Source organism: Chiloscyllium plagiosum, chromosome 1 (assembly GCF_004010195.1).
Source record: "Chiloscyllium plagiosum isolate BGI_BamShark_2017 chromosome 1, ASM401019v2, whole genome shotgun sequence".
Classification (NCBI taxonomy): Eukaryota; Metazoa; Chordata; class Chondrichthyes; order Orectolobiformes; family Hemiscylliidae; genus Chiloscyllium; species Chiloscyllium plagiosum.
The window spans coordinates 48,913,239-48,985,327 of record NC_057710.1 but is presented as its reverse complement, the minus strand read 5'-3'; positions in this window follow the sequence as shown (position 1 = coordinate 48,985,327).

The following is a 72,089-nucleotide window of genomic DNA, read 5'->3' as shown; positions in this document are numbered from 1 at the left end:
AATAAGTATTTCCTGTATGCTGAAAAGGCAGAGCTGACCTGAGTAGGATCACGTGCTACTTCAAAATTACTTCCAGCTGAAAATGAATCCACGAACATGAGTTTAATTGTGTGGCCCTCAAGAACTTTCATTAACATTTGACCTGATGCACGTTTACTTGCAGTTGTTGCCACACTTCATTTCAGTGATGGAACATTTCTTCGAATGAAAATTCTTTTGGTTCAGTTGGTAAACATTGCAGTGGCCAGTGTCAAAAGAGAAATTTTTCTGCCTTATAAATTGTGGATGAAATTTGGAGATTCAGGAGATGAATCACTTTACTTGTAATTTGGATAAAACATCACTATCAGTATGATATGGTTTGATGGATATGTATACGGGACATAGGACATGTTATATTTTTTGGAGAAATAATTTGAAGTTTATGTGGAGCATCTATTTAAGGTGGAAGGAATGCTCTCTCAAGAATGGTGACAATGGAAGGGAAGGCAATAATAGCCAGACGTGGCTTCCTGCTGGAGGTGACGAAAATGGTGGCTTATGGTCCTTTGGATGTGGATGCTGGTGCTATTCCAAGTCAGGACCAAGGGACCCTATTGTTGTTGTGGGAAAAAAGACAAGGGGTGAGGGCAGAAGTGCGGGAGATGGGTTGGGGATGACTAAGGATCCTATGAACTGTGAATAGTAGGGAATCTTTGGTTGAGGACAAAGGTGATTCAAAGGGTTTCACCAACAATTTCTGATTTTGTACAGTTCCCTCCAGAACACCCTGGTCTACATCTCCTCCATCCCCAATACCTCCCACATCCACACAGCACCTTCCCATGCAATTACAGAAGGTGCAACACCTGCCCATTTACTTCCTCCTTCCTCACTATCCAAAGCCCCAGACTTATCTTCCAGGTGAAGCAGTGATTCACCTATCCTTCATTCAAGTTAGTCTGTTGCATTCACTGTTCATAAAGTAGTCCCTGTTACATTGAGGAGATGAAACACAGGCTGGGCGACTGCTTCAAAGAGTACCTATGTTCTATCTGTAAAATGATAGAACCTGCCACTTCAATGCACCACTGTGTTCCCTGGGCAACATCTCCATCTCGGGTTTGCTGCAGTGCTCCAACAAGTCTCAGCACAAGCTTAAAGTATCTCATTTTCTGCTTTGGCATTAGCAGGCAGTACGACTCAATATTGAATTCAATAACTTTAGAGCCTGATTGTGTAGTTAGATGTTTTTATCTACCTCCACACCTCATTTTGCCATAACATGGGTTGCTTTCAGCACAGCCTACCCAATGTTTCCTACTCTCAGCTCCCATTATCACTTATTCAGCTTCTCTGCTGTCATAGCCTCCTTATGATCCTTTGCATGTGGATGCTGATGCTATTCTAAGTCAGGACCTTCTTATTTCTTTAAACTCTAAGGTAAAATCCCAACTAGTTCAAACTTTTTTCAATGCTCTTATTTGCCTATCCTTTTCATATCTCTCTCTTGCTCAGTTCCGTTTTTATCTATGCATTCACCTCAGCCCCACTGCCATCTCCCTCAATCTCATCTTCAACATAAATACCAGTTTATTCCGAACTTCAATCAGTTCTGATGAAGGATCACCAGCCCTGAAATGTTTATTCTGCCAGCTTCTTCCAGATTGAATTTCACTGGCAATTTCTGCTTTAGTTTCAGATTTCCAGCATCCACAATTCTTTGTTTTATTTTAGCGTAGTTTGTACTCTGGTTGGCTCCAGAACATGCTATTCTGAGAATCTATCCAGAAAAATTAGATTAGATTGGGTCTCTGGCGCTGCGAGGCAGCAGTGCTAACCACTGTGCCACCGTGCCGCCCACAATTCTGAACTCTTTATCTAAACTACCTTTGCCCATCTGACTTTTCCAGTTGATAATTAGATTGAAAACTCCATGATTATTATTATGCCTTTCTGACAAGTTCTCATTATTGATTTCTTTATACCCCACCTGATTATGTGTTGTGTTTGAGTTTGTGCTGAGACTTGTTGGAGCACTGCAGCAAACCTGAGACGGAAGCCTGTACACCACTCTTACAAGTGACTTCTTACCTTAATCAGTGTAAATCTCTACCATAACTGTTCCACATCTTGATTTAATCCCTTGTCCCCTCTATTTTGTTTGAAATCATCCCTACTTCCCTTGTTCTGTGGCTCACAAGAACTCTGTGCCCAGTACATTTCACATGCAGACTATCCCAATTGTATAGTTCCCACTTTCCCCATGATTGTTGCCTGTGGCCAAGAACTGAAACCTACTTAGAGTCATAGAGCTTTACAGCACAGAAACAAATCCTTTGGTCCAACTTGTTCATGCCAGCCAGATATCCAAAAGATATATATTCCCATTTGCCAGCACTTGGCCCATATCCCTCGAAATCCTTCCTATTCATATACCCATCCAGATGCCTTTTAAATGTTGTAATTTGTAACAGTCTCCACCACTTCCTCTGGCAGCTCATTCCATACATGCACCATCCTTAGCGTGAAAAAAGTGACTCTTAAGTCTCTTTTAAATCTTTCCCCTCTCAACCAAAACCAATGCACTTTAGTTCTAGACTCCCCCACCCCAGGGAAAAGTCCCCATATATTTACCTTATCCATGCTCCTCATGATTTTATAAGCCTCCATAAGATCACCTTTCAGCATCCAACGCTCCAGGGAAAATAGCCCCAACCTATTCAACCTCTCCCTACAGCTCAGACCCTCCAAGCCTGGCAACACCCTTGTAAATCTTTCTGAAACTTTTCAAGTTTCATAACATCCTTCATTTAAGAGGGAGACCAGAATTGCACACAATATTCCAAAAGTGGCCTAACCAATGTCCTGTACAGCCTCAACATGACCTCCCAACCCATATGCTCAACACTCTGACCAATAAAGGAAAGCATACCCAACACCTTCTACCTGCGACTTCACTTTCAAGATACTGTGAGCCTTCACTCTTTGAGCCACGTATTCATATCACTATTTGTGCATAACCTTTGCCAATTTGCACACCACTCAAGTAATAATCCAGAGATTATAATCTTTGAGAGTCTTTTTTTATCAATTTAGTACCTTGCTCTTTATACTCTCTGTACAGAACCCCTTTTCCAGTTCTATCTAGGTTATTGGTACTTATATAGACCACAACGACTCAAGCAACTCCCTCTTGCTGCAAATTCCTTTGAAGATTTAATCAGACATCGTGGACCCTGGCACTAGGTAGGAAAGACAGCTGTCGGGACTCTTGCTGTTTCCTGCAAAGAATATTGCAGATTACCTTTTGTGCTTTTTCACATTGTTAAAAAAGTAAATATAGTGGGTACAGTGTGACATTTCTCTGTTGTTGCCTTTCTATAAAGTGATGTCGATATCTGGTTTGCTTCAAATTTAGGAAGGACGATGAAGTCTTGTACACTTTTGTTACTTTTCACACATACTCTGAGAAGGAAGATAGTGGAATCAATTGGTATATGGATAAACGAAAGACCTTAACAGCTCAGAGAAGTTTTTTGTCCCACCCACTGTTTACCCTGTGCTTTGCCAGGGGGTTGCTTTGCCAGAGTGCAGCTGTCTTACATCACTTGCAAAACACCCAATGTTCTGGCTCAATCATATTCTGCTGAAATGGTTGTGACTCTTGGAGCTGGATCATCGATATCCTGTGCCCCAAGCACCCTTTTAGACTCATAAGTATTCCTTCTTCATGAAGGCTACTGTCCTTTGGCATGTGTTGGAGCTCTTTGGTTTTAAATGGTTGGTTGTAAGCTTCAACTCTGAATATCGATGTTTATTGATGGCTAGTAAATGTCATCCCAACCACCTCTGCTGCTACCACCTTTTAGTGTCAGCTAGCTGCCATTCTGATGTAGTTTCATGGTAAAACACTGCCAGAATGTTATGATCTGAGTGTTGCCTATACATTAAGGCTTACAACATTTACCATGAAGAACAGACTCTTTTTGAGACAAATGTCTCAAAATGAATGAACAACACTACTTACTCTGCGATAAGATCTCAGACTTAAATAAGTTTCAGTGCTTACTGCCTAGATGAAACAAAGATACAATAAACACGAACAGCCATTAGAGTTATGACTGCTACTGCCTTTGCAACTGAATATGAGAAAACAAATTCTCGACCCTGCATCCACCCACATTTGGACTGCTTGTTCTTGAGTTAGATTTTCCTTTGCTTGAAGAAGATCGGTAAGTGATTTATTTAAGGGGCACAATGACAATTTTGTCACCAGTGGACTCTTGTTGTAAGTTTTCATAGTTGTATGGATTAGATAAGACGTGTAGGTCTTAATGAAACTATCTGCATGTTGTCCTGGTAGTTGGGCATCTGCTTTTGAAGCATGATCTCACTAGCACCTGATTTTTCTGGAAGAAAAATAATCAAAAGCTGTTCAAATCTGGTCCAAATAATAGTTTCTTATTGATATGTCATCTAAGGAGCAGCTGATTTGATGTTCTTCCCACGTAGCAGAAAATCTTCTTCATTACAGTCATAGAGTCATAGAGATGTACAGCACAGAAACAGACCTTTCGGTCCAACCAGTCCATGCCGACCAGATATCCTAACCCAATCTAATCCCATTTGTCAGCACCCGGCCCATATCCCTCCAAACCCTTCCTATTCCTATACCCATGTAGGTGCCTTTTAAATGTTGTAATTGTACCAGCCTCCACCATTTCTTCTGGTAGCTCATTCCATACATGTACTACCCTCTGTGTGAAAACGTTGCCCCTTAGGTCTCAGGGGAGTCTATTTATCCTATCCATGCTTTGGATAGGATAAGCTCAATAAGGTCACCTGTCAGCCTCCAGTACTTCAGGGAACTTGTCCTGCAATTGGTTTTCAATGTGAAGCTGTTCAAATACTGCACATTCCCTGTATTCCAAATTGCTAGTCTATCAAATGGATCTGAAATGTTGAATCTTGGACAGAGTAATACGGATGAGCTGTGTTAAGCTGGCTGATCAGGCTGGAAAGGCTTCTTTCAGAGCATCGTTTTTCAGGTGGTTTCTCAGGACGTTTTTTTTCCCAGAGATATTTTCTTCATTCCTCTCTGTATAGTTCTGTGGCTTTTCTATTGGCTGATGGGCTTAAAGCTGTACTAACTATTTTCTGAAGAAAAAATTTCTGAATTCTTCTTTATCTTCAGATGGTCTCATTGCCACAATAATTGAGGCCGTGAACCCCAAACTCACTTCATGTTGTATTGCATCAATTGATGCCACGTTATGGCTCAGGATTCTTTACAGATTGGTTGAGGAAAAGGCAAAGTCAGGAACTATCTTGAGGCTTATACCTCAAAGTAACACTATTTAATATCAAAATGTTGTGAAATATTCCAAAGTCTGACATTTAATCACATTAGGCAATGACTAATTGATCTTCTTCATTTGTTCATTGCATGCACTGTTGGTGTTTCTTCCAGAGAGAGAAAGATCATTACAGTCTAGTATGTTTAGGTTTTCTTCCAGCATGTTCCTTCTAGTTTGTTCTAACATGGCTGACATTGTGGTATTTATACCCAGTGATTTGCAACTCTATGACATCATTGCAGTTTCAATTAAACCTTTTGTTAAAGTAATAAAGCAAACAGTGCATTCAAATTCAGAGATCAAGATCTGAAGGGCACAGAATTGGTATAAATCAACATGGTATTAAGGAAACTGTGCAAGAGAGTAGAGATGATCTAAGTAAATGAAGGTTGTTGGTTTAAGAAATAGGTCAGTCTGGGCTTTCAGAAACAAAAACAGAAATTGCTGGATAAACTCAGAAGGTCTGGCAGCAACTGTGGAGAGATGGCAGAATTGAGTTTCGGGTCTAGTGACCCTTCTTCAAAGCACCTGAAGTCTAGGCTTTCACTTGTTTTACCCTTAGGCCCGACTGAAAAAAATGTGATATTAATTTCTCACTGAGATAGCGGATACAAAAAAAAATATAATGACAACAGTTGACTCAACAAGATCCTCAGTTATCCATGCCAATATTCCTCAAGGGTCAGTATTAAGCATAGTGCTCTGAATCTACAACTGCAGTTTTCAGCTTAACGGTGTAGCAACCCACTGTCTGTACAGCCAAACAGGGCACAATCCTAACATATCTACAAGATAAATTCAGACATATTGCTCCTAGTAGAAACTTCTGCCCCAGACAGTAATTTAGCAGTATTTGAAAATTAGGACTGAACCGGGACAATCCTTTGTGCTAGGAGAAAGTGAGGACTGCAGATGCTGGAGAGTGAGATTCGAAAAGTGTGGCACTGCTGAAGTTAAATAGGAGGGTGGGTGTGAGGCGGGGTGGGGGAAGGAGCTGGGAAGGCAATAGGTGGATGCAGATGGGGCATAATTGTTATAGTCAATGGGGAGCGTGGAGCAGATAAGTTTGAAGGAAGATGGACAGGTAAGACAGGTCAAGAGGGTGGTGCTGAGTTGAAGGGTTGGATCTGGGATGACTTAGGGGGAGAGGAGATTTGGAAACTCGTGAAGTTGATGTTGATGCTGTGAGGTTGAAGGGTCCCAAGGCGGAAGATGAGGCATTCTTCCTCCAGTGTGGATTTGGCAGTGGAGGAGGCCCAGCACATGCAATTCTTTGTGTTCCCAATATTACTGATCTTTGACTCACAATGCCAATATATAAGGTTCAGTTAATAATTGTTACAAACCTAGTTTTGAAAGCTGTTTACCAACTATCATCTCATGTTTGGTGAATCATCAAATAACATTACATTTCATCAAAACATACTTTCTTCTCCAGATCATTTTTCTTTATTCATCAAAAGTATTTAAAAGACCCCTGATCAGCCTATGTTAAAGAATTGATGTAAATTGAATTCATGTATTGTATTATATCTAATGCAAAACACAAACAATGCACCCACTGGCTTTGTTTTCACGAATAATTGTCCATTTTGCAATAGGGAAGAGTAATGCTTTATTGTTACTGAGGGATTTCACTTCAATATTGATAGAAAGCTATAAATCACACAAATCGGTAAAGAACAGAACAAATGACAACCAACACTTCTAATTCAAGCATGCAGAATTATATGTGCCATCTGTCTATTAAAAATAGTCAGCTTTACTTTATACTTTTGCCAATAGACAAATTTCATTTTGAACATCGAAGTATTACCTTTCAGTTGTGCGCTACTGTATATAACATTAAAATGAATTATATTACAAAGCCTCAGGGATGTGATGCTATGGATTAGAACACATTTCTTTCATCCCTTGGACCTGGAGTTGAATCCATCTCAAACTAATGGGATTAAAAGCTTTTCTCTCTGACAGCTGTTAAGGGTCCTATATGGACCTAAATTTGGATAGATGCAATTCAGTCTCCAATGAGCATGAGTCCATAGCACAGAACTGTCTACAATTTGCCACTACTTGGAGAATCCCATTCAGAAAGGTCATAGCTGCTTGAATATAAATGAAAATGTTACACTGGCAGAATAAGAGATTATTCTTGGATAGGCTACAATAAAATGTCAGCAATCTTATTAACCCGCAGTTTACCTGACTTGGCAGCAATTGACAGCAAATCTTTGATTTTTGCATTACTAATATTTTAATCCATCAAAAAAAATGTTTGCTGGCTGGCCATGAGGAAGTTAAAATGCTCCAATCTTTAAAATTAGAATTTCAGAATTTGTCCTGATGGTGTGCCACAAACACACACCACATAATGTCATTGTAAGCTCTCTGCACTAAATGGTAGAAGCAGGACCTTTGGCTAGATGACTCACCTTTCAGTGGGAGCACCTTTTGGAAACTGTGATCACAAGTCCTTAAGTTTTAAGATAGCTATGAATAAGGATAACTCAAGATTGTGGGAAGCTACTAAATTGGGGGAGGGCAGATGAGAGCATCACTATTAGACAGGAGCTAGGGAGTATTAACTGGGAGGAGCTGTTTTTTGGGCAAATCCTCATTTGACATGTGGGAATTGTTTAAAGACCTGCTTATGAGAATTCAGGACTGGTATGTTCCAGTACGGAGGAAGGAAGGACTAGGATGGCAAGGTAAGTGACACTTGGATAATGAGGGAGGTTGTGAATTTAGTCAAAATGAGAAAAGAAGCATACGAAAGGTTTAAGAATCTAAAATCAGATAAGGATCATGAAGAGTATAAAGAAAGCAGGAAAATACTCAAGCAGGGAATTGGGAGAGCAAGAAGGGGCCATGAAATTACTTTGGCAAGCTGGGTTAAAGAGAATTTAAAAACATTAAACACAAAAGGATAACTAGGGAGATGGTAAGACCACTCAGAGGTAAACGAGGGAACTTGTGCTTGGAGACAGAGGATGTTGGCGAGTTCCTAAGTGAGATACTTGCTAACCCACCCATCTACATTTGCATCCAAGTGATTTATATATATATCACAAATAGCAGAGGTCATTCATCAGGAGAACGTTATGGAGAATAGTGAGATTAGTATGGAGCATGCGAATATGCTGGGCATTTTGATATCAAGAAAGAAGTGGGGTTGGGTCTCTTAAAGAGCATTAAGGTAGATAAATCCCCAGGGCCCGATGTTATCTCCCCCAGATTATTGAGAGAGGCAAGAGGGGAGATTACTGGGGCCTTGACCAAGATCTTTTTATCCTCGTTAGCCACTGGAGAGATCCCTGAGGACTGGCAAGTAGCTAATGTTGTTCCTCTGTTCAAGAAGGGAAATAGGGATAATCCAGGAAATTATAAACCCGTGAGTCTCACATCAGTGGTTGGGAAGGTTGTAGACAGAATTCTTATGGACAGGATTTATGTGCATTTGGAAAAGTATGGCCTAATTAGGAACAGTCAGCATGGCTTTGTGCAGGGCAGGTCATGTCTTAGTAACTTGATTGAATTTTTCGAGGAGGTGACAAAGGTGATTAAAGAAGGTAGAGCAGTGCATGTTGTCTACATGGATGTTAGTAAAGCTTTTGACAAGGTTTGTCTTGGTGGACTCTTCCAGAAGATTAAGATGCAGGGGATCTATGGTGATTTGGCCACTTGGATTCAGAATTAGCTTGACCATAGAAAGCAGAAGATAGTGGTGAAAGGGTGTTTTTTTGGTCCATGACTAATGGTGTTCCGCAGGGACCCATACTGGGACTTCTGCTATTTGTGATATATATAAACCACTTGGATGCAAATATAGATGGGTGGGTTAGTAAGTTTGCAGACCATACAAATATCAGTGGAGTTGTGAATAGTGTAGAAAGTTGTCAAAGGATACAATGTGATAATGATCAGTTGCAGATATGGGCGGAGAAATGGTAGATGGAGTTTAATACATGTAAGTGTGAGTTGTTGCACTTTGGGAGATCAAGTTTTAAGGAAAACTACACAGGTAATGGCAGGATCCTGAACAGCATTAATATACAGAAAGATCTTAGGGTTCAAGTCCACAACTCCCTGAAAATGGCCACGCAAGTAGAAAGGCTAGTAAAGAAGGCGTATAGTATGATTGCCTTTATTGAGAGGGAAATTCAGCACAAGAGTCAGGATGTCATGTTGCAGCTTTGGTTAGGCCACACTAAGATTATTGTGTTAAATTCTAGTCACCACATTACAGGTAGGATGTGGAGGCTTTGGAGAGAGCTCAGAAGAAGATTCTGCCTGGATTAGAGGGTATGAGCCTTAAGGAGAGTTTGATTTCTTTGGAGTGGTGAAAGCTGAGGGGAGACTTGATTGAAGATTATAAAATTATGAGATGCATAAATCGGGATGATGGCCAGAATCTTTTCCCTAGAGTTGAAATGTCTAATACTGGGGGCATGCATTGAAGGTGTGAGGGGAAAGTTCAAAGGGGATGTGAGGGGCAAATGTTTTACTCAGAGAGTGGTCAGAGTCTGGAATGAGCTGTCAGGGGTCATAATGCAGGCAGATATGTTAGAGGCATTTAAGGACTTTTAGATAAGTACATGAATATGCAAGGAATGGAAGGATATGAACTCAGAGCAGGCAGAAGAGATTAGTTTTATTTGGTGTCATGTTTGGCACAACATCATGGGCTGTATGGCTTGTCACTGTGCTGTACTGTTCTATGTTCTATATTCCATGTTCTATGCTCTATGACCTGCAGCTCCAACCCCTTTAACAATACACCCATTCTAACATTCCATCTTCCAGTGGCCATGTCTTGGGATCAGTCTCTGCCATACCTACCAAATTTACACAACTTTGTCAGGTTGTTGCAAGATAGATGAACTCATTCCTTACAGTACACCACAAATCATACAGAATAAGTTAATCATTTTCTCTACCTAAATGGTTCACTTATTGATCCTTATGGTTTGCACTCTTGTATCTGAATTGAAACTTAGGCAGACAATGAAACAAATCCACAGAAGCACAGGCATAAAACAACCCTTCGTGCATGACCTGGCATCTGAACATTGGGTTAAAGATATGCAACATCGAGATAACTTTCTTTTGTCTCTCCATGAATAATCTATTAAAGTTTAAATGAATTCTTACAGCCCTTAATTCCAAAACATTTTCAACTTGTTCATAACAGTAGTAGTGTTTCATAATAATTGAAGAAAATGGGAAAGTTTTGTTGAAGGTCTTCACCCTGCACTCTGATTCCTTTTACCTTGGTATTTCTTTTGAATATTCTTGATAAGCGCAAGACAGAAAACTTCAACAAAATGTTTTCTTCAGTAATACTTAAATTCTATAGCATCAAATGACTATCTTTTAATTTATTGTCCTTTCCACATGTAAATTAATTCTTTAAATTGAAAACCTAGATAATTATTCTAGGTTCACAGGTTCAAATCCCTCCATGTCATCTGGTGCAATTTTAATTCAACTAATATAAATTTGGAAAATAAAGCCAGCTTATGTAAAGGTGACCAAGACAACCTCCATCATTTGTTGCAAAAATACATCAGTTCACTAATGTCCTTTAGGGATGGAAGTCTGCCATCCTTATCAGTCTGGCCTTCAGATAACCTCAGATCCACAACTGCCTCTGTATTATTTGAGTAAGCCTCTTATTTTGAAGGTAATTGGGGATGAGCAACAAATGTTTGCCTTGCCATTGATACTGAAATCCCATGAAAGGATAAAGGAATGAATTAACTCACAATTAATATATTAATAGAGTCATAGAGTCATACAGCACAGAAACAGACCCTTTGATCCAAATCATCCATTCAGAACAGGTTTCCAAAGTTGAACTAGTCCCACTTGCTTGCAATTGGCATATATCCCTCTAAATCTTTCCTATCCATGTATCTATTCAAATATCTTTTAAATGTTATAATTATACTCACCTCTACCACTTCCTCTGGTAGCTTGTTCCATATATGTACCACCCTCTGTGTAAAAAGGTTGCCCCTTAGGTCCATTTTAAATCTTTCCCCTCTCACCTCAAACTGATGCCCTCTCATTTTTGATTCCCCTACCCTGGGGAAGATACCTTTGTTATTCACTTTATATATGCCCCTCATGATTTTATAAACTCTTTTAAGGTCACCCATCAGCTTCCTATGCTCCAGGGAAAGATGTCCCAGCCTATTAAGCCTCTCATTATAACTCAGACATTCCAGGCTCACTAACAACCTTGTAAATCATTTAAGAATCCTTGCCAGTTTAATAAGATCCTTCCTAAAGCAGGGCAACCAGAATCTTATGCAGTACTTCAAGTGTGGTCTTACCATGCTGTCCCAGTTCCTTGTAATCAAGGACTGACCAATGAAGGCAAGCATGTCAAATGCCTTCTTCACTATTCTGTCTACATGTGAATCAACTTTCAATGAACAATGTGCCTGAATGCCTAGGTCTCTCTGTTCAACAATACTCCCGTGTGCCCTGGTTTGTCTTATCAAAATGCAACACTTTGCATTTATACAAATTAAACTCCACCTGCCATTCATCAGTCCAATGGCCTTGTTAATCACAATCCCATTGTACTTTTAGATAACCATCTTCACTGTCCACTGTACCTTCAATTTTGATGCCATCTGCAAACTTACTAACTAGTTCTCCTATATTCCTATCAAATTTTCATATATAAACAGTGAACCCAGCAGTGAATCTTTGTATTTGTTTGTAAAATCTGAACTAAGAGTGTGATTATTGATACATCTAGTTGAGGCTGATTAATAGATAGATTTATAAGTGGGCATGCAAGCATAGAGAAGGATAGGTGGGCTGTTAAGTAAGTCAGTGTGAGCAATGATGTGATGGAGTAAGCTTGACAATGTGGAATGAGGACATGGGTTTATACGCACAGCAGAGTGAGCAACTGTACTCACCTTTCCTGACCAGCTTAGGTCAATAAGGTAATTCCTCCACTAAATTCAGAAGTGTGGTTCAATGAACTTGCTGCTGATCTACGAGAACATTTATACTCTTTGTGATGGCAGCACGTTGTTCTCTCCCATTGCTAAGAAATAATCTTTCTCTCAAACTCCTTATTGACTCCATTATTACAATAGCCAATGTATCATTGAACTAAGGCACCTGACTTTGAATGCATCAAGGAACTTCTGCCTCTCTTGGTTCAAATCTCTTTTTCTGCAATGTCATACTTGAATTGCCCCTTTAAATACTGAGGATGAAATCATGCCGTACAAGTTTGCATCATGCTCCCTGCTGGACCGTTCATGCAGACATGGAAGTAAATAGATAATCAGCTGGCTAAATTGAAATTCCACTGACAGACACACTGAATTTGCAGTCATGTTTCCTGAATGATACACAACCTCCACACACAACTCTCTGAACCCCCAATCCACGAATATGCCTTCAGGTTCATGTATGAATCAATGCTACCTCATAAAAGTTTTTAAATGAAGAGCTTAGGCCCATCATTCTCTATTTTGGGGAAAATAATTTAAACAAAAAAAAGGAAAGCTTTGCATTTGAAGAATGCCTTTTTATAATTTCAAGATATCCCAAATATTGGTAGCTAATGTAACACCAATGAAGGTAAGTCACTGGAGTAGTTAAATAATTCCAATATTTTCTAGCTTTATTTTTCCAATGATGATTAAAGAATTTGCAGGTAGCTTCCACTTGCCTCACACAATTGAGTTTATGGTTTTCCATCATGAAGTAATTTCATTGGTTTGCGCTAAAGTGCACTGATTTACCTGCTCGCAGAAAACATTGGAAGTTTGAATATTTTGGAACGTATGCATTTAATCTAACTTGCCTTCCATTAAACTTTAAATTATTGGAAAATATATACAGTCACTTGGTCTGTTGATTTTTTTGACCTTCACTAAGCCCAGGTGATTCATTGTACTTACATACAAAGGCAAGAAAATCTCTGGAATAATCTGAAATAAGATCAGACTTCTGTACTTGTTGATAGAGGAGTTCTGAATACTTTAGGATGCTGTCATTTTAAATAACCCATTTCTCAAAAAAACCTTGAGATATACCTTTCTTCTAAGGCATCACAGTATTACATTAATATAGATCAGTATGTTAAACCACACAGTGACACATTGATCTAAAACAGATTCTTGGTACATGATTGATCCAGAATGGAATACTGTGCTTAATTATATTGCATTAATATAGATCAGTTTTACTAGATGTTAAGTTTCTGTGTGAAATACATTTAACCACTTTCAATCAAGTTCCAGAAACCCACAGCGAGAAACCAGACCTACTTTGGGATTGGTTGACACCAAATTTATCATTTTATTTTGTGAGCTTACAATTATAAAATCATCGAATCAACAGAATGATCAGAGCACAGATGGAGATCATTCAGCCTGTTGAGTCCATGTCTGCTGTCTGCAAATTAAATCTCATAAATCGCACATCCCCAGCTATGTTCTGTGTAGCCCTGTACTTTACCCCTTCAAACACTTACCTAACTCTTGTATGAAAACCATTATTGAAACTGACTCCACTACTTTCTCAGGTATTGCATCACAGATTGTTATCAATTGCTACTCAAAAATCTATTCTCCTGTTTCCTTTCATTCCATTTGTACCCTTTGACTCTTGACACTTCTGCCAACGGGCAAAGTTTTATATTGGAAGTGGAGTCATGTCCACTATGTGGGAATATGGCAGGAAGCAAGTGTCATATGTCATCCAGAGGTCCAGCATAATTTACTAATTTACTAGATCAGTGTCCGACCTCCTTAAGTCAAGACCAAAGCAGAGCAGAAATCTTGCCCTTCAAAGCTGCCTATTGCAAAATAGGCTAGCAGATTTCCTAAATTCAGAGAGCATTGGAAATTTTGATGCTATAGAAAGCATGCCTCTAAACAAACTTTTTTCCATTTGTCTTGAAATTATTGGAAAGAGCACTAGATAGGATTATTTACAGAGTCCAGCAGGGGATATTGCCAACAGACAATCATCAGGGGTTACAATGAATCCCTGGAGCAAGGTTAGTGGGGCAGGATGAGGGTTACAAAGGACTTGGAGGTGTGATGCTGGCAGGGAAAAGGGTTGACTACAAGGGTATAGTGTTGGCTAGAGGCTGCTCACACATAAAGATATTCACTGTCATTTAAATTTACATGAGCCCTTACTGCTGGTTCGTGGCGATTTGAGCTGTTTCAGTTCTAGGCATGATTTAAGGGCGAAATTCTTATTTGTTGGAAGAGTAATAAGATAGTCCTAAAGGTGTCCTTGGAGTGAGCCTATGGTAGAAAGACACTGCTCTCAGATGAGCTGAGGTATCAACAAGAACAAGACACCACAGTTTGGGAAGATAAAGGAAAAGGATAAAAATGAAGGATTTCAGTGTGCTATCTGTGAAAACTCTAAAGACCAACCTTCACAATGTGTGAACCCCACACTTGGAAGTGTGGAGAAGACCCCCCCCCACCGATCTGGAAGAAATGCCCGACCAGTGTGACCTTCTATTCTTGGGTATTTACTTTTATTTTTGAGGACTGCTCAAGGAGAGCGTCATTCTCAAACTAATTGATTGTGTATTTGAATGTTAGCCTTGTATGAATTGCATGCCTGCTGTTAACCTTTTTTGAACCAAACAATGTGAATTTTATGTCTGTTTTAACTAAACTAATAAAGGTAGTGGTTAGTTGATTCGGATTTGACTCTTTTTCTCTTTGTACCAAGCCAATAATGGTTTCGAGGGAGGTAACCGGACAATAGTGTCAAATTGGAACTCTTGCCAACACAAACCAATGGCAGGTGATAGAAGTGGAAAAACCTGCTGATCATCTGTTTGATAAAAAGAAATTGAAGCCATTCCTCTGACTCAGACTTCCTGAATGATCTGTATAACACAGCTTCAGTGAGTTACAGACACAAAAGTCCAGCTCTCTCAGTTTTTGAATTACCCTCAGAATTGTGCCTTTTATTCAACTACTCTTTCTTCCTGACAAAATAACAACCTCATTCTTCTCTGCATTAGTCATGGCGAATGCCTCCCGGATGCAGTATGAAGCATACTTCTGAGGCTGGGATTAAAACCAGTTAAATAGTCATAATTCAGGGAGTTTTCTGCTTCTTATTTTATGTCTTGTCTGAAATACTGATAATGTGAGTTAGAGATGGCAAGCATTTGATCCAGGATTTATTATGTTATCATAGATTTTTTTCTAATACAGAAAGAGGCATTTTAGCCCATCAAATCTGTGTCAACTTCCTGCAAGAATGATGTAGCCAGTTCCAATGCCCACATTTCTCTTTTCTCATCAGGTACTTATACAATTCTCTTTCACAAGCCATGAGTAAACCTGCATCCTCCAGCCTTTCAGAAAGTGAATTCCAGCTCCTAACCACTAACCGCAAAAGCATTTTTCCTCATGGCACCTCTGGTTCCTTTGCCAAACTCCTTATATTTGTATCCTGCTGGTTGTGACCAATGGGAACAGTTTTTGTCTATCGACTTAGCTGAGACTTCTAATGATAATGAACACTTCAATCAAATCTTGCCTCAACCTTCTCTGCTCTAAAGAGAAGAAACTTAGCTTTAGCAATCGATCCTCCCAACTGAAGATGCACATCACTGGAAATATTCTTCTAAGTTCTTCCCACACATCTTCTGATGAATTCAAAGTGCTCCTAAAAGCAATACCCAGAATTATGCACAATGTTCCACTGGATACCAGTTCAGTGGTTTGCAAAGGCTCCTCACTCTTTTGATTTTGCGCTCTGTACCTCTTTTTATAATGGCCAGAATCCCCAATGCCAAGTTCTTTATTTTTATACTGACTTTTTTAACTCATACATGGGATCTGTGTGTCCTTGGCTGGGCTAGCGTTTATTGCACATCCTGAGTCACCCTTGACAAGGTTGTGAGCTGTCCTCTTGAACTCCATCCATCTACAAAGACTTGAGCATAGATAATCCCAGAACGTGTACAATTTAGACATTTAGAGGATGTTTTGCTCTTGTGGGTGAGTCTTCTCCTAATTTAGATTGATAATCTTTATTGTAAATTTCCCCTCCTCATCTTCCAATTAAAATGTACCATTTTACAATTCTCCACATGAAATTGGGTTGGCTACATGTCTGCCCCTTCCACCAGTCTATCTAGGGTCTTCTAATTTATATTGTTAGGGTCCTCACAGTTTGTAATGCAGTTATGTAATCAACGAACTTTGAAATTATGCAGTGTTATCCCAAAACCAGGCCGTTAAGATAGAATAAGGAAACCAATGGTATTCCTTTGAGGTTAGCACCATCTGACCAACTGAACAATTGTTCTCCATCATTCTGTTCCCTGTTTCTCAGCCAGCTTCATATCCATGTTGTCACTGTCTGTTTTATCTCATTTATTTAATGTAATGACAAGGCTGTTCAGTATAATTTTATCAAACGCCTTTTGAAGACCATTTGCATTACATTAACTGATTATCTATATTAATCCTTGTCAACCTTCTCCATTATCTCATCAAAAAAACTTAATCAAATTGGTTAAACAAACACTTGGCCCAGCCTTTCATAAAGCGTATTCCAGCTTCTAACACCGACTACAAAAATTGTATCATAAACGTGGGATATCACAGCAGATAGCGGACAACTTCATTTAGTTATGGAGGTTCACGAGATTCATTTCAGAGCTGAAGGATTTGTCTTATGAAGAGAGATTGAGCAGTTCAGGCCTTGACTATCTGGAATTTAGAAGAATGAGAGGAGAACTTATTGAGGTATAAAAGGTAAAGGATATTAACAAAGTAGATGTAGAAAACATGTTTCCTCATTTGAGGCAATCAAGAATGAGAGATCATAGTTTTAGGATAAGGGGTAGCAAATTCAAAATAGAGAATTCAGAAAAATAATTTCTTCCAAGCTCTCATGAATCTTTGGAATTCACTATCCCAGAATATGGTGAACTCAGAGACATTGAGTAACTTTAAGGAGGAGATGGACAGGTTTTTAAGTAGCAATGGATTGCAGGGTTATAAAGAGTGGACAGAAAAGTGGAGCTCAGCCAGAAAACTTTAAGACATAGGAGTAGATTTAGGCTAGTTGGCCCAATGAGTCTCCTCAATTTATCATGGCTGATATGTTTCTCAATCCCATTCTCCCTCCTTCCACCTATAACCCTTACTAATCAAGAACTTATCTGTCTCTGTCTTAAATGCCCTCAATGATGTGGCCTCCATAGCATTCTGTGAGAATGAGTTCCAAAGATTTACCAACCTCTGGCTGAAGAAATTCCTCCCAATCTCAGTTCTAAAGCATCGCCCCTTCACTCTGAGATTGTGCGCTCGGGTTCAAGTCTCTCTTACTATTGGAAACATCTTCCTCAGGCCCACTCTGTCCAGGCCTCTCAGTATTCTGTAAGTTTTAACCAGATCCCTCCCTCATCTTTCTAAACTCCATTGAGTCACCTCAACCGCTCCTCAGGACGAGAATTTCATCCCTGGGATCATTCATGTAAATGTCCTCTGGACCCTCTCCAAAACCAGCATATCCTTCCTTAGATAGAGAACACATAACTGCTCACAATATTCCAAATGCAGCATGGCAGAACCTTACACAGCCTCACCAGTATATCTCTGCCCTTGTAGTCTAACCCTCTTGAAACTAATGCAAACATTCCACTTGCCTTCCTATCTGCCAACTGAACCTGCATGTTAACTTTAAGAGACTCCTGAGCTGGGACTCTCAGTTCCTTTTGTGATTCAGATTTCCAAGGCCTTTCCCCTTTTAGAAAATAATCCACACATATATTCTTCCGATCAAAGTGCATAATCTCATTGCATTTCATCTGCCACTGCTTTGACCACTCTTCTCGCTGGTGCAAGTCCTTCTGCAGCCTCCCCGCTTCCTCAATTCTCCCTGCCCCTCCACCTATATTTGTGTAATCCACAAATTTAGCAACAGTGCTCTCAGTTCCTCCATCCACTTTTGGTCCCAACATGGGCTCCTTCAGAATGCCACTAGTTATCAGTTGCCACCCCTTTATCCCGACTGGTCAGCCAATCCTCTATTCATGCCAATAGCTTGTCCATAACATCTTGGGCTCTTACTTTATTTAACATTCTCTTGTGTGGCACCATGTCAAAGACCTTCTGGAAATCCCAATAATTCAAGTCCACTGACTCTTCTTTGTTTAACTTCCTCATCATCTCCTTAAAGAATTCTAACAGATTTGCTAGGCATGTCTTGCCCTTGATGAAGCCTTGCTGTCTCAGCCCAGTTTTACCATGCACTTTCAAGTACTCTGCAATTTCATCTTAATAATGAACTCTAACATCTTACCAATGGCTGGGGTCAAGCCAACTGTCCTGTCTTCTGCCTCCTGCCCTTGTTAAACAAGGAGTTTCATGATCTATTATCAGACCAAATGGCAGAGCAGGCTGGAAGGATGAATTGCCTATTCCTGCACACAGTTCTTAAGTTCTTAGATGTGTGAAAATATTTTTATTTTTAAAAATTCTAAGCTGAGACACTAACAGAAGGCTTAATTGCCAATGTTAAGCAAATGAACATTGTTAAAATCATTGAAAGTAATCAGTAAAAGTATTGGAAGAAAGGTCACTTTAAGAAAATGATTTTTGGACAATAAAATTTGAATAAGTCAAATGAAGAATCTAAGATAGTGGAAGAGCTTAGTAAAAATCAGCATTTTGATGGAAAGAACTATTTTTATTGTTAAACTAAAATTATTGTTTTAAGACATAAGGTCTGTGCAATGTCATTTCTTTTTCCAATTTGAAACAGCACAAAAAGCTCAGAGAAGAAATATAAAGGATACAAATCTACCATTGTGTTAAATTGGCCATGAAAATTTTGCTGGAGAAGTAAAATGGAGAAAAATAAGTCTTGCTTGCATTTTGTGAGAAAAAAGCAATAAAATCAGTATTTCTTTATTTTGAAATATTTTAATGGTTTAAAAGCTTGACTTTTTTTTGCAAAAATATGGATGCTAGAGAATTTGGGGAAGTAAATAGAGATGTCTTGAAGAGTGTCTATGTTATATAAGAAGAGATACTGGAAGTCTTAAAAAGCAGTAAGGTAGATAAATCCCTAAGACCTGATAAAGTATATTCCATGACTTAGTGGGAGGAAATTGCATGGCTCATATGATCGACAGCCATTGGTGAAGTCTCCAAAGATTGGAGGATGGCTAATGCTGTGTCATTATTTAAGAAAGGCTACAGAGGAACGCCTGGAAACTACAGACTGATGAGCCTAACTGCCGTGATGGGTCTGAGAGAAAGGATCTATGGGCATTTGGAGAAGCAAGGACCCATTTGGGATAGTCAGCATGGCTTTTTGTGTGGGAAATTGTGTCTTGCAAATGTTATTGAGTTTTTGAAGCAGTGACCAAGAAAGTAGATAAGGGCAGTGTGGTAGATGTTGTCTACATGGACTTTAGCAAGGGCTTTAACAAGGTACTGCATGATAGGTTGCTGTGTAAGGTTACATCTTATGGGATCCAGGGAAAGTTATCCAATTGGATACAAAATTGGCTTGACAGTGAAAGACAGAGGGTGGTGGATAGAGGGTTGTTTTTCAGACCGGAGACCTGTGACCAGTGGTGAGCCACAGGGACCAATGATGGATTAATTGTTATTCATCATTTATATAAATGATTTGGATGAGAATTTAGAAGGTATTGTTAGTAAGTTTACAGATGACATCAAGATTGATGGTAGAGTGAACAGTGAAAAACATTATGAAATGGAGCAAGATCTTGATCAACTGGGCCAGTGGGTTGAGCAATGACAGGTGGAATTTAATTTAGATAAATGCAAGGTGTTGCATTTTGGTAAGGCAAACCAGGGCAAGACTTACACAGTAAATGGTAGAGTCCTGGGGACTGTCATAGAACAATGAGACCCAGGGGTACAGGTTCATAGCTCCTTGAAAATGGAGTCACAGGTAGACAGGGCAGTGACAAAGGCTTTCAGCATGCTCGCTTTCATCAGTCAGAGCACTGAGTGTAGGATTTGGGACTTTTCGAAGCAGCTGTACAAGACATTGATAAGGCCACATCTGCAGTACTGCGTGCAGTTCTGGTCACACTACTATAGAAAGGACATTATTAAACTAGAAAGAGTGCAGAAAATTTAGGATGCTACCACTGGAAATTTTGAGTTATAAGGAGAGGCTGGAAAGGCTGGGGCATTTTCTCATGGACCGTAGGAGGCTGAGGAGAGATCTTACAGAGGTATATAAAACAGGCATAGATAAAGTAGACAGCTGACAGTTTTACCCCATGTTAGAGGAGTCTTCAACTAAAGGACATAAGTTAAATTGAGAGGGAAGAGATACATAAGGATCCAAAGGGACAATTCTTTCCAAACAGAGCGTGGTGAATATCTGGAACAGGCTGCCAGAGGTAGTCGTGGAAACAAGTTAATTTTGTCATTTGAGAAACAGTTAGACAGGTACATGAATAGGATAGGTATGGAGGGATATGGACCAAATGCAGGCAAATTGTGAAAGCTGGGTAGCAAGGACAAGTTGGGCTGAAAGGTCTCTATCCATGCTGTAGACCTCTGTGACTCTAAACAAGAAGATAACCCTGAAATATTTAAAAGTTTTTTTTTAACTTTACTTTGTCGAAATTAAAAAGATTTTGAGAAAGGTAAGTTAACAAGATAGGAGTCATGATGCTTCATTGACACAATGAGTCAAATACAACTCTTTATTGCCTTCAAGACAAGACAATTGAAAATAATTGCAAAATTCCAAAGAAGAAATTGAAATTTATTGAAAACAATAAAATTGAACTGCTTGAATATTTTAAAATATTGAACAGCAAAATGTTCATGTACAATGTAGATTTATTGTTCACAATATTCCAAATATGGCTAAGCTGCAGCATAACTTGCCTATCCTTATACTCATGCTCCTTCCAATATAACAAAAAATCCTGCAACAACTTTCAGATAAGTTTAAGCTTGATAATTATTCAATATAAAACAAAACATACACACTTAAGAGTGTTAGGAATAAAAAATGAGTCAAAGTAGATCAATGTGAAAAGATGTACAAGTCGGTCTCTCAGTGTTTCATGGGATATTGTTAGTTGAACAGTCACTTTTGAGATTATTGGTTTTTCAGGTTAATTGTTTCTTTTTGTCTTGTTTCCTTTGACAGTGGATAGCTGACAGTACTCAGAGCAACAGCACACTACACTCAAATCCAGGCTAGTATATTTGAATCTCACTTCATAAAAAACACCTTCTACTATTAATACAACTTTGCCCATCAGCACACACAGACCAGGGTTGCAGTAAGCTTAAAACCTCCTTGTATGTTCCTGCAAGGGCAATACATAAATGTCTGCAACAGGTGGATTTCTGCTCAGAGAAAGACAATGAGAAAACATATCTTGAAATTAAAAATTAGAAAAGTCCATGATACAAAGGTTGGTCGAGTTGTGAATAGTGAAGAGGATTAACAGAGGATACAGCAGGATACAGATCAGTTCCAAGCACAGGCAGAAAAATGGCATATGAACTTTAATCCAGAAAAATCTGAGCTAATGCATTTTGGAAGGTCAAGTCCAGGTGGAAATTATGCAGTGAATGGCAGAACCCTCAGGAGTATTGATAAGCAGAGGGATTTGGGTGTGCAATTCCACAGATCACTGAAGGTAGCAGCACCGATAAAATAGTTTTTTGAAAAAAGGCCTATGGCATGCTTGCCTTCATTGGAAGGGGAATTGAGTATAAGGATAGGCAAATTATGCTGCAGCTTTATAGAACTTGATATTGGCCACATTTGAAATATAGCGTACATTTCTGGTCACAACACTAACAGAAGAATATGGATGCTTTGGAGAGGTTTACCAGGATGTTGCCTGGTATGGGGAATTCTAGTAATGAGGAGAAAGTGAGGTCTGCAGATGCTGGAGATCAAAGTTGAAACTTTATTGCTGGAACAGCACAGCAGGTCAGGCAGCATCCAGGGAACAGGAGATTCGACGTTTCGGGCACAGGCCCTTCTTCAGGAATAGAAGAAAGTTTGAATAGGCTGAATTTGTTTTCATTGGAATGCAAGATATTGATGGACAACCTAATAGAAGTTTATAAGATTGTGAATGGGATGGATAGAGTGGGAATTATGAGGCTTTTTCCCAGGTTGGAGGGCCCTGTTAATAGGGGGCACAGGTTCAAGGTATAGGAGGAGGTTTAAAAGGGATATGTGAGGCAAGTTTTTCACACAAAGGGTGGTGAGAGCCTGGAATGCACTGCCAAAGGAGGTGGTGGAAGCAGATATAATAGCAGCATTCAAGGAGCATCTGGATGAATTTATGAATAGGAAGGGAATGGAGGTATATGGATTATGTAAGTGAAGACAGTTTTAATATGAAAGGACAAAATGTGTCAGTGCTGGTTTGAAGGGCTGAAGGGCCTCTTCCTATGCTGTATTGTTCTTTGTACTTTGGGGTTCTGATCTGTTGTAATGGTAGTCTTGTCCCACTAAAATCTATCATTCCTAACTACTAGTGCCGCCGATATTTCAGCCACAGGTATTGTGCAACTCTCTTCCAAGAATAGCTGTGAGCAACAGAAAGCTGTCTCAGTTCAAAGCAAATCAGAAATAAAAATTGTTTGTACTGAAGAAGCTCAGCAGGTTTGTTAGCAACTTATAGAATCCTCACAGTATGGAAGCTGGCCATTTGGCCTATTGAGTCCATATCAACCCTCTGAAGACCATCCCACCCAGACCCTATTTCTGTAACCTTGCAATTCCCTGTACACGATGGGCACTTTCACATGGCCAATTCACCAAATCTGCAAATCTTTGGAAGGAAACCAGAGCACCTGATCCAATCCAGGGACAGGGAGAACATGCAAAGTCCATATAGACAGTCACCCAAGGGTGGAATGTGAACCTGGGTCGCTGATGCTATGAGGCAGTAGTGCTAACCACTGAGCCACTGTGCAGCCCTGACTATGGACAGACAAATGGAGATATTACTTTGAATCTGATCTGACTCTGCAGCAGAATGATTTCAGACTTGAAACATTAACTCTTTCTCTAATCACAAATATTGCCAAGCCTGCTGAGTTTCTCCAGTATTTTCTGTGTTGATTTCCGTTCTCATAGTTATGCAGGCTTGTGAGCAATTTTAAGATTGAGCTGTGGGTTAGGGCTCACAGTTCTTATAGAGACTAATCAAAAATCACTGGTGTCAGTGTTAGATGAAAAAGATTTGGCAAAAATATCTCCACAGAGACAACAATTTTATCTTTGCCTCATGAGATTTGCCTACGAGAACGTATGCGTGCATGGGAAATTATATATCTCAGTAGATGACCTCGCAATTTTGACTGTAGACATTTTACACTAGTGGATAAATAATTCGCTGGCAACCTTAATCCATACATTTAAGCAACAAAAATGTGGCCAGCAACACAAACAAAGCATAACCTCATCAGAGAGAAACAGAAAATATATCCCAAATAAGTCATCATACATCGCAAAGGCAGTAATGCAGAGACTCGAACAAACAGCTCTGCCAACCACTCAACCCAAGCTTTGGGTCCGCTACATGGATGACACCTTTGTCATCACTAACTGAAACAAATTAGAGGAGACCTTCAAGACCATCACTAACACCCTTACTGGCATAAAATTCACTAAAGAGGAGGAAAACTACAACAAACTGCCATTCCTAGGTGTCACAGTAGAACGAACAGCCAATGGGCAACTTCAAGCCAACGTCTACAGAAAAACAACACATATGGACCAAATATTGAACTACATAAACAATCACCCCAACATCCACAAATGAAGCTGCATCAGAACATTATTTCAACGAGCCACACACACAGGAGCACAGAAGAACTATGCAGAGCAGAGGAAAATCACCTATACCATGTATTCACAAAGAATGGGTACCCAATGAACACAGTCTGCCGATTGCTCAGTAACAAACCCAAACAAGCAGACCAAACACGTCTAGAAACCCTAGCCACTCTCCCCTACATCAAAGACATCTCGGAAATGACTGCCAGACTACTCAGACCCTTGGCGTCATGGTAGCCCACAAACCCACCAACACACTAAACAGCAGCTAATGAACTTGTAAGACCCTATACAGACAAGAAGCAAAACAAATGTCATTTACAAATACCGTGCAAGAGCTGTAACAAACACTACATTGGACAAACAGGCAGAAAACTAGCCACTAGGATACATGAACACCAACTAGTCACAAAATGACATGACCCTCTCTCACTTAGGGTCCTTACATACAGATAAGGAAGGGCATCACTTTGACTGGGACAGCACATCCATCTCAGGACCAGCCAAACAGAGACACGCATGAGAATTCCTAGAAGCATGGCATTCCAACCGGAATTCTATCAACAAAGATATTGAGTTAGACCCCATCTACCACCCCCTGAGAAAAAGAACAGGAAATGACATCACCGCAGAAAATGACATCACCAACCCAAAGAAACCCAAGCATATAAACACAAAGCAGGAATTATGAAAGTGCTTCACCTGGAGGACCACTGAACATGTTACCTAGTAGGGTGATGCAACATCTGGAAATGAATCTTCCAGCTCGGCGAGCAAACCTACATCCAGAACCTCAACCTGAGCTACAAATCTTCTCAAAACTTACTCATCATAATTTGGCATTCTATAGAAGGTTGGCCAAAAGAAAACATTAATGTCTTAATTAAGACAATATATTACAAACAAAGACAACATTTCACAATTTTTTATGCCTTCTTGGTTCTTTGATGATAGATCTGTCATCCCTCTTTCACTATGAACTAATATTCTTGATGAGATTCATTAATCATCTGAGCACAAGCTTCAGTACCATAGATATGTGGCATTTCATAAACAGATGATCTTAGAACCGATTGTTAGGCATGTTCCATACATTATCATGAAAGAAGGGAACAAATAATTACTCACTTGACTATAGTCACACGTAGGGACTGACCTATTTGTGTTTGAAGGTCATTCTTATCAAACAGTGGCCGACTATTTTTCTCAATGGATTGAAATAAATAAATTAGACTCCACTGTGATGAACATAGTCACCAAACTCCTCCATGAAATATTTCAAACTCTCCAGAATCCCAGATTTGGTTATATCATATAATGAACCACAATTTTCCAAAGAGACAGTTGTGAACTTGGTATCCATTTTAGGGTTCCAACAAGTCAACATTTCATCAAGATATCCTCAGTTGAATGGAAAGGCTTAACATGGAGTCAAATATTCTAAAGCTTCTTAAAGAAGAGCACAGACTTCTTCACAGCTCTCGCAAAGGACCACCGCAATGCACTCCGATGTGGGTTTTCACCGTCATAGCTGGTAATGGGTAGAAAACTGATAACCTAGCTCTCTGTCCTCCCAAAGAGATTGATGCCACAAATAGAATCTGCACATCAACAAAAAAGTGAGAAAACATGAAAGATTTGTCAATAAGTAACTGACAGCCTGAGAGAGGTAACAGACAGTTTTTCGCCAAGTGTGAAACAAGGTCAAACAACATGGATGAAGGACTTTAACGTGCATTTTGAGATCATGTAATCCATACCAAAGCAGCAATGATCATTAATCGATGTTACATTAGAATGAATGAGTTGCCCATAATCTACAGAATCTGGGTCTGTCCATTCCATTTTGAACAGTGGAGTGGGGGGGGGGGGGAGGTGGAGTTTCTGTTTTTCTGTAACATGTTAAATGTTTGGTACAACGATCTTGAAGATTTTCAGATGGTTCGGTTTTCCTGACCTTAAGGGTCAGGAACAATGTTTGCATGTATTAGCATGTGATGAATGCACATTAATGTCCCATGCAAGAAGTACATCTGGTGGTGTAGATATTTTCTGCTGAGGTCCAGTCAGGATAAAACTTGGCTCCCTTCAGAAACAAGCAGATTTCTTGTCTAGATGTTTGTATTGAATGGACTTTCGGCATGTGGAACAGCTCCTTAACGGTAATAGTCACAAGAGCTCAGGCATTCATACTTTAACTGATTATAATGTTAGCGGTGAAATTTGAGTGGTCCACTAAACTGCACAATCTAGGCAGGCACACTGCTTCTCTTGTACAAAATGGAGAGGGGTGGGCAGCATGTCTGAACTGAGAAGGGAGATGAACTTACAAGATAAAACTAGTGAAAAGAGAATACAACATAAAACTGTGATTAATAAAATGAACACAGAGATGGGCAGGTTCAAAAGGAATAATAGGGAATCTAACTGGAAGGATGTGGTTAAGAGGAGGAGTTTAAGCTTCATGGGAATGAAGAGAAAATAATAGTAAGATTAAAAGGAGAGAATGACCATGATGGACAATGAAAGGCTGGTGTACCTTGTTATTGAGGATAGGGAAATAGATAGGCTCTCTTGCATTGCTGTGTTGACTGAAATACAGTTAAATTAAATGAGGGGAAGTGTGAGAGTAATGATGTGCAAGGGGATTTGAATGACTGTACACTCAGCTGGAAGAGAAGGCATTTGAAAGGAGACTGAAATTGCCCAGATCAAGAGGTGGGCAGAGAAGGAGAACAAATGGGAAGGGAGGAGAACCAATAAAGCAACTGAAGTAATGGTGGGATTCAGGTGAGGCAGAACAATGTAATCAATAGAGGAAAGGTAAAGGAAGATAGATTCAAAAGTAAAGTTGATTGCAACCATAGCTTTCTTTAATATTCTTCGCAAAATGAAAGTTGATGAAAATGCACAGTGCAATAAGGAAGGTTTGCTTTTACATACTTGGGTAGGATGAAGGCACACCCATAAGAGTCCATCAAAAATAAATCTATAACAACCTAATGCCAGAGTGTTACTTAAGTGTTTTTCATGAAAGGCAATCAGTAATGACAAATTGAAGCTAACTAATGATGAAAGAAGCGCAAAAGTGAGGACTGCAGATGCTGGAAATCAGAGTCTGGATTAGAGTGGTGCTGGAAAAGCACAGCAGGTCAGGCAGCATCCGAGGAGCAGGAAAATCAATGATTCGGGCAAAAGCCCTTTATCAGGAATGAAGCTTCGTTCCTGATGAAGGGCTTTTGCCCGAAACGTCTATTTTCCTGCTCCTTGGATACTGCCTGACCTGCTGTGCTTTTCCGGCACCACTCTAATCCAGACTAATGATGAAAATAGTTGCATGCCAGCCATGTCCCATCATTCAACAGCTTTTTACAAAAAGGGTCTCAACCAATCAGAAGCAGTGATAAAAAAGGAGCAAAATACAAAATTGACTATACAGGACTTTTCAAAGCAGACAATACTTTAAAGCTTTGGAGTTGGGAACAGAAGCATTACAGATGCTGAAACTATCTCTGTGTAAGGACTTGTTGTTAATGGGAATTTGTGTTTTCTTATGCATAACAACTTTGTACTCAATTGCATGTAGTAATTCAGCTCAACTACATAATAAATATAATCAAAGATACCCAATTGATTGCGATGCAAAAAAGTATAAATTAGAGTAATACTCAACAGACTGAAAAAGGCAAATAGTAATAATAGGTTTTACTGAAAGGAGAACATCTTCAGATAGTGTGAGCAAGTACCATTTGAACAGTACAGTTTGTTTCACAGGATTCAGTTCACGATGGGTGGTGTCCTGGCCCATTTTAACCCCTATGTGTTCCCTCTACATGTCTTTCCTGATCAGGATGATCAGAAAGCTCTCCACTTCTAACTTGAAAAGAGTCCTCATCCACCACTGCCTCCTTCACTTGGCTAAGCTTATTCTCACTTCAACCAAATTTTTCTTTGTTTGTCACTCATGGGATGTGAGCACTGCTGGCTCCTCAGTGTTTATTCTTATCCCTAGTTGACCTTGACAAAGTGATGGTGACCCTGCCTTCTTGAACCACTGCAGTCCATGTGCTGTACGTGGACTCACAATGCATTGGGGGAAGTTCCTCAAAATATATTTCTAACTCAGGATGATGAGTGGCTTGGAAGGAAACTTGTTTGTGGTGGTGTTCACATGTACCTGTTCATTTTGTCCTTCTAGATGATATTGGTGGAGTATTTGGAATGTGCTGTTTGTGGAGCATTGGTGAACGTTTGCAGTACATCTTGCAGTGCACTGCTGCTCCTGACTAACAGTTGTGAAGCAACAGGTTGTTTTTGGGTGTGGTGCTTTACTCTGGGTGATGTAAAGTTTTCCGAACGTTGTTGGAACGCTCCATACCATGTTTGGGATTCTCCCAAAGACAACAAAAAACAATTTTACTTTAGGCTCAACACAACTCTTTGACTCTAGAACCTTGTGGAAAATTTATATCACAAATGAAATTAATAACCTTTCTTCCATACTTGCTCGTTCCCCAAGAAAGGTGTTATCAGCTTATCAGTTATGGGAATTACACAAATTATTCAAATCTCGAATTGACACAGTAGACTTCCTGTTCCTATGAAATGTTCAAAGAAGGTTACCCATGTTTAATCTTATAATTTCTAACCCTGACCTTATTAAATAATGCTTCGGAGATGTAGTTGCTCCAGGTTTGTTATCAGTTCCTTATCTATTTCAATTTATCTACTTTTAAGTACAATTTCAAAGTTATTCCTCTAAAGCACATGACTATGAAATTAGATACTTGCAACAATCTTCAGCTGGTAACCAAAATGGTTATTTAATTTTCTACCAGCCCATGATAGATTATGATTTTAATGACCTGTCCCATTCAGGCTGTTGAAAGTGACAGAAAATCACTCACCTTGAAGGAATGACAATTGACAATGCGTAAGGGAGATGGTCAGTTGCCAGATGAAGGGAATCTTCAGTTAAAAACAAAGACCTCACTGGTTTTGGAGCAGTTGCTCTTTTTATCTGTTCAGGTTTCTACAGATGGGTAGTAGTGTTAAAATTGCATTCTGAGTTACAAATATTTTTGCATGTGTCTCTGTAACCTAAAAGAAAAGTAAATGGAACAAATTTGCCTTACTCTAGGTTTGCAATGCTAACAATACCATGCCATTATAACTGTGGCACCTGTCACACCATACTCCAGAAACCTGGCCAGAGGAAGATGTTTGCCTAACAATTGCTGCTTTGATGTAAACAGATTATGGACAAGCAACAGTGGATGATGCTCACTTATTTATAAATGACATTCACAGTACACCATTACATATGAATAAAACAAAAGAAAATGAAACAACCATAGAAAGTTCTAAGAGAGAATAGCCTAGAATTCAATTGAGCTAATATTAGCAGACGGAGATTTTATGACCTTGTACAATATTCCTCTGTTCATTTCTATCACAGAGGAATACTTTTAAAAATAAATGTAGTCCATCTGCTGATGAAACTCTCATTCTTGCCCCTGTCATCTTCAGGTTTGATCATTCTCATGTTCTCTTGACCAACCATAAGTTTCTCTCATCATTTTCCATGCACCTGCTGATTACATTAACTAATGAGTTCACAAGGCCTCCACTTTCACGTTTCTAGTGTGGTGCTTCAAATCTATTTCTAAGGTCTCCTGCAGCTCCACTCCACTTCCAAGCATCCCATCCTGTGACTTTGACCTTCTTTGTATTCTCTTTCTTTGCCTCACCATTGGCAGCTGTGTCTCCAGTTATCTAGATAAGAGACTATAAATACAAGTTCTTCCTTCACATATATAGCCTCTGTTTCTCCCTACCTCATAGGTGTCAGCCTTCACATGGGTCCTTACTTTGGGTCTGTGCATTGAACATTGTCATCAGTGTCTATTGATGTTGTCTGACAGGGGTGCATTTGCCTCAGGGCACTATACAGCCTAGGTAACTTTCTTCTCTGTAAGTGAGTCGAATTTTTGATAGATCCAGTGGAAACTCCACAGATGTCATTTCAAAAGTTTTGGAAAGTACCTACAATACAAGAGTTTGGTTTAGTTATTATATATAGATATTTTCTCTTAGTAATGTGAAGGGATCAAAGTGTCTTTGATTATTAGATTTTAATAAGTTATAAATTACAGTTGATTAATAATAGAAAATGATTTTTTTAGCAAGACTTACTGCTGGCACATTATTTCAGACTGAGGTTTGTCAATCATTCCAACTCATTTATTAGCAGCTAGATGACTTTTATCATAAGATTCCTAATATCCCATTTCCTATTTGAAAAGCATTTAAAAAGTATGTGATTACCTGTTCCAGTTGAGATGTGTTTCTTCACTGCTTGAAAATGTTAATTCAACATAATCAGTTCTGCTAATGCAACATGTTTGAAGACTTCTGATTACAATTCTATACTTTTATCTCATCTCTTACATTGTACTTAAAATAGGTAAGTAACTAAGCTGTTAAAATGCACTGGCTACCATTAAAGAATGTCTGACGTAAGTTTTACTCAGGGGCCTTCATTATTTGGATTGAAGTATCTCTATATTAACTGAACAGATGGTATAACTGCTTGTGAACTCACCCCCCTCAGGGTAAAGTCTAACACCAACCCAGCAAAGTCATCTGGTTCGCTCTTTTGTTTTGAATGGATGGCTGCATACCCTTGCAGGATTCTTTCACAAAACAGCATTCCGCCACTATAAAGGAGCTTTCTACTGCAGTGCAAGATAAGACATGAACATCAAGACCCACAAAAAAAACAAAGTCGTAAGTAGAAAGATTGCAATAATATCTGCAGTAGCAATGATCTTTGCATCTCTTCACATAAACCCGGTTTAAATGTTTGAAAGAAAGGTCATTTTATTAGTTCATTTACCTTGATGTGAGAAAAAAAATCAATATATTTAAGATAAAAAAGAACTTTGAAACATCAAAGCGAATGTTGGTAATTCAGAGCAGGAAAGACAGCTTCAGGTTGAGGATGAGAACGTTTGGATAGGATCAATTTTAATTGAGATGGGATGAGTTCTGTTGCAGCAGTCATATACAAAACATAAGATGGAATTTTCTCCTCCATGGAATGGAATGGGCAATGACAGAAAGTTGTAAAATTGGAGTGAGAATATCAAATTGCAACCTTGTTGCTGAGAAAAATATTCTCCATTTTCTTCTTAAGTTTTAAGCCCTGTAATCAGAATCTCATTACTCAGGAGCACCAAGCCTCTTTCCACATTTTTTACTCTCATTGAATCCCCAAGTCACCTCAATTCTGTGCCACTTCTGTTCTCTTTTTTCCCTGCAAAACCAGACCATGTTCAATTATTGACATGTAAATCAGAGTGATCCCTGGCAGCAACAGCTCACTGATTGCTTGTTTCAGACATTATGCAACTCTCCTTACCTATCGCAAAGTCCCTGCATGCCCCATGCACACTTTCCCCCTCCATCATTTGTCCTCAGCAGCCAACTTAGTACATCATCATCAGTCAAGCATCTTCTCAGTCAAGAACTGAACACCACTGTAGCCCTTCAGGATTTTACTTCGGAGCTCAGAAGCACCTACAACTTGCATGATTCTTCCAGATGACTTTGCACAAAGGGAACCAAATGCATCAAAGTATGGTGTTCCTTATGGTGTTTTGCTTAATTTCTTAACAGTCACTCACTTTGATCCTATATGGAATCTGTCAGCATCTTTGGCTTACATTGCTTTTTAGCATAGAGGGAAAGGCAGGTAGCTTGTCATAGTGAGGTGTGCTGAACTGTCAAAGACATGGAAATGTCACTATACTAAGTCAATGTCACAGCTACAGCATCTGCCAGTAGCTTATGTGGCAAATACACTGCTTCAACCAAATAACCATGTCTGAAAGTCAAAAGAAAGCAGTCCCTATTGGTGTCATCGAGAACTACGGTCAATTGGAGGTACCGCTCACAGTCAGTCATTGAACTTGTCTGATTCCAGTCTAGGGGATTGGTTATGGTCAATCAGGTACTTGGTCCTTCCAGATTCTGGGGATCTGTGTCCTTGCAGTCGAGGGATTGGACCATAACTCTGTCAGTCAAGTGCAACCAACCTAGGAATTACAGGAAGGTCAATCTACTGTAGAAATATCAGTGTTCTCCTGTGATGTGGCAAGAGAGAGATTGAGTATACTGGAAGTGGATAGAAAAGCAATTAGTGCTGATGTGGAAGCAGGAGAGGTGGAGAGATATCAGAAGCGAGTGATTAGGAAGCACAAAGGGCAGAAAGGTTTAGGAATTTGGGGGCTTGGGTTTGGTAGAGTTTTTGAGTGGATATGATGTATGCAATAATGAGATTTGCAGGACTTCAATCCTGGTAAAATAGATGTGTAGTGACAGAGTTCAAGTGAGTTCAAGTGTTGTCAATTGCTTTTATTCATGGGATGAGTGTGTCACTGTCAAGACTAGCACTTACTGCCAATCCCTAATTGCCCAGAAGGTAATTAAGAGTCAACCACATCTTTGTGTGTTTAGTGTCACATGTGGGCCAGCTGAGGTAAGATTGCAGTTTCTTTCCCTCAAGGCCATTAGTGAAGCATGTGGGTTTTCCCAAACATCGGCAATGATTTCAAGGTTGTTGTTAGACTCTCAATTCCAGATTTTTTAATTAAATCAAATTCCACCACCTGCCATAGTGAAACTCGAATCCTGATTCCAGAGCATTACCAAGGACTCTGATTAATACTTGGGCAATAAAACCACTGAACCATTGCCTCCCCTGTGTCAGAGAACAGAATCAAGATGCCCACACTTAGCTTGGCAGACCACAGAAGATATTCTTCCGAAAGTGATGAGGATCTAAGGGCATCCCTCCTCTCCAGTATCCCATCCACCAGCACTTCTAGTTTCCTTGACCTTAAAGAGACGAGCAAGCTTTAGCTTTCTGGGCACGTACTGAGTGATAGTAATGGAACACCACTGTGTGAGGGGTGGTTCCTGACTTGCAATTTCTGAAATGGTGTGCACCTGGAATTAAACAGGGCATCAACAAAGTGAATGTTGCAATCTCTCAGCAATAATCAGTTTCGCCACTCCTACCGCACAATTGTACAAGAAGAGCGCTGAAAATCCCAGTTCATAATTACTAAGGTGAAAAGCGGAAGACTGCTCAAGAGAAGTCTCTGTGAGCTACAGCAAACCGGGTACCATGAATGAACAACGCACTTTAACTGCGAATAGGAAGATTCAACCCATAAGTTCCTTCAGCTTGCATTGTCTGAATGCTAGCTTTGACTTTTCAAAATTTTCAGTTTATTTGGATTTTTAGTAATTTTACTGTTGTAAACAAATATATGCTTTTTTATATAAACATTCAATATAAAATATTGAAGACATTGTAAAACATGAGTGTAAACCTTGAGCAGTATACCCCACATAATTAACATCTTGAAATATTTCAAATATTTGTAAATAGCTATACTAAACCAGTTTGATCTCTATTCATTATAGTTTAGAAGAATGAGAGGTGATCTCATTAAGGCATAGGATTTTAACGGGCTTATTCTCATCATGGGGGAGTCTAGGACCAGAAGGGATAGTTTCAGAATTAAAGGGTAACAATTTAACGCTGACATGAGAAGGAATATCTTCTTCCAGAGATTTGAGGGTCTTTGGAAATCTTTGCCCCAGAGGGTTGTGGGGACAGAGTCCTTGTGTATATTTAAGGCTGACATGGATAAATTCTAGAGGAATCAAAGGTTATGGGGAAATACAGAAAAGTGAATATGAGGAATGTCAGGTTACCCATGATCCTACTAAACAGCAGAGCAGGCATGTGTATGATAAAACTTCTGTCGATATAAACTTGCCCATGTTCCTACTTCTTATGGTCTTTTACTCACTGCAACAGTAGTGAGAATGCAATATAGTAAAATCATATGTGAAATGAGACTTTGTGACTCAGTTACAAAGAACCATAGATATTAAAAGCACTGAATGATATCATTAAACCTAACACATCTGTGATGACTGTGCTAGGATATGTAAAACTAATTCCATTGATTGCTCTTTCCCCAAATTTTACCTCAAAAACACCTTCATTATTTCTGTTCCAAACAATTCTAGTAACAAATGCATCATGCTGTAAACAACTTCCTGTGTTAAGAAATTAATCCTGATCTTTCTTCTCAGTGCCTTTATGAAAATTTTTAATTTAATGACCCTCACAGTAACTCATCAAAGCAGAGGAAATAATTATTTTTCTCTTCACCTTCTGCACTTGAACAGGAATAGTTCCCATATTTCAAGCCTTTCCTCGCCATTGTCATTAATGTACAATGTTTGCTTTCGGTGGATTGAAGAACTCTTCTACAATTAATCACACAGTGTTCTGTGGTCTAACCAATATTTTGTAAAAGGAATAGCCATTAAGTTTTCATTCTTTTTGTGAACTACAAAATTCTTTTTCTTGAATTTATACTTCTATCAGGACCTCAGTGCTCAAGGAGTTATTGCAGTTTTGCTCCAAACATGAATAAAAAGAGAATTGCTGAGGTGAGGTGAGAGTTATAACTCTTGGAATCAAGGAAGGATTTGGCCAAGTGCAACATCAAGGATTCCAAGTAAAATTGAAAACAATGTGAATTGGGGAACACCCTCACTTTTTGGAATCATATCTAGGTCGAAGGAAGATGGTTGTGGCTGCTGGAACTCAATTATATCAATCCCAGCACTGCAATAGCCCTTGAGAATATTGCCCTGGAACCAACTATCTTCAGCTCCTTCATGAATGATCATCTTTCCAGCAGAATGTCAGAAGTAGAAATGTTCATCGATAATTGCACAATGTTTATTACTATTACAATTTGTCACATGCAATGAACCTGAACAGCATTTATATTTGGGTTATTAGGTGGCGAAAAAATTCATGCTATGAAATTGCCAGACAATGATAACCTCCACCTCATTATGTTGACTACCTCATTATAAATATTCGCTGCTGGGTGCCAAGACATGCATTAGAACTCTGAAACACATTAGCCCCTGTTTGATTGACAACTCTGGCGATCAATTTCAGAATGTTTATTTACACAAAATTAAAAGGTTTCAAGTGCCTTTTTCTTTTCAGATATTGAATTATGAAATGATTGACATTTTTATTGCCCAGTAGTAAATGGAGTTTTATTTAACATATTGAAATGTTATGACTAAATCACTTCCTTTTAAAGCTATTTTTACTACACCAAATTGTTCCTCTACATTTTATTGTTTCTATTAAATATTATCAAGAATGAAATGATGAGGAAGTACCATATTTTGGCTGGGCGGGGGGTGGGGCGGGGGGAGGTGGTGGGGTGGGGGGGCGCAGCGGGCATGATAGACCATGGGAGTGTTTGAGGTCAAGAGGAGGCATGAACAGGATTTGATGACTGTGTTGGGATTGAAGGGGTGTGAACGGTGAGAGCTGTAGGTTCTTTCTGTATTTTCTTTTTACATGGGTGGGGGTGGGGTGGGAGATGAAGCCCGACAGTTCTAAAATAGACCTTTTAAACAATTTGCCTCTGCAGTCCACTGCTCTCCTGGCTGCCTCTGGAATCTTTCTTGGATCCTCTGGCTCACATTTGCCACCAACAATCCCTCCCATATCAAAGCACTAATTACATTTCCTAACTGAGTTATGGGGAGAGGGTTGGCCAGGGTAGGACTTTATTCCTTGGAACGTAGGAGAATGAGGGGTGATTTTATTAAGATGTATACAATCAAGAGGAGCATAGATAGGATGAATGCAGATCATCTTTTTCCCAGAGATGGGGAATTGAAAATGAGAGGGCATAGGTTTAAAGTGAGAGGGGAAGGGTTTCAGAAGGACAATGTCTTCATATGGGGAGTGGTGCGTATATGGAATGGGCTACCAGAGAAAATGGTTGAGGCAGGTACAATAACAACATTTGGATAGTTACATGGATGGGATGGATATGAACCAAATGCGGGCAATTGGAACTAGTTGAGTGGGCACCATATTTGAGCCAAAGGATTTGTTTCAATGCTGTATTACTCTATGACCATGACTCTGTAATTCTGTCAGGCTGCCTCGAGATGGAAACTTCATCTACTTTTAGGGACACTCATACAATTGGCAATGTTTGGTTGCTTTGCCAGAGTCTTACCAGATCATAAGGGCTGCTCTCTTATTAGAGAGAAGCAACTGGTGGTGATTTAACCTGAGGGCCACCAGGCCTAATTGAGGGAAGAGGTTGAGAAGGAGAAGTGATGGTAATTGAACCCATACAGTTGGCATCACACTGCTCTGCAAACCAACAATCCAGCCCACTGAGCTAAACCAATTCTCTATTGGTATTGTGTCATTCTTGTAATTGAAATGGATAATATGTTGCAACCATAGATACATTGGAAAGTTAAGAACATATGTGAGACCTTGGGACCCATTCAGTTCATATTTTGAAAGTGTGAGCTGGCATTTTAATGCAAATATTATTCGGGACTTGAAGGTAAATGTGAAGATATTCAGACTCAGAATAAAGCAGCTCTTCACTGCAACAAGTGGTTTTCTGAAGATTGATTGACAGGGACATGTGTTACACGAGAACAAATCTTTTTGCTCCCAACTAGCCAAAAGGTATACCATTTGGGGTGAAGATTCTAAAGCTAAATCATGAGAAATAATTTAGGGTGTAGGTTTGATATCCAGACGTTTCATTACCTGGCTAGGTAATATCATCAGTGGCGACCTCCAAGTGAAGCGAAGCTGTTGTCTCCTGCTTTCTATTTATTGCTTTCTCCTGGATGGGGTTCCTGGGGTTTGTGGTGATGTCATTTCCTGTTCGTTTTCTGAGGGGTTGATAGATGGCATCTAGATCTATGCGTTTGTTTATAGCATTGTGGTTGGAGTGCCAGGCCTCCAGGAATTCTCTGGCATGGCTTTGCTTAGCTTGTCTCAGGATAGATGTGTTGTCCCAGTCAAAATGGTGTTTTTTTTCATCCGGTGTGTAGGGGTATGAGGGAGAGAGGGTCGTGTCTTTTTGTGCCTTGCTGGTGTTCGTGTATTCTGGTGGCTAACTTTCTTCCTGTTTGTCCTACGTAGTGTTTGTGGCAGGTCCACTAGCTTCATGATGTTTTCGTTGGTAATATGTGTGATGGTCTCTTCTAAAAGTGTGGTAAGTGTTTCCTTTGCCAGGTCGATGTTGTTGGAGGTGAATAGTGCTGTTACGTCGAATGAGATCATTGCTTCGTCTTCCTCTATTTTGGTGTTTTTGATGGTTTTTAGGAATTCCTGGGTGGAGTGGATGGAGGGCTGTGACTCTTCTACTAGGTATTTCAGTCTTGCGTGTAGTTCTTTGGCCAGTCCGTAAGTTGGTGTTCTGGGTAGTGAGACTATGGGTCTGAGGGGGACTCCTGGTTTATGGATTTTTGGATGAAAACATCATGATGCTAGTGGACCTGTGCCTCACCACCCACTTCACTTTCAACAACATAATCTACAAACAAACCAAAGGCACACCCATGGGTTCTCCGCTATCAGGATTCACAGCAGAAGCAGTAATGCAAAGACCTACCAAACATCAAACCAAAAATCTGGGTCCGCTACGTAGATGACACCTTTGTCATCACAAAACAAAACAAGATAGAAAAGACATTTAACATCATCAACAACACCCTCACAGGCATAAAGTTCACCAAGAAGGAAGAAACCGACAACAAACTCGCATTCCTGGACGTCACAGTCGAAAGAAAGGACAACGGAGAACTACAAACCTGCGTATACAGAAAACCGACAAACACTGAACAAATACTTAACTACACCAGCAACCATCCCAACACACACAAACGGAGCTGTATCAGAACACTATTCCAATGAGCCACCTCACACTGCAGCACAGACGACCTTTGGAAAACAGAGGAGAACCACCTATATAACATATTCAAGAAGAATGGATACTCAAATAATGCAGATTCCTCAAGAACAAACCACGACAAGCAGACCAAACACAGCCAGAAACCCTAACCACCTTACCATACATCAAAGAAGTTTCAGAAATGATAGTCAGACTAATAAGACCCCTCGGAATCCTAGTAGCACACAAACCCACCAACACTCTCAAACAAAAACTAACAAACTTAAAAGACCCAGTACAACCCATGGACAAAACCAACATCATCTACAAAATTCCGTGCAAGGACTGCCACAAACACTACGTAGGACAAATAGGAAGATAGTTAGCCACCAGGATACACGAACACCAGCTAGCCACAAAAAGACACGACCCTCTCTCCCTCGTAGCCCTACACACCGGATGAAAAAAACACCATTTCGACTGAGACAACTCATCTATCCTGAGACAGGCTAAGCAAAGACATACCAGAGAATTCCTAGAGGCCTGGCACTTCAACCACAACACCATAAACAAACGCATAGATCTAGATACCATCTATCAATCCCTCAGAAAATGAACCAGAAATGACATCACCACAAACCCCAGGAACCCCATCCAGGAGAAAGATATGAATAGAAAGCAGGAGACAACAGCTTCGCTTCACTTGGAGGTTGCCACTGATGACGTTACCTCGCCAGACAATGAAACGTCTGGATATCAAACCTACAGCTCAGCGAGCAAACCTACACCCTAAACCTCAATCTGAGCTACAAACCTTCACAAACCTTGCATGAGAAATAGTGGAAAGGTATAAATTTGGAAGAGGTACTCATATTAGTCGTGAAACAGTGTGTCACTGAAGGATTTATTTACTATGATGTAACTCTGATATGTTCTTAGATCACATGAATGAGAGGGCAAGATCATGATCCGGAGACAAGAAATAAATTCCAGGATCCAGTGCTTCTAACCTTATTTCAACCTTCGCTTATATGTGGCCTATGAAACACAGCTGACATTGGCTAAAAGGAAACAACTTTTCAAATAATGATATCCAATCTCCTGTAAACTGTTAACAACTTGTGATAACATTGTACCTTTAAGAAATGTGGTCTGTCCTGTTTCTCTTGCAGAGGGGTGTTGTCACAATGGTGCCAAAGCATCTCCCTCAGACAGGCAGTGGGTAAACAGCTTTGAGACAAAGGAATCGTGAGTGGGTGGGGCCAGGCTTGCACAGATTCATAACAGATTGTAGTTTTGTTTTCAGTTAGTTGTTGGGTTTTTGCATTCTGCTGGAGCTGAAAGCTTGAGTTTGCTGCTGCTCAAGCAAAATCTTAGACAGAGAGGGTTTCTCTTAAAAATCAAAATGGCAGATTGATTCTTTTGGTTTTCTTTGAAATGGACGAGAGAGAGACAACATGCAAGATGAATAATTGTATTGCTGAATTGCCTTTGCCAAGTGTGTATGTGGCATGCTCTTATATTAGAACAGATGACAATTAGTGGTTAAATAATATATTACCTCATTAAATATTTCAAAAAAGTTATACCAATTCTTCTTTTTCTTATATTTTAACTGTGCTATAAGAATAAAGTGGGTTTTGATTAAAGCTCAGTGATGGATCAATCGAATCATATCTGGAACATAACCCCTCACACTTGCCTTTTAAAAAAAATAAAAGTTAGGCTCTAGGCTATCGCCATAATATACTTTGGTCGGGTGGGGGGAAGGGGCTGACATCTGGTGTGTTCCATAACAAACTGATCTCACCTTGTGAGGACATCTGCCTTGCCCTTTCTTTGTTACAATATGAAGCGTGTAGGTTCAAGCTCAGATAGGGTCATGTTAGAAATGTTAGCTTCTCCTGGTTGGTTTTTGTTAGTTAAAAATACTCCCATCAAGATGGCGGCGATCTAACAGGTCTGCCTTGCTGAACTCTGTGCCATAACCCAGGCAAAGTGGTGCTTTACCCTCCACATTTTATCTATTCTGGGAAAAATTGATAATTTTAAGTGATTAGAATCGCTATATGTCCTTTTAAGTGAACTGGGAGGATGACTAAAGGCAAAGGGGCACATGGATCACAACAAGCCATGCACTCCCCTGCAGTAATGGGTATATCCGCGACTCTAGCGTCAGTCTCCATGGAAGCCCCACAGGATTTATCTGCTGAGCAAGGCCTGGCTTTGGAGTTTGTTAAACCACGAGAAAAGATTGGGTCGGCAATGGAAGAGACCTGGGTCAGGCTGGAACTGTTCTCAACAATGTTGCAAAAGCATGAGAGAGAAATGCAGGGTCTTGGGCAGAGTGTGGAGGAGGTCGAGTGGCAGTCAGAGGCATCGGAGACTGCAGTTGAATCTTGTGTGGGACAGATCCAGGTTCTGGAAAAACAGGTACAGACCTTAATGGAGCAGGTCGATGACCTTGAAATCAAGGTTGGAGTAAGAACATTCATATTATGGGGCTGCTGGAGTGAGAAGAAGAGGATCAGTCAGCCAGTTTTCTTGAACAATGGCTGCTGCAGTTTCTGAGAAACCGAGGCGGGCCGTGCAGATTGATCAGGTTCACCAGGTCGCAGTCCCAGGTAAGACCAGCGCCCCTGCCCGGTCCTAGTTCGATTCCAGTCCTAAAGAGGCAAGCAAAAGGTGTTGGAAGCTTCCAGAATGCTCGGGAAGGACTCATAGGCCCTGATTTACAAGGGATCAAAGATTATATTTTTTTAGGATTTTTCTGCGGCTGTGACCTGTAAGAGGAAAACATTTGATGAGGTAAAGAAGAGGCTGAGGGATCTGGATATCTAACCTGGAGTTTAATTTAGATAAATGTGAGGTGCTGCATTTCAGGAAAGCAAACCTTAGCAGGACTTATACACTTAATGGTAATGTCCTAGGGAGTGTTGCTGAACAAAGAGATCTTGGAGTGCTGTTCCTTGAAAGTGGAGTCGCAGGTAGATAGGATAGTTAAGAAGATGTTTGATATGCTTTCCTTTATTGGTCAGAGTATTGAGTACAAGTGTTGGGAAGTCATGTTGTGGCTGTACAGGACATTGGTTAGGCCACTTTTGGAATATCGCATGCAATCCTATCGAAAGGATGTTGTGAAACTTGAAAGGGTTCAGAAAAGATTTACAAGGATGTTGCCAGGGATGGAGGATTTGAGTTATGAGGAAAGGTTGAATAGGCTAGGGCTGTTTTCCTTAGAGCATTGGAGGCTGAGGGGTGACCTTATAGAGGTTGATAAAATCATGAGGGGTATGGATAGGGTAAATAAACAAGGTCTTTTCCCTGGGGTGGGGGTGTCTACAACTAGGGGGCATAGGTTTAGTGTGAGAGGGGAAAGATACAAAAGAGGGCTAAAAGGCAACTTTTTCACGCAGAGGGTGGTACATGTATGGAACAAGTTGCTAGGGGAAGCGGTGGAGGTTTGTACAACTGCAACATTTAAAAGGCATCTGGATGGGTATATGAATAGGAATGGTTTGGAGGGATATGGGGCGAGTGCTGGCAGGTGGGACTACATTGGGTTGGGATATCTGGTCAGCATGGACGGGTTGGACTGAAGGGTCTATTTCCATACTGAACATCTCTATGACTCTATAACTCTGTAAGTTACCCGTCAGTGCTCCGTTTCAGCCACGGAGGATCCGTACATGTCTTTGATTCATCAGAGAAAGCAGAGAACATTTTGGCCTGGCTGAAAGCAGTGAGTCCGCGTACTTTAATAGGCCATCCATGATTAAGTAACAGCAAATCACAGCTCTCTGGGCTGCTCTGAATTCCAGGCTTACTCAAACAGTGAAGTCAGAGATCTCTTTTGCGAAACAAAGGCTATTTGAGTATGGGGATAGGCCAGGTAAATAAATGCCTGGCTTATTTGGATTGTAAAAATAGGACTGGAGTGGCCATATCTTTTTTATGTTCTGGAGCAGTTTGGTCTCAGTGGGGTCTTTAGCAGATGGGTGGAAGTGCTGTACAGTGATCCTATGGCAGCAGTTCTTACTAATGGCATAAGATCTGACTTTGTGCACTTGCTCGATAAGATAAGGCAGGATTTCCAGCATTGGGAGTTTCTTCCAATATCTTGATTTAGCCGAATAGCTATGATTAAAATGAATGTTCTTTCTTGCTTATTGTATCCCACGCAAATGCTCCCTCTGATGCTGCCGAGGCAAATGTTATGGAGACTCAACAGTTGGTTTGGTTCTTTTATTTGGCGTCAAAGGCGACCACTTATTAAGCTTACCAAATTGCAGCTTCCCCAGGGAAGGGAGGGGTAGAATTTCCAGATATTAAGACATATCAAATAAGCTCCCTGCTAGCCTTTGTGAATGATTGGGCTTGTGAGGACCCACAGTCAATATGGCTGGATATTGAGGCCTCCCAGGTGAAGGTCCCCCTTATTAATCTGTTATTCCTGGATAAGTTGAGGACAGTCACAGCGTATTGTCAGAACACAATTGTTATCAAGTTAAAGCACGGAGAGCGATGTGACAAAGCAAAAGCAATTTATCTAAAACCTCCTTTCTCACTCCGATAGTAGGAATGCCAGGATTTCGGCCAGGATTGATGGACTCTGGTTTAAGTTATGGCCATCCAGAGGACTCTCCTATCTGGGAGACTTACTTGAGGGGGAGGTCATGATGTCCTTCAATCAAATGAGTCGTAAGTATGGATTGACCAGCAGGGACCTCTTTCGTTACTTTCAGGTCAGAGATTTTACCCAGAAAAAGACTGCACTTCTGATTGATCCTTATAGGTCTGACATAGAGAGGAGCCTGCTTCAGACTACAGGGTCTTTCCCGGTTAGTACCCTTTACCATTCACTGGAAGGTGGCACCTCGAAAGACTTTAGGCGGCTCCATGGGGCTTGGGAGCAAGAGTTGGGAGTGGAGATTTTATCAGAGATATGGGAGGACATCTGGGAGAAAGTGAGAAGGATATTGACCTGCAATGGAACGCGTGCTCTGCAGTTGAAGGTCCTTCACAGGACTTATCTGGCCACAGACCGGCTTGTGAAATTCCAAAAAGGAGTGTCTTCATTGTGCTCCAAATGCAAAATAGGTATTGGCACTTTTAATCATTGTTTGTGATCATGCCACAGGTTTATCAAGTATTGGGGCACTATAGCGAGTGCCATGGGAGGTATCCTGGGGACTGAGGTCAAGGTAGCTCCAGTGTCTCTTCTCCTGGGCTTGCTAATTTTGTCTTCATTAGATGAGCATGGGAGAAAGCTGTTTAATATTCTTACATAGTGTGTGGGGAAGAACATTTTGATGAGGTGGCTCTCAGAGCTCGCCAGGCCTGTTGGGATGCTGTAGATTAGCTATGGAACATATCCCCCTGGACTTCCCTATAAGTATGAAAATAGAACCTTTCCTAAAACATGGCGGCCTTTTCTGAACCACCTAGAAGCAGATTTGTTGGCCATACTAACTAGGGCTTTTGTTTAGCCTCAACACCCAGGTCTGATGAGCCACGTGCTCTGAGAGGAAGAATCCCGAATAAATATGGGTATGCCTACTGATGCTCCCAATGATGGGGAGCTTTCGTGTGGTTGTGCTGAGTAGTATAATCAAATTTAATTTATTTTAATTTTATTTAGATTAATTTAATTTAATATGTCCAATTATTTATTGAATTGTAGTATGGATAGTGTTTTTGTTATTATTTGTTTTGTAAAGCAGAGTGGTGGTTAGTCTTTTGTAGTTGTTGTTATATCCTCATATTGTTATACTTTTTGTAATTTTATAGTTTTTTAAAGAATAAAAATCTTTTTCAATAAAGCAAACTCAAAAAGCGAATACTCCCATCCTCTCCGAGGTCTGTATCGGATTGTCACATCATCTATTCATCTTGGATCTCTCTGTTTTTGATCCAATGTATGATTTTGCTATTTAAATTCCACTACCATTTGTTTGGCTGTTCTGTGTGATGGCACGCTCCCCACTAACAGCAGGAAATGCAGCCTGAAACCTGTCACGCTACCATTTACAATCCCAACTCTGCGAAGTAGCTGCAATGTCAGGGGAAGTCACAGGGGTGCATAGAAACATCACTTTATCAAAATGCACCTCAGAAGGCGAATTCTCCACACGCAAGTTGATTTTGGATATTGTAGAAACTCAAGAGTTTCCCAAAACAATGACAAATGGATGCTCATTTGTCTATGTTAGACATTTCCCTTTAGTTTACATAGCTTTTTGATTGATCGCATTTTACAGAATATGAGCCAGAGTGCCCCACTTTCTGATGTTAAAAGTTATAGCCAATTACCTGAAAACCTGCTCTTTCCCGGGTTTTGGCTGTCACTGGCATAACCAGCATTTGTAGGCCAGATCAGGCAGGATGACAGATGACAGTGCCAGAGACCCGGGTTCAATTCCTGCCTGAGGCGACTGACTGTGTGGAGTTTGCACATTCTCCCCGTGACTGCGTGGATTTTCTCCGGGTACTCCGGTTTCCTCCCACAATCCAAAAATGTACAGGTTAGGTGAACTGGCCATGCTAAATTGCCCATAGGTAAAGGGGTAAATATAGGGGAATGGGTCAAGGTGGGTTGTGCTTTGGCGGGTCAGTGTGGACTTGTTGGGCCGAAGGGCCTGTTTCCACACTGTAAGTAATCTAATCTAATTTCCTTCCTTAAAGGACAATAGTGAACCAGTTGGCTTTTTATGGCAATCAACAATTTTTATGACAATGCAATCTTCAGTCTAAATGTGCTACGCTCAGGTGCACATCAGATCTTGTACATTTATTGTTTCATGGGACATGAAGGCTGTTAGAAGGACCAATGTCATTTACCCAGCCTGGATAGGCCTTGGCTCAGAGTGCAGGTAAGAATTGACCACATTTCTGTGAATCTGGAGTCACATGAATAGCAGATTTCTTGTTGTTACAAGAAATAATAGTTTTGTGTTCACTCGACTTTGAACAAATACATTTAAGTTCCACCAGCTGCTATGGTGCAATTTGAATCCATGTCCACAAATCATTAATCATGGCCTCTGGAGGGAAGGTCTTATGAGGAAAGGCTGTGAGACTTGGGTCTGTTCTCATTGGAAAGAAGAAGGCTAAGAGGGTATTTGATAGAGACATACAAGATGATCAGAGGACTAGATAGGGTAGACAGTGAGAGTCTTTTTCCTAGGATGATGACGTCACCTTGTATGAGGGGGCATAACTACAAATTGAGGGGTGATAGATTTAAGACAGATGTCAGAGGCAGGTTCTTCACTCAGAGAGTGGTAAGGGCGTGGAATGCCCTGCCTGCCAATGTAGTTAACTCAGCCACATTAGGTGAGATTTAAACAATCCTTGGATAAGCACATGGATGATGATGGGATAGTGTAGGGGGATGATCTGAGAGTAGTTCACAGGTCGGCGCAACATTGAGGCCTGGAGGGCCTGTTCTGTGCTGTATTGTTCTATGTTCTATGTTCAGTTGTATCCTTATGAATGCTGCTTGCCTAATGATGTGGTGCTCTGAAGTCAGCTGGCAGCTACAAACTATTCATTTATTGCCTACAGTCTGTCAGCCCCATTTTAATAAAGGCTAGTCCTCACAATAAGCCAGGCCACTTTTTCTGTTAAATGGATTGAAATTTAACTGCAGTTGTCAGACCTTGGCTTGTGTTTCTGATTTTCCATAGGTTAGCCTGTTGGGTATTTTGAAGAAGTCGTTGAATAGAAGTAAAAAGAAATGCTTCTCCAGGGAAAGAAAATGCATAGGAGAATGAACCAATACAGGTCATCTGCCTGTTCTTTTTGTCAGGGAAGACAAGCAGAGACTTTCCCAGTCCTGAAGAAGGGTTAACACCTGAAACGTGACTTCTCCACCTCCTGCTTGTCTACCTTGGATTCCAGCATCTGCAGTTTATTTGTCCCTAATCTATTTGTCAGGGGAGGCATGCATACCTTCCTCAAAACAAGTTCTTGTAAACAAGGAAAGAAAGAAATCTTGTTCATCTAAAACTGCTTCACAATGAATATAATTTGCTAAAGTCCAATGTGAACCATTCTGAATGCGTACAAGAGGAGAGAAGAATTAAATAAATATATTTTAAAATAGGAAAAATAAAGCTGAACAACAAGTGTTTGGGTTGTTGAAAGGTTCTAATGCAACATTTAAAACCAAACATTGAATTTTTCAGCACTCTTTGTTTCTTTATTTTGCAATGAATTTGTTTTAAAATAAGGCCTCTGTGCCTTGTATTAGCAACAGCCTTTTGATTTGCTAATGTCCATCAATTTCAGTTCCCAGTATAATTAGGGTGATGAGTTTGATTGATGGGTCCAAACTGAGAGCGTGATGTGGTGCCAGATCCCATCTCTGCTGCAGACGTGCATGCCAAGCAAACAGGGAATACTCACAGCCCTGCTGGATTCAAAATAATTGACCTTGTAACCCTTCAAGCTTTGCTTGCTGTGGTTTGCACTACACTGAAATCCCAAATAACCACACACCTGGTACTTGTTTTATCCTTTCAGAATAATTTTGCTGAGCATTAACTTATTTCTTATTCATTATACAGCACTCTTATCTTAGGGTGCAGAGTTGGCAGCAGATGAGAAACATATACTTGCCTCAAAGAAAACTCTTGAACCAAGTCAAGATAGAAAATTGTTAATCTAAAACAATTCCACGCTGCATATAATTTAGCTAGTTCAGTTATAAAAGCATTCTGAATCCTTGTTATATTGAAATCTCCTGTGTACTTTTACATAATGCATGTTACCTCATTGTCTTAGTCAGATTCCAAGTGTTTCTGTCACAATACCATACATATGCATTTTTCACAATGCAATCTATCAGAGTATGCAAGTTAAGGAACTTGTTTTATATTGTAAACTTGGCAACAAGTAAGAAGAATAAGGAAATTTAGCATTGTTATCATTTTTAAATGCTTGCCTGTTAATTAGGGTCAAGTGCTGTTTCTTTTTGAAGAGAAAAGTTGTCTTTTTGCTCATCAAGTGGAAGAAATTGAACATTTTTGCACAAGGTTGTTTTATTTTTGTTCACATCAAAATGTTTTGAGTTTTATATTTCCTTCAATTATTTTATCCTTGTATAATTTAAAGGCTTAAATCTAAGTTTGGTGTCAAAACCAAACACTTAGCAGATGATGTAGCAAAATACTAGAAATCTAAAACAAGGTTAGAATATATTGGCAACACGCAGCAGGTGATTCTGTGCCTGTGGAGCAAACAGGCAGTTGATGTCCTGAACTCATACTTGAGCACTTCAAAAACATGCTGCTGTTCAACTAAATGTGACAAAGTTGTTTGGGTATAATTTGCAATGTATGGTAAAATGATTTAAAGGAGTCGCCAACTGTCCAGAGTACCATTTGGAGAGAGAAATAACCCAGAGGTTCTGCTTCTATTGGCATAGAATTGAATTGTTGGAACAACTGGACTTTAAAATTTCCACTGCCTGCCGTGCATTGGCAGCAAATTCCAATTGGTGACACTGGCACTTATTCTGCCTTCCTCCTTGAATCCTGGTTGTAGATTGGAGATAATGAGCGGATGTTTCCACACTCATCCAGGAACCCCAACCTATTTTGTGTTACAAGTAAAAGGCACAACAAACTGAATTGCTAACAAGATTCAGTCAGAAACAAATTAAATATCAAGTTCATCCCAAAGAAATTTGTTGCTCTGCTTCATCTGATTTAGAAGAAAATCCTGTCCATTTTCTGCCTGCCATGCTGGCCTGCTCTACTTCCCCTGAAGCAGTCAATAGTTGCTAACTTATTCTATGCAATCTCCAGACTGGGCACTCAAGCAGCACGGTTTCTATCTGAGCATTTACTCTTGTATGGCATCAGTTCATCTCTGTTGCTTAAAAAATAAATAACTTTGCTGTGGTGAAAGAAGTTACATATTTTGGAAAAGGCATATTTTGACATAGCTTTTTGCCATGCACTCATTTGGATAATTTGCACAGAATACCAACATAAAAGGATGACAACATTTTCACAAATGAGGAAGAAGAGCTGATTGGTTGATGATTGGTCGGGGTGTTGTCATATAGTGCCACTTAAATGATGACTGACAGTTAACTGTTAAATTTGTTTGTATTTTAAAACAGATAGGTTGATTCTGATTAGTGAAGGTATTACCCTGAGAAATAAACCAGAGAACAGCTATCACCTATTTTATTGAGCCAAAACAGGCACAGTGTGTGCATATGTTTTTTCTGTGATGTTAAATAAATTTTACTTGTATTGACTTCTGAAAATCCCAAACAGTTTCCAGCCAATAAATGTCTAACTATTGTTGTGTAAAGTATGAAATTCAGCAGTCACACAGCAAGCTCTCAACGATGCCAGTGAAACTAGCAACTAAGTAATCTATGTTAGCTGTTGATTGAGAAGTACACATTAGCTTGCTCTTCTTTGAACGTGTTGTCGGATCTTTTACATTCAACTAAAATGGCAGATGCATCTCAGTTTAACATTGTATTTGGAATATGACACTTCCAACAAAGTAAAATTCCCTTTCTCCTGCATTTGATATCAGTCTACATTCCGTGCTGAAGTTTATGGAGTAGTAGGTATTTCTGACTGAGACACTAGAGCGACTGCAAGCCTGATCCATGACAGGGACATAGATGTGTGGTGTAAGTTCTAGAATGTCTCAAATCTGGAGACACTTTTTGAATGCTTACCTACTAATTACAGATGGATAACAGCATTTGAATGATGGAATAAACTCATTTGAAGTTTTTTTTTCCTTTCTCATTCTCATCCTTTCAAACTGTTAATTTCATGTTGATTTTCAGAAGCATTCTTGATGTACCTATTGAGTTTTTATCGTAACATAATGCGCTGGACCCTTGGCTTTTCACCTAGTTTTTCTTTCTGCTTATATCTGCTACCATCAAGAATTTTCAAGCATTACAAAGAGTAATCTTTCATTGTTTGCTCTAGTACTTCTATTTCCACTCCAAACCATGGAAAATAACTAACAGTATTTATAAATGAACAATAAGTAAGTCATCATCTATAAGGAGAATGGATAGATTTTGATATTTTGTCTGCATACTCTTTATCAGAAAGGTAATAGATTCCTTAGCCTGACTAGGAATCAGGAAAGGATGCCAATTATCATCAAAAACATTTATTTACCCTAAAATAATGGTAAAATCTCATGAAAATGATAAAAAGCAACTTTCTCCTTGTGTTATCTAAATGTGCTTTTCATGAAAATGTATATAAATAAAACATCATTGCTGCATTAGATTTTATCATGATAAATTTGGATTGAGTCTGGCCTAAATTTGTTTCTCTATTGTTACGAGCAGGTTTCTGAGAGTGTAACATTTTTTCCTGTCATACAGTCAGAGTTGTACAGCAAGGAAACAGACCCTTCAGTCCAACCAGTCTATGCCGAATATAATCCCAACTCGACTCGTCTCACCTGCATGCTCCTGGCCCATATCCCTCAGACCTTTCCCAGTCATGTATCCATCCAAACGTTTTTTTTTTCAAACATTGTAATTGTAAAAGAAAACTTATATTAGTAAACTATAATGATTACAATAACTGTGTAAAAAAACAAATCTTTAACAAAGCCTGCAATCCCAGGATCAGCTGCAAGATCCGTGCTGCTCCTCCATAGACAGACACTATCCATTAAAGGCTGAAATCAAACCAGGAACACTGAGACTTTAACAATATTTACTTGTCTTTTCAACAATCCTCTAAGATTTTCTAAATATAAAAATGTCCAATTGTATTCACACATATGTTCATAATGATTGTGAATTAAAACAGAAAGTGTGAGGAATATACAGAAGGTTGACAAATAAAGAACAATGTTAAGGTAACATTTGGGCAGTGGTACTTGCTCAAAAACCCAAATTATTGTGTTAATCCAACATTTTTGTTTCCATACAGATTGGCCTGTTGGACAGATTCAACCTGTTTTATTAAAGTAGCATCATTCACTCTGAATACCTGTGATTATTCTATATGGCATGTAATCTATTTGGAATATATTTACTTATTTGACCAATTTTAATCTTAAACTAAGAATACCAATCCATGACCATTAAAGCAGTCATCAACTGCGTAAGGCATCATGATAAGACCAGAAGATATAAGAGCAGAATTAGGCCATTCAACTCATCCTACTCTGCCATTTGATCATTATTGATATGTTTCTCAAACCCATACTCCTGCCTTCTCCCTGTAACATTTGGTTTCTTACTAATCAAAAACCTACTTATCTCTGTCTTAATACACTCAATGACTTGGCTTCCACAGTCCTCTGCAACAATGAGTTCCACAGATTAACCATCTCTGGCTGAAAAAAAATTCACCTCATCTCAGTTCTCAATTTGATGTCCCATCAAAAATGGAGAACACTGAGGGTCAATGAAAGAAACTCTTCAATGGCTGCAGTTGCTAATCATTGGAACCTCACCAAATCACGACAAGTGAGACAGTGATACCACGGTATAATTACAATAAAGCTAATGCAATTCAGTTAAATCCAATCCAAATCAATTCAATGTCATTGGATTAGTAAATACTGTGCCCCAGGTTCTAATGATTGGTTGACCTGGGTCTTAGTCCTACTGTGGGAGATGGTGAAATTTGAATTCAATGAAAATTTCCAATCGAGAAAAACAGGTTTACTGACAACCATTGCTGATTGGTGTAAAGCCCAATCTGGATCACTAATGTCTATTTGGGAAGGAAATCTGTCACCCTTACTTTATTTGGCCTATATGTGACTACAGATCCAGAGCAGTGTGGTTGACTCTTTAACTACCCTCTGAAATGGCCAGGCAAACTTTACATTCCCAGGGCAATTGGAAATGGACAAAAAATACTAGCTTAGCCAACGAACGTCCACATCCCATGAGCAATTGTTTTAAAAACTTCATTTGTATACATACATCATATTGTTAGCACAGAATTTTATATGCAGCCTAACGGAAAGGAAGCTATTTGCAGCAAGCTGTTATTGTCTTGCAGTTTTAAACTGATTGCTCTTGTGAGTATTTAACAGATTGACAGGAAATTAAGGTATCACGTGCAGCTGAAACTTTCAAACAAATGTAAGTAACTTTAGAAGAAAATTATAGTTCCTCTGCATGAACTACTTTTTATCCTGTCTCTTGCTGAATTTAAGTTAGATTCAGCCCAGATATTCATTTAATTGATATGAACATAAGCTTATATGTTCATCTGGTTCAGTCTTTGAAGATACTTTTTCTAGTATTGTCACAAAGCTAGTCCCTTTTTTTTTCTAAAACCTGCTCCTTGGCTCAAGGAGACTCTGTCCTTGATTTTTTTCAGAGGGGTAATAAACCAGGCCAGTGTCCGATCCATATAGTTTGGTACAGAGATGAAAAGGATTTTGAGGGGCCTCTTGTTTATATATAAACAGATGAGATTTCAGGCCAAAGTGGTCATGTTTTAGAAGTGACCAGTATAAAGAAGGGGGAGCGGTCAGCTCTCTAGCTAAGCTGAGCAGTTTCAGTTCAGTCTTGAACTGCTTGGAAATTTAACAGGGAGCTGTGTGGAAACTCTCTCTCTCTTTTCTGCTCTTCAATCTCAACCTGTAAGCATGTGTTCCATTTACATCGGTTTTTAAAGGGAGTATGCTTATTGGGATTATTGTGTTTATCTGGAATAGCATAATTAAATCCATTTGGATAGGTTGAGTTCTCTCGGGGCCCTTTATTCTGTTCTTTGTGTTTCATTGTGTAATTTTGTGAATACATTTTTGTCTGTTTTAAAACCTATCTAGCATAACCTGGGTAATTTTCAATGTACACTTACTGAAACAAATTGCAAAGTTATGGTCTAGGGATGCCTACTTAAGAATGTTTTGAGTGGTCTGGCCTAGTCCATAAAAGTATATACAAAATACTTCCAATGGAGTGTGACTTAAGATCTTGGTCAAAACCATAACATTATTTTAAAGGTAAGTAAATCCAAAATTACTGGAAAAAAAATTAAGCCACAAAATTCCCTGTTGCCAACTACAAATTAACACACATATGCAAAACATTGGTCTGGCTGGCAGAAATCTACTGAGGTCATCTTTAAATAACAAAACCAGCAATTCTGTCTTTAGAATCACAGAGTCATAGAGATGTCCAGCACAGAAACAGACCCTTCAATCCAATGCGTCCATACCGGCCAGATATCCCAATCTAATGTCATCCCATTTGCCAGCACTTGACCCAAATCCCTCTAAATCCTTCCTATTTATATACCCATCCAGATGCCTTTTAAATGTTGCATCTGTACCAGCTTCCACCACTTCCTCTGGCAGCTCATTCCATACAGGCACCACCTTTTGCGTGAAAGGGTTGTACCTTAGGTCCATTTTTTCTCTTTCCTCTCTCACCCTAAACCTATGCCCTCTAGTTTTGGACTCCCCTACCCCAGGGAAAATACTTTGTCTATTTATCTTATCCATGTCCCTCATGATTTTATAAATCTCTGAGGTCACCCCTCAGCCTCCGAGACTCCAGGGAAAACAGCCCAGCCTATTCAGCCTCACCCTTTGGCTCAAATCCTCCAACCCTGGCATCATCCTTGTAAATCTATTAGAACCCTTTCAAGTTTCACAACTTTCTTCTGAAGAAAGGAGACCAGAATTCCATGCAATATTCCAAAATTGACCTAACCAATGTCCTGTACAGCCGTAGCATGATCTCCCAACAGCTATACTCAATGCTCTGATCAATAACAAAATGCAGACCAAACACCTTCTTCACTATCCTGTCTAGGACCTCACCATACAGTGTACAAATCCTGTTAAGATTTGCTTTCCCAAAATGCAGCACCTCGCATTTATCTAAATTAAACTCTATCTGCCACTCCTCAGCCCATTGGCCCATCTGATCAAGAACTTTCTTTATTCTTCATTTCTGTTTCTAACCTCTCTTCTCTTTACCTGCCTATATTATACCATTGGAGTCATCAACATTTATTGAGCTTACATTTGTCCTGTTATATGTTTAGGCAAGTTTCACTTTCCACGTAAGTTTAAGTTTCTAAACTTAGTTTCATTTTTTGTTCCCTTAGAAATTGAGAAGGTCAGTTTCCTTTCTCTGTTTCCTATTTCAATTTCTCTTTTCAGTTCACATCCATCTCAAAAATGCAAGCTTTGAAATCTCAGCTGCTAAGGAAGCGTTCATATTTGAAATGCTACGCACGCCCTTTAATGTCTAACAAATTGACTTGCACTTAGATGGCATCTTGACAATTTTGGGGTATCAAGTGCTTTATCAAGTGCACAGGAAAGGTTATTACACAAAATAGGAGCTCATTGTATTGAAGGTAATGGATTAGCATAGTCCTGAAGATTGATTAACATATAGAAGTCAAAGAATTGGTAATTATAGATGTTTTGTTTTCAAATTTGAAAAGAGATGAGTTGAGTGTGATAGGATCAATCCTCATTATTTACAATCTTTATTAATGATTTGGAGGAGAAAGCTGAGTGTAATGTATCTAAATTTACTGATGATACAAAATAGGTTGGAGGGAGCATACAATGATGGGGAATTATGAATCTGCAAAGGGATATGGACAGATTGAGTGATTAAGCTTAAACTTGGCTGAGGAGTCTAATGTAGAACTGAATGAGGGCATGCACTTTGGTAGAAAGAATGAAAAGACAAACTGTAGAACAGAATATAAATTTATTGTCACGTGTACTTTTACATGAAAAATACAGTGAAAAATTTTATAAGTCGCCCCACTGCAGCACCCACATCAATGACAGAAATCATATATAATAAAAAAAGTAAAATTCAGGTCAAGTTTATCACATTAATTTAATGGCTCCTGGACTCAGGGAAAGTCAACTGGGGAATGATGGAATATTTGAAAGATGCAGCCAGGATGAGACCACCACTGCTAGATGAGACTACCTGCTGGGCCATTGGATTTAATTGCAAACGGATTCCAAAGTTAGCAAGCAGATGCAGCAAGTAAATCAAAGAACCAGTGGAGTTTTGGCCTTTATTGCAAGGGGAATGGTATTTAAAAATAAGGAAGTCTTTTTTTTTTAATTCATTCATTCACAGAACAAGGATGTCATGGACTAGGCCAACATTTATTGTTCATCCCTCATTCCTCAGAGGGCAGTTAAAAGTCAACCACATAGCTGTGAGTCCAGAGTCACATATAGGTCAGACCAGGTAAGGATATAGTTTCCTTCCCTAATCAACATTAGTGAACCAGATGGATTTTTTCCCACAATCAACAATGGATTCATGATCATTATTAGACTGTTAATTCTGGATTTTTTAAAAATTGAATTCAAATTCCACCATCTGTCAGGGTGGGATTCAAACTCAGGTCTTGGATCATTATCTCAATCTCTGGATTAGTAGCCCAGCAATAACATTATTAAATTAGATACCCTACACTATGGAAACAGGCCCTTCGGCCCAACAAGGCCACACCGACTCTTCAAAGAGTAATCCACCCAGACTTATTCCCCTACCCTATATTTATCCCTGATGAATGTACCTAACATTATGGGAAATTTAGCATGGCCAATTCACTGGACCTGAACATCTTTCGATTGTGGGATGAAACCGGAGCACCTGGAGGAAATTCATGCAGTCACGGGGAGAATGTGCAAACTCCACACAGACAGTCGCCTGAGGCAGGAATCGAACCTGGGTCCTTGGTGGTGTGAGGCAGCAGTGCTAATCGCTGAGGAGGCTGAATCTAGAATTCTGTTTACAGTTTTGGTCATCAAATTTAAGAAAAGATATGCTGGCATTAGAGAGAGTTCAAAAGAGATTCACCAGGCAGTTTCCTGAGATGAAGGGGTTGAGTTATCAAGAATTGCTAAAGGTTAGGCCTTTGTTCAATTTTTTTGGAGAATGAAATATGATTTATTGAAGCATTCAGGCTTGTTAGTGTAGAGGTTGAGAAGCTGTTTCTATTGGTCGTGAATCTTGAGCCAATGGGCACAGTCTTAAATGTATGTGCCTTATTCTATAACTGAGATGTGAAAGAATTTCTTTTTGCTGAGGGTATAATTTCCTGGAATTCTCAATCCCCAGAGAGATGTGAAAGCTTAACCACTGAAATATGTAGATAGGTCTTTCAAATATTGGAGAATTGAGGGCAGAGCTGGTATGAAAGAGGAGATGAGGCCAGGGCAGATTTGCCGCTATCTTATTGAAGGGTTGGGCAAGCTTGAGTGGTCAAAACCTAAATCCTGCTCCTATTTTTATATTCTTATGGTGAACTAAATTCTTCTGAAATGTAGTCACTTTTGTAATATAGAAACACAGCCATCAATTTTCACACAACCAAGCCCTGCAAACAGCAATGAAACAATGACAGATATTTGTTTTATTCATGTTGGTCGAAAGATAAGTATCATTCCCAATACTGGAAAGAACTTAATTTCTCTTCTCTGAACAGTGCTTCAGGATCTTCAATGCCAACTGAGACGGGAGGTAGAGCCCAGTACAGCCCAGGATTGTCCTTAGGTATGAGCCGAGAATTTGTGCTCACATCTCTGACTCAGAGGTCGAGTGAAATGAGAACTAGGTAGTACAAGAAAAGAGAGCTAGTTAGTACAAGAAAAAGTTATTCATAATGTGCATTTCAGCTTATTTCTCAAGATGTATCAACTGCTCTTGAAAGGTGAGTAAATCTGCAAGCTTGTTCAAGTCCTTTGTTAAGTTAGATAAATTTCAGAGCAGCTCATAGGGGAATACCTTTTATTGTCTCCAATTGAATAGCCTTGATCACAGCTAAAGGCATTAATTTCTCTTATTTTCTATGAACAGGACTTTTTTGTTGCTTCACAAAGCAGTCCAGCATTAAATTATGATATTTCATTTCAGGTGGTGGAAGTTTATGGCCGTGTTTCAACTCTAGTATGGCTTTTACAAAGTAATCAAAATGTTCAAAGACTCTATGAACAATGAAAATTGGCTTTTGTTTTCGGGATCTCCTGAACATTTTATTTATGAACTCTAAAATATAGATACAACAGTATTAGTAGCACAACAAACTACTTGCTAGCTGTCCTTGTGTTAATGCCATCATCTGTGACGATTGTCCCATCTGCCAAGTTGTAAGGATGTGTCCACTCATCCATCAAGGACTGTAGAACATGAAGGATGTTGACAGCTGTGTGTTAACCTTCTAACAGGGTAACATTCAACAGTGCCAGTCCAAGATAATGATTAACAGAGAATCTGCTGGACCCTGACTGGAAGGGTGATCTAGTGATCAATCAGGAACAAGTATGCATTTAAATGTGTTCAAGTTTGTTCCATTTCCTTTTTGTTCATTTCACACAGCTTGAAGCTCTCTTGAATTAGGGGATTTGGAAAATGAAATGAGCATTTTCATATTTTATTGCTATGACTAAGATGGGAGGAATTCACAGTCTTTCTCTTATTCCACTATTCCACAGGTCACAACATAAACTTAATTGTTGTACCATCCATTTGCTTTATTTATATTGGACTTAGAATAAAACATTCCATTAACTAATTAATTTAATAAACTTAAAATTATTGATCTACTATAAAATAAATATTATTCCAAGGAAATACTGAATTGTGCTGAAGGCACAGTTTCTAACATAAAAATATCAAGCTTTACCGCTCTAAATAGCACAGAGAAACATACACATATTGCATCAAGCCGTCTGCCATGTATAGAAGTGTGTCACAAATAGGCACATACCTCTGAAACTGAATATATAATTAAATTCATTAAGTCCAGGGGACTTACCAGCATTTTACCCCATAGTTTCTCTAGTACACTTCATCTAGTGGCAGTTATTGCATCTATTTTCGCCATTAATCCCTTGATTATTTTGTAGTTTTGGAATGCCATTTATGTCCTCTACCAGGGAAATACATGCAATGTATTTATTCAACTTCTCTGCTGTTTCCTGATTCTCCATGATTATTTCCCCAGCCTGATTGTCTGAGAGACCTATATTCACTTTGGCTTCTCTTTTAAATTTTATCTGTTTATAGAGCTCTTCTTGTCTGTTTTTGTATTACTTGCTAGCTTGTTGTAAAGTGTGGCGCTGGAAAAGCACAGCAGATCAGGCAGCATCCAAGGAGCAGGACAGTCGATGTTTTGGGCATAAGGAATGCAGAAGAGGCGACAGGGAAGGGGGCTGAGAGATAAATAGGAAAATAGAGTTATGAGGTGGTGGGGGAGGTAGCTGTGAAGGCGATAGGTAGATGCAGGTGGAGGGTTTTAATGATAGGTCGGAAGGGAGGGTGGAGCAGATAAGTGGGAAGGAAGGTGGACAGGTAGAGTAGTTCAAGAGGGTGGTGCTGATTTGGAGGATTGATCTGAGATGAGGTGGGGGGAGAGGAGATGAGGAAACTGGTGAAGTTGACTTTGATGGAGTGTGGTTGGAGGGCCCCAAGGTGGTAGATGAAGCATTCTTCCTCCAATTGCTGGGTGGCTTGATTTTGGCAGTGGAGGAGACCCAGGACTTGCATTTCCTTGGCGGAGTGGAAGGGAGAGTTGAAATGGTCATCCACAAGGCGGTGGGGTTGTTTGGTATGTGTGTCCTGAGATGTTCCCTGAAATGTTCCGCGAGTTAGCGTGCTGCCTCCCCAGTGTAGAGGAGACCACATCAAGAGCCATGGACACAATAGATGAGGTGTTTGGATGTCCAGGAAAATCTCTGCTGGATGTGGAAGGACTCTTTAGGGCCTTGGACGGAGGTGAGGGGGGAGGTGTGTGTGTAGCTTTTACACCTCTTGTGCTGGCAAGGGAAGGTGCCAGGTGATGGTGGGGGGCGTGGACCTAAGAAAAGAGGTGCAGATGGAATTGTCTCTGCAGAATACAGATAAGGATAGAGAGGAAAATATATCTCTGATGGTGGGGTCTGATTATAGATGGTGGAAATGATGGAGGATAGTGCACTGCATCCAGAGATTATTGGGTGGAAGGTGAGGACCAGGGGTATCTGTCCTTGTTGTCATTGGAGGGGTGGGGTTCAAGGACAGAGGTGCAAGATGTGGAGGAGATACGCTGGAGGGCATTGTTGACCACATAGGAGGGGAAATTGTGTAGTAAGAGGCCATCCGGGATTTCCTGGAGTGGAATTGCTCCTCCTGGGAACAGATATGGCGGAGGCAGAGGAATTGGAATAGTGGATAGCATTTTTACAGGAAGGAGGGTGGAAGGAGGTGTAGTCCAGGTAACTATGGGAGTTGATGGGTTCGAAGTGGATGCCTGTGTTGAGTTAGTCACCAGAAATGGAAATGCAGATGGAGAGGTCCAGGAAGGGGAGGGAGGTGTCCGAGATGGCCCAGGTGAACTTGAGGTCAGGGTGGAATGTACTTGTGAAGTTGATGAACTGTTCAATTTCCTCTTCCCCCACCTCGTCCCAGATCCAACCCACCAACTTGGCACCGCCCTCTTGAACTATCCTACTTGTCCATCTTCCTTCCCACCTATCTGTACCACCCTTCCCTCTGACCTATCATCATTACTCCCCCACCTGCATCTATCACCTTCCCAGCTACCTTCCCCCCTACGACCATCCCCACCCTCTTATTTATCTCTCAGCTCCCTCCCTTCCACATTCCTGATGAAGGGCTTATGCCCAAAAGGTTGACTCTCTTGCTCCTCAAATGCTGCCTGACCTGCTGTGCTTTTTTAGTGCCACACTTTTCAACACTGATCTCTAGCATCCTCAATCCAAACGTTCTGTCAGTTGCTAGATTGACATCTCAGTTTCTCTTTTCCTATTTTGGGCCATCTTTTGTTAACTTTTAAAACTACCAATACTCTGATTTACCACTAAGCTTTGTTCCATTATATGTTTTTTTTGTTCAATTTGATACTCTCCTTACCTGCCTTGGTTATTCTTGGTCAGTTTATCCTATTCCTAGAATCCACCTTTCTTAGTGTGATATATCTTTGCTGTGAGTCAAGAACTATTTTCTTAAACATCAATCATTATTCCACATCCAGCCAACTCTGCCATCATCCCCATATAAATGTACTTATTAAAAGTTAAACACAGTTGTTTCTCACTCATCTTCTCACTCTCAAGTTGAATTCTAAATTTTATCATGTTATTGTCATTATGCCTTAGGGAAATTTTCACTTTGAAATGTATTAAACTTGCCTCATTACACATTATCATCAAAAAAAGAGTCTGATCAGTGCTGGATCCACAGGACAATGTTTCAGGAATCTGTTCCAAACTCACGATGAATTTTTCCTCATGGCTACCTTTGCCAATTTAATTTTCTCAGCCAACATTAAAATCAAAGTCATCTGTGATTAATGTACTGCCTATTTTATATATCCTCATTATCTCTTCGTTTATTATTTGTCCTCCAGAATACAGAAAGATAGGGGGCTTTTAGACTATTTCCACCAGTGTCTTCTTTTCTTTGGTATATCTTACCTCCACCTACATGGATTCTACATCACTGAATTTCACTTTGTTCTGACAGAACTACCTCAACACCTTTCCCTTCCTGCCTGTCCTTTTGAAAAGTCACATACTCCTAAATATTTCACTCTCAACTTTAATCTTCTTGTAACAAAAACCAGAAAATAATTGAGAAACTCAACAGGTCTGAAAAGGGGTCACTGGACTCATAACATTAACTTTGCTTTTCTCTCCACAGATTCGGCCAGACCTGCTGAATTTCTCTAGGACTTTCTGTTTTTGATTCAGATCTCCAGCATCTTTGATTTATTTTTGCTCTCCTTTTAGCCATGTTTCCATAACGGCTAAAAGATCATATCAATCAACCTCTATTTGTACTGTTAATTCATTTATTTTGTCCATTTAAGTAAAGAGCCATTAATTTTGCCTTTTTACTATTACTCCTTCTTTTGACTCTGTTTATTGTTAATTTTCTATGTTGTACACTCTGTTCTTTCCTGTCCAACTGTGGCTAACATTACCAAAATAGTCACCCAGTAATGCTACAATATTTGATTGTTTTGGAAGCCTATGCATCACTTCTCCCCAGCCTTCCCCACCTCTAATTAATTTACAGCATTCTCTACAGCCCCAGTTACCAAGTTATTCAACTTCCCAAGACATTGGTCTCAGCACAGTTCAACTGAGATCCATAAAACTGGAATACTCCTCAACTACCCAGTAGTGGTACCAGTGCCCAATGAACTGAAATGAATCCCTCCCACATCATTCTATAAACTAAAATATAAGCAGAAAATACGAGAGAAAATAATCAAGCCTATTGGCATCAGTGGTGTGAGAAACAGAGTAAATGTTTCAAATTTGATAAGACTCTTCTTTAGAACTGAATAACAGACTCGAAACATTAACTCTGTTTATTGCCCCACAGATGCTGCCACTCCTGTTGTTTCTCTTGCATTTTCTGTTTTATTTCAGATTTTCAACATTTTTAGTGTTTTGCTTTTATTTCAGATCTTCAAGCCATGCGTATCCCCTGAGCCATTTTTATGTTATAGCTCAGGTAGTAATCTTAAGATTAGGATTACTTTTTAGTTTAGTTCCGAACTGTTCAAATTATTTCAACAGAATCTCCTTTCCAGTCCCAATCAAAGTTGTTAGTACCAACGTGGGCAATGACAGCTGGATCCCTCCCTTCCCACTCCAAATTCTTCTTTCGCTCTAACATGATATTCTTAACTCAAACACTAGGCAAATAACATGGCTTGCATGGCTTACACTCATAGCTGCAGAAAACATGACATATCTCTAATTCTACTGTCCCGTACTATTGCTGTGTTCCTATTTTCATCCCTGATGTAAATGGCTCTATGTAATATGGTGCCATGGTCAGTTCATTCATCTTCAATCCCCACACTCATCCAATTTGAAAGAACCTTGTAACTGTTGGACACTTTCAGGGGCAGAGACCCCCCTCGAGGTCTGCCCCTTGTGTCCCACATCTGATGCAGTGCAATGCCTACAACTCAGACTCCAGCTCCTTAATTTGAATGCAAAATTGCTTTAATTGCAAATGTTTGTGACAGATGCATTCACTTTGGATAACTTTGGTGTCAGCTCTCACACGCTGAAGCTGCAAAGCATCATCTGACGTGTAACCTTATTTGTATTTTATTTAATTTATGATTTAAATTTTTTAGTGTTCCCACTTTGAGCCCTTTATTGTACTTTTTTGTACTTTTTGTATGTACGAATATCAGCCTTACACACAAGTGTTTTGTTGGAAAAAGGAAAAGGAAAAGAATGGAGACCAAAAAATAAACTAAAGACCTTGCTTTTACACTAAGGTGCAGAAATACACACCAATATTACTCACCAATTAGCTACTGTGTTTAGGCAAAAGCAACCAAACACCACTTTCCTTCCTCCTCTGAATCTCCTTGAGATTCTCAACTCCAGCACTAATGTCATTTACTCCCTGAGACACTAAGCTCTTGCACTCCAGTAAAAATTACACTCCTTGAGATTGTTAACTCCAGCGCTCTAATGTAAATGATACACAAGTGCTGGTTACACTACGTTGGCTGCTTATCTATGCTAGCTCCAAAATGGCAGCACCTGCATGTGGGTATTTTTCAGGCTCCTGAGCTTGTCAGCTCAAAGAGGGCTGCATCATTCCTTTTCTCTCCTTTCTTGGCTTTTTCTTTTTTTTTTCTCATCTTCTAATGTGGTGGGGAAGTCAGAGTGATGTCTTGCAGGCCATCAGTGGTGGTGGCTGTGGCTGTAGCGAGGACCTCTGGCTACAGTAGGCCTGAACATGGACTCAGGGACTCGACAAGTCTTCAGCTGTGGTCGTGGCAGTGTTGTGCAAGAACACCGTACTTTTCTAGTTATAGGGACAATGCAGTCTTAATAAATAAATAATTCATAATGCATGTGCCCAAGAGAAAGGTCTACCTGAGTCAGTTAATGAGGATCCAGTTTCAGCTTGTTCTTAAATAAGCGGTTTTTTCCATGTAACCCCTGAAAATAAACCTGTCCCAAGCTCACAAGTACAATGATTCAAAGCAACAAATTTGGACTAAGTTTTAGACATTTCCTTACTCAGTCCAATCTGAACTGCATTTGTTAGCTGAATTTTTATGCATCTAACAGAAAAGTACCACTGGTAACTGCCTGTGTTTAAAAAAAATCCAAATGTCATTCCTGATTATTTTGCACTTAGTCAAAGAAATATAAGATTCAGTCTTGTAAATGCATAGTAATGATTATTCTGCAAGTTCTCCTCACTGAATCCATTAAAATAGTTCATGATTTTGAGCATCTTTAACAAATTCCTCATTTCTTTCACTGAAGCCCTGAGAGAGTGGTCTAATTTTGATGAGTTATTTCTGCATCTTTCTAAGGCCTTGATATTCATGAAATTACATGGTTGATGTTAGACTTTCAAGGTCAAATACCAATATTTGGTTCACATTCTGGGTAGGAACTGTAGCCTGTATTCATATAATTGCTCACAGTCAAAGAAAAAGCTCATGTTTGCACTTATCTAAATGCTTCTGTATGTGATGTTCCCTTACAGAGCAATGACAAGCTGTAGGTGACTGCTAGACACTGGGGAATGTGTATCGGTGACTCAGTGAGAGTCTTCTGACTGGATATATTTGAGGATATGTAAAATGTGTAGCCTGGAAGTTAAGTAGCGATTAGGGTGAGAGAATGGGCTTGTATGTGTGATGGACTATCAATCTTGCCAGCTATCTTTTACGAGCAGTGTGGTTTTCTGGCTGCTATGCCATTGCATTGTTGGTGAGGAGCAAGGGATATCTAGATACGAGGTGGTCTGTGCAAAATGGCTTGGATGCAAGGGATGCAGGTATCTAGTGAGTGGTGAGTTACTCTGATAACAACAATTTATAAGACAGGGATAGAATCAGATGGCAAGCATGATACATGTAGGGTATAGGAAACTAATGAGGCACGTGTGGTGAAAAATGGCAAAAAGTCTTGCTGGGCCTCATGACAAAAATTCCTTCAAAAATCCAATGTAATTTTCACTTAGTAAAAATTATGGAAGATTTGGCCTTCAATCTTTTTGTTTCAAATAAGGAGGTCAAAACTCCATACAGTTATCCCGAAGTTGTCTCCCTGTTCTTACATTAATTCCTTTTCCAGTTGAAAACAACATTCTGGACTACCAACTATTAACCCTTCCTAAATAAAAATTGAAAGAATTGCTGGTGCTATAAATCAGAAACAAAAACAGAAGTTGCTAGAAAAGCTCAGCAAGCCTGGCAGCATCTGTGAGAAGAAATCAAAGATAACATTTTGGATCTGGTGACCTCCCTGTTCTGAGGAACGGTCACCAGACCCGAACCATTAACTTTGATTTCTCTTTTCTGATGTTGCCAGACCTGCTGAACTTTTCCAGCAACTTCTGTTTTAGTTATTAACCCTTCGTGTTGCTCATGCTTCCTACTCACACACCAGGGATGCCTCAATATCTCTCCTGCTCATGCATGACTACCACCTGCTCTGAGTTATTGGGATAAGTTGGACAAGGTAGGACTTTTCTTTTTTGAACTTAGGAGACTGAGGGGGGAATCTTATCGAGGTGTACAAGATCATGAGAGGCATGGATAGGTTGAATGCAGTCAGTCTTTTTCCCAGGGTTGGGGAATCGAAGACTAGGTGGCATCAATTTACAGTAAAGGGAAAAAGAATAAAAGGGAACCTGAGGGGCAAATTTTTTACACAGAGGGTGGTATGCATATGGAATGAGCTGCCAGTGGAAGTGATTGAGGCGGGTACATTAACAACATTTAAAAGGCATTTGGACAAATACATGGAAGGAAACATTAAAAGAATATGGGCCAAGTGCAGGGTTAGCGTGGATGGACATTTTGGTTGGCATGAACCAGTTTGGGCTGAAAAGCTTGCCTTCATTCTGTAGGGCAATATGACTCTATTTCATTCACCTTCCTAATCTCTACTACGTATTTCCTCTTAGTTAACTACTTATTTATCCATGATAATTATGTTACGTCTTACACCATGTGTTCTTATATTGTGTAGCAGCACTTATTACAACAATTTACCTATACCACATATATCAATACAGGGTGGCACGGTGGCTCAGTGGCTAGCACTTCTGCCCCACAGCAGGGATCTGGGTTTGATTCCACCCTTGGGCGACTGTCTCTGTGGAGTTTGTTTATTCTCCTCGTGTCTGCGAGGGTTTCTTCCAGGTGATCCAGTTTTCTCCCATACTTCAAAGATGTGCAGGTTAGGTGAATTGGCCATTCTAAATTGCCCGTAGTATTCAGGGATGTGTACTTTCGGATGAGAGAATGGGCATTATTTAGGGGAAATGTAGAGTAATAGAGTAGGGGAATGGGTCTGGGTGGGATACTCTTCGGAGGGTCGGTGTGGACATGTTGGGCCAAATGGCCTGTTTCCAACTGTAGGGATTCTGTGATTCTAATACCATCTATCCACTGTGCATGTTGCTACATCACAAAACTCATGTGTTAGCTAAACATAATTTCCTTTTCATTAAGCCATGTTGACTTAACCTGATCACATCATGATTTTTGAAGCATTCTGTAACAACCTCTTTGCTAATGGATTCTAGCACCTTCCCTATAACAGACATTAGGCTAACTGGCGTTTCATTTGCTGCTTGAGTTATAGTGAATTCTGAGGAAGGGTCACTGGATCCAAAATGTTAACTCCGATTTCTGTCCACGGATGCTGCCCGACTTGCTGAGCTTTTCCAGCAATTTCTGTTCTTGTTTTATACTTGCTGTTTTTTTTTCTTTTTCTTCCTTTCTTCAGTCTCATTGCCTTCTTGAATAAATAATTTATTTTTACTATGTAAGCCATTAAGAAATGTGGATCAGTGAAGTTAAGGCACAGATCATAATTCAATAGGGAAACAAGTCAGAGGGAAGAAGTTGCCAACTTTTGTTCCATTGTTCTAATGTAAAGTGAAAGAGCAAACTATCTAGAGCATCATCTAGGACAAAGCAGACCAGTTAAGTAGTAGCCCACCTTAAACGTTTACTCCTTCCACTATACATACCTCAGGCCCAGAGTTACCTAACAAATGCAGTGTAGCAATTACTAATCTTTTTCCAACAACATTTCTAAAGTAATTCAAAGGGCTGCTCACTGTCACTTCCTCAAGGACAATTAGACATTAGCATGAAATGCTGCCTTACCAGTGTTGAAGGAAAACAGGCACCATCAAATTTCTAGCAAGCTGTCCATTTGTTCCGAAAGCTCCGGGGACAGTCTTGTAACTGCTCGTTCTTATGGGACAACATATATGATTTAAACATTCTGACTTCCTGAATGAAATGAGCTGAAAACTCTGCTAGAGCTGCAAAATAAAGAAACAACCAGGAAAAAGTATTGTTGCTTGATGATGCTAAACAATGGTGCACAGCAGCTTCATATCAGTGTTGAAAACTAAAATGAGGGTCTTGGTCTTTGTAATGTTTAGCTTACGGTAACCATAGGAACCCAAATCTATTATTCTAAGTAAACGACAAATAATGGTATTAAGTGGAAAATAAAATTAGAACAATCTCTGTAACAAAGGTAATGATTATGTTTCTAATTGCATTCATAATTTGTGCATTATTTAATAGTTTAATTGTTGCTCTGCATACACACTAATACTATATATAGGAAAACTCAGAAATTCATTTTTATATCTCCTGCCTCCTGTATAAGTAATGGTACCTGAGCTTTGATTATTGTTAAAAAAAAAGAATCCAATCACGTTATAATTAACTCATCCGCAATTTTGGGACATAAGAACAGAAGTTAGCCATTCAGTTCCTCAATCCTGTTCAGTCATTCATTTTTAAAATTTGTTCAAGAGATCTGGGTAAAGCCAGCAATTATTTATCTCTATTAACTAGCCTTGAAAAAGTAGTCACGAGCTGCCCTCTTGTTGTATTGCATGCTATGTGGCAAACATGGCTAATCTGTTAACCAACTTCATCTATCTTACCACAGTTTCTTATCCCTTTATGGCCTTTCCAAACAAAAACTGACTAATCTTTGTCTTGCAATTGTGAATTGATCCTGTATAATTATTATGTTTTTGTTAAAAACGTAAATTAGTAAAATCCTTGATTGCTCTATGAATCATTTTTGTAATGATCACCATCGGATCAGAATCCTCACAACACACAACTGTGCATTTTAAGAGAACTTCAGCCAAAATTATTTTTTTTGAATCAATGAAATAATCCTCGGTGCATCATTCTTAACAGGCTTTGTTTTCAGACTGTCAATCATTTTGGTACCAGTTTACTGTTCAGCAGAAAATGTCTAAATATCAGAATATAAAAAATATATCTTGCAGTTCAGATTTATTCTGGAAAGAAAGAATCAAAGAACTTGAATTGAAATGATACTTTCCACAACATCAGGATGTGCCCAAAACACTTCAAAGCCACTGAATAATTATTGGAACATCGCTGTAATGATGTGGCAAGGGAGCCAATTGGCACTGCAAAGTTCTGCAAACAGCAATGAGATAATTCACCAGGTAATCTATTTTGCTGACACTAATGGACGAATAAATATTGGCCAGTATGAGGAGATAATACCATAGCTCTGCTTTGAATAGCATCTTGGATTCTTCTAAGTGTACCTGGGAGGGCAGTCAGGATATTTGCGTAAACAAAAGACAGTGCAGCATTTTGATAATTGAAGTGTCAACATTGATCATATGCTCAAGTTTCTGGAATAGTAATTGAATCACAACATTCTAACTCAAAGATGAAAGTGTTATCTTTGAGTCTGACATACAATGATCCATGTCAGCTATAATCAACTAATTCATTTACAGCACCATTTAAAAAAGAACAAACCTCATTATAGTTATGGCACACCTTTGGAGCTGGTTGGATCCGAACCTGGGCCTCTCAGTCCAGGTGTAGGGACACTGCCACTGCACCATAAGAGGACCCTCTCACCACGCCAATTTAAGGGCACAAAAATTAGGAGCAGGTGTAGGTCATTCAGCTTGGTCCACCAATTAATGTGCCTTGTTGTGGCACAGAGGTAACATCCCCACCCATGGACCAGGAGGCCAGGTTCAAGTCCCACCTGCTCCAGAGGTGTGTGATAACATCTCTCAATAAATTGATTAGGAAAAATTGGTTCTGGATTAGTGGTTCTGGTAAAGCACAGCAGTTCAGGCTTACATAAAGAAATAACCTGAGACTCACATTGTTTAAGAAGAAAGCTGGTCCACTATTTAATAAAGTTGTGGTTGATCCAATTGTGGCCTCACCTTCACTTTCATGTTGGTACCCAATAACTTCTGATTCACTTGTAATTGAAAAGTCTACCTGAGGCCGCCTTAAATATATTTCATAAACCAGTCTTGACCACTTGTTTGGGAAGAAAACTCCGCATGATTGTCAGTGAGAAAAAAAAACAAATCTTTTCATCACCAATCTTATCAGCCATATCTCTAAGTTTAAACTTACTTGCACTAGTTCTAAAGTCCCTCCAGAAGAGAAGATATCTCTTAGCATTCATCCTGTCAAGTTGTTTTGAAAAGGCTGACTGTCATCATGCTCATCTCCAATTTATATATACTCAATATACTCAACCCTACCTCATAAAATAACCCCTTCATCCTAGGAATCGCTGAGTACTGGTTTTACACTTCTTTTCAATTCAATTCTATCATTTTTGAGATGAAGAGATCACAATTACAAATGGTACTCCTGATGTGATCTAACTAATTCCCCTGTATAGCTGTAGTACCAAACTCCTGACCTTTATATTCCTTCTGTCCTTTGAATAAACATCAGCATTCCACTTGTCTTCCTAATCATTTGTTCATCTTCATAATAACTTTTATAAACGACATGCTGTGGTACACAAATCTATTTGCAGCATAATGCTTTGCAGTCGAGTAATCCACCAACCTTTCTATTCTTTCTACCAAAGTGGCAAGCTCATGTATTTTTCCCACATTGAGCTCCATCTGGCAATTTTTCCCCACTCGTTTAAACTATCTAAAACCTTTCTGAACTCTGTATGTCCACTCGATAAATTATTATTCTACCCCTCGTTGTGTCATCAACAAATGTAGCTACCATGCATTCAAGTTATTGATTGCAAATTGTTGAGGTCTTACAGCTGATCCCTGAGGCATTAAACTAGTACCTGCTTGCCAACACAAAAATAATCCATTTAACTCTGATTTGGAGATGCCGGTGTTGGACTGGGGTGGACAAAGTTAAAAATCACACAACATCAGGTTATAGTCCAACAGGTTCATTTGGAATCACTAGCGTTCGAAACACTGCTTCTTCATCAGGTGGTTGTGGAGCAGATCCAAAAGGTGATAAGATGTCTTATGATGCTGCTCCATAACCACCTGATGAAGAAGCAGCATTTCGAACGCTAGTGATTCCAAATGAACCTGTTGGACTATAGCCTGGTGCTGTATCATTTAACCTTAATCGTTTCTTCCTGCTAATTGTTCCTCTCTCCATGCTGAATGTTACTCCCTAAATTGAGCTCTCTGTGTAGTAACCTTCAATATGGCACTTCATCAAATGCCTTTTTAAAATCAAAATGAACCATATCTACAGGTTCTCCTTTACTGGCCTTGTTGTTTCTTCTACAAAGAACTAATAAATTAATCAAATATGATTTCCCTTTCACAAACCCATGTTGACTATGTCGGAATATTATAATTTTCTAATTGTCTTTCATGTCCAAAGTTGTGCAGGTTAGCTAAATTGGCCATATTTAAAGTTACCCTGCAGTGTCCAGACATGTAAACTAGGTGGATTAGCCATGGCAAAATGAAGAGTTATGGGTATAGTGTGGTGGGTATTGGTCTTGGTGTGATGTTCTTCGGAGGATCACTGCAGACTGGGTAGGCCAAATGGCCACTGACAGCATTGTAGGGAGTTTATGATTCTATAATTTTGCCTTTTTAATATTGGATGTTGTCATTTTTGGCTAAAATTGTTTTTAGGCTGACTGGAAAAAAGTTTGATGTTTTATCTTTAGTTCTCTCCTTTCTTGAATAAATGTATTATATTAGCAATTTTCCAATCTGCTAGGTCCTTTCCAGAATCTAGGGAATTTGACAACCAATGCCACAGTTATCAATATGTTTCTAGTGTGGGGAATGATTTAGATTTACAGCTTCAGTTTGCTCTCCAATGATTAATGCTGTAAAGACTATATAGATATCAAGTTGAGGCAACTTCAGGCAAAACTTTGATACCTGATCTAAATGGTGAGAGATTGTAGAACTCTAAGTTTTAGGAAGATTTGGAAGTCTGATTCACTGAAGGATGATGTGCAGGGACAGCAATTCATCAGGAAAGCTAATAAACATTATGGTTTATTGTAAGGGGAATTAAATTCAAGAGTAGGGAGGTTGTGCTTCAACTATACATAGCATTCTTTCTTGGACACTTCACGTGGACGCAGTGGTTACAAAGGCCCAACAATGTCTCTTCTTCCTCAGGCAGCTGAGAAAATTTGGCATGATGGCAAATACTCTTGCCAACTTCTATAACTGCACCATTGAAAGCATTCTGGCTGGATGTATCACTACCTGGTATGGCAACTGTACTATTCAAGATCGGAGATGGTTACAGGGAGCGGTGAACTCGGCCCAGACAATCACAAAAGCCAACCTCTCATCTATAGAATCCATCTACCAGGCCCACTGTCAAGGAAAGGCCGCCAGCATTCTCAATGATCCATCCCACCTGGCAATGTGTTTCTACAATCTCTACCATTGGGGAGAAGGTACAGAAGACTGAACACATGCACCAGCCAATTTCATAACAGTTTCTACCCTAATACTGTTAGAATACTGAATGGACTCACAAACTCTTAACATTCACCTGTACCTGTGTTTTTGTTTTTGCTGCTGCTTACCTATTATTTACTTAACTACGCTACTTAACTCTGTGATCTACCTGTATTGTTTGCAAGACAAAGCTTTTCACTGTGCCTCGGTACCTGTGACAATAAATTCAATTCAATTCATTTCATTGGTGAGACCTCATCTTGAATACTGTGTACAGTACTGGTCACTGTACGTACAGAATGATGTTAATGGATTGGAAACATTTCAATGAAGATTTAGAACATAGATCATAGAAAGTACAGTACAGCACAGCGCAGGTCCTTCGGCCCACAATGATCAAACTAGACTACATACCCTTCACTTTACCATCATCCATGTGACCATCCAAGAATCACTTAATTGTCCCTAATTATCAGACTCTACTAGCACTGCTGGCAGTGCATTCGATGCACTCACCACTCTGTGTAATGAACCTACCTCTGATATCTCTGTTAAAGCTTCCTCTAATCACCTAAGCATTGTGCCCCCTCATGATAGCCACTTCCGCCCTGGGAAAAGGTCTCCGGTTATCCATTCTATCTAGTCCTCTTATCACTTTGTACACCTTTATCCAGTCACCTCTTATCATTCTTCATTCCAATGAGAAAAGCCCTAGCTCTCTCAATCTTTCTTCATAAGACAAGCCCTCCATTCCAGGCAGTGCCCTGGTTAATCTCCTCAACACCTTCTCTAAAGCTACCACATCCGTCCTATAGTGAGGTGACCAGAACTGAACTCAAGATTCCAAGTGTGGTCTAGCCAGGGCTTTATACAGCTGCAGTATAACCTCGTAGCTCTTAACTCAATCCCCCTGCTAATGAAGGTCTACGCACCATATGCTTTCTTAACTACCCTATCAACTTGGGTGGTAACTTTGAGGGATCAATGGACGTGGACCCCAAGGTCCCTCTGTTCCTCCAAAATGCCTGTAATCTGCATTAAGATTCAACATTCCAAATGAATGACTTCACATTTTTCCAGGCTGAACTTCCATCTTCCACTTCTTAGCCCAATTCTGTCTCCTGTCAATGTCCCCTTGCAACCAGCAACAGCCCTCCACACTATCCACCACTCCACCAACCTTCATGACATTGGCAAATTTACTAATCCACCCTTCCACTTCCTCATCCAAGTCATTTATAAAAATCACAAAGAGCAGAGGTTCCAGATCAGATCCCTGTGGAACACCACTGGTCACCAAGCTCCAGGCTGAATACTTTCCATATACTACCTCCCTCTGGCTTCTATCGGCCAGCCAATTCTGTATCCAGGCAGCCAAATGTCCCTATCTCCCATGTCTCCTTACGTTGTGAATGAGCCTACCATGAGGAACCTTATCAAATACTTATTAAAATCCATATACACCACATCCACTGCTCTACCTTTATCAATGTGTTCAATTAGGCTTGTGAGGCATGACCTGCTCCTCTTAAAGCTGTGTTGGCTACCTCTAATCAAGCTATGCTTTTCCAATTAATCATAAATCCAGTCTCTCAGAATCCTCTCCAATAATTTGCCCACTCTGACGTAAGACTAACTAGTCTGCAATTCCCATCATTTTCCCTATTCCCTTTCTTGAACAAGGAAGAAGTTTTGCCACACTCCAATCATCTGGTACTACTCCAATGGACAGCGAGGATACAAAGACCATCAGCAAAGGAGCAGCAATTTCTTCCCTCACTCCCATCGTAACTTTAGATATATCCTATCTGGCCCAGGAGACTTACTTAACCTCATATTTTTCAAAATTTCCAGCACATGCTCCTTCTGAAAATCAACCTGTTCGAGTGTATTAGCCTGTTTCACGCTGTCCTCACAAATGACATGGTCCCTCCCATTAATGAATACTGAAGCAAAGTATTCAATAAGGATCTGTTCTACCTCTTCCAACTCCACAAACAATTCCACCCACCATCCCTGATCAGCCCTACCTACACTCTGACCATCCTTTTCTTCTACACATAAGTGTAGATCACCTTGGGGTTTTCCTTAATCCTACCCTCCAAGGTTTTTTTATGCACCCTTCTAGCTCCTAAGTCCTTTCTTCAGTTCCTTCCTGGCTACCTTCTCACCATCTAAAGCCCTTTCTGATCCTTGCTTCCTCAACTTATGTAAGCTTCCTTTTTCCTCTTGACTAGATGTTTCACATCCCTTGTCATCCCAGGTTCCTTCACTCTCCATCCCTTCCTTGCCTCAGTGGGCAAAGCTATC